The 72,089-nt window shown below is 39.8% G+C and overlaps 1 long non-coding RNA gene across 5 annotated transcripts; it reads left to right on the top strand.

Moving 5' to 3' along the window:
• The first annotated feature begins 2,090 nt into the window (after window positions 1–2,090).
• On the top strand, window positions 2,091–29,099 carry LOC137637277 (uncharacterized). Of its 5 annotated transcripts, XR_011043513.1 has the most exons (9): window positions 2,091–2,306; window positions 10,351–10,455; window positions 10,802–10,970; window positions 11,244–11,534; window positions 20,116–20,224; window positions 21,842–21,950; window positions 27,340–27,420; window positions 28,373–28,550; window positions 29,039–29,099. It is a non-coding gene; the product is annotated as an uncharacterized lncRNA (long non-coding RNA). The 5 variants fall into 5 exon arrangements; XR_011043515.1 differs by lacking the exon at window positions 27,340–27,420; XR_011043514.1 differs by lacking the exons at window positions 28,373–28,550; window positions 29,039–29,099 and having other exon boundaries at window positions 2,094–2,306; window positions 11,248–11,534; window positions 27,340–27,489.
• Window positions 29,100–72,089: the final 42,990 nt, after the last annotated feature.

A 72,089-nucleotide genomic window follows, 5' to 3' on the forward strand; every position in this document is an offset into this window, starting at 1 on the left:
CAAGTTACAGAATTCGTCTGGTTCTAATTTTACCAAAAAAAAATTGGTAAAATCCTTAAAAGGTAATTAGATTCAGGTTGTACAAAATTTTTCGGTTTTCGCTTAGAGAGAGAGAGAGAGAGAGAGAGAGAGAGAGAGAGAAGAGAGAGAGAGAGAGAGAGAGAGAGAGAGAGACTGGAATGAGGAGATAAAACTGGAGCACAGAGAGAGAGAGAGAGAGAGAGGAGAAGAGAGAGAGAGAGGAGAGAGAGAGAGAGAGAGAGACTGGAATGAGGAGATAAAACTCTGGAGCACACACACAGAGAGAGAGAGAGAGAGAGAGAGAGAGAGAGAGAGAGAAGAGAGAGAGAGAGAGAGAGAGAGAGAGAGAGAGAGAGAGACTGGAATGAGGAGATAAAACTCTGAACACAGAGAGAGAGAGAGAGAGAGAGAGAGAGAGAGAGAGAGACTGAAATGAGGAGATAAAACTCTGGGACAGAGAGAGAGAGAGAGAGAGAGAGAGAGAGAGAGAGAGAGGAGAGAGAGAGAGAGAGAGAGAGAGAGTTTAATTTAAGTGATTTCATTAATCGAAATTAATTTGATATGCTTATTTTTAACATTACACAATAGCTATTAGGTAAGCTGGAATATGAATTAATAGCTATTCTATTTTGATTAATTTCTGGTTTAATGATAGAAATTTAACTTATATATACCTAAAGTAAAATAGAAATTATTAATTTCATTATTTACACATATATTATAAAATGAAGGGCCATTTTGAGTTTTGTTTCCCATGTAAAATTTCGAAGTAAATCCAAAATCCGAAAAAAAAAACTTAAAATATTGTAGGTTTACAAGATGCAAATATATATAGACATGATTTTTTCATGTAAGCAAAGATATTGCATAATTAATATTTCTTCAGTGGTATCCCTTATGCATGTTGCATAATATTTTTCATAACTCTGACCATCCTTCACATTCAGATCTCCCTGGACAATTCTATCCTGTTCGTAATACTAGGCAGGCAGTTCATTCTAATAGCCAGGCCTTCTCCATCCTGAGGCTCAATACTACACAGTATTCTAGAAGTTTTATTCCACCTGTGACCAAGTTGTGGAATGATCTTCCTAATCGTAGGTAGTAGGTTGGCCAGGCACCAGCCACCCGTTGAGATACTACCACTTGAGATTTATAGCGTCTTTTTGACCTGCCAGACAGTACTACATTGGATCCTTCTTTCTGGTTACGGTTCATTTCCTTTGCCTGCACATACACTGAATAGTCTGGCATATTCTTTACATATTCTCCTCTCTCCTTTATCTATGGTAAGCAGCTCTTCTAGGAGAAGGACGCTCCAAAATCAAACCATTGTTCTCTAGTCTTGGGTAGTACTATAGCCTCTGTACCATGGTCTTTCACTGTCTTGGGTTAGAGTTCTCTTGCTTGAGGGTACACTCGGGCACACTATTCTATCTTATTTCTCTTCTTGTTTTGTTAAAGTTTATATAGGTTTTATATAGGAGATATTTATTTTAATGTTACTGTTTTTATTATCTTATTTTTCCTTGTTTTCTTTCCTCACTTGGCTATTTCTCCCTATTGGAGCCCTTGGGCTAAGCATCCTGCTTTTCCAACTAGGGTTGTAGCTTGGCTAGGTATAATAATAATAATAATAATAATAATAATAATAATAGTATTTTTATGAATACTATGCTAAATATATAAGTTGCCAGGAATTTTCATATATTTGAATATTTCCTCAGTTATTTGGAAAAAAGCAAATATTTAGACCATATTTAAAAGAAAATATATATAATAATACATATTTTATATTGCTATGTTTACATTGAAAATGCATTGCTTAAAATAGCATTTGGGAAAAATGGTATTTGTCACTTATGATTATTATTTTAACCTTAATAGTAACACACAAACACACACACACACAACCCCACACATACAAACATACATTTTAACTCTTCTAAAAAGTATATTAACCCCCCCCCTCTCTCTCTCTCTCTCTCTCTCTCTCTCTCTCTCTCTCTCTCTCTCTCTCTCTCTCTCTCTCTCTCTCTCTCTCTCTAAAGAAGCTATAAAATTGGTATTTATTGTAGTAAATATTAAATAATGAGAAGATTTAAGCTTAAACTCCCCCCTGGAGAATTACTGGAACTACTTCTTTGCGCCATTTGTGACTGACGCCCACCTCCTCCTGCCTAGCTGTGTCAAAACTCAAAAGTCATCTTTCTACAGTGTCATTATCTGCCATTATATATAGCTTTTCCCGTCAGTGTAACCGTGATAGGATCGGCTTATTACAGGTAATTAAATTTCTCACGTAATTGTGGTAATTCATTGCAATTAAACATAAATTAACTCCGAAGTTGTCACCAATTCATTATGGCTGCCACGTGTCAAGTAAGCCGGCAGGCGAGCCAAGAGTCAACTCGAAATTTTAACAGCCCAATGCAGGATTCATTATCACATTTCGTATGGAGTATTAACGTGTTTTATCATTTCCTGTGCAACTGTTAAACGGGTCGAACCTGTTATACCATTTATTGACACCAGTACTGTTGACCGGACTATTTAACCGGCATTTTTTGGGATTTGGAAATTATGCCTAAGGTATGTATAGGCCTCTGTAAATTTCAGTCTCGTATATTTGTATAAGTTGGAAGTGTCTTGTACTGTGAAGTTTCGTCATTTTTACAGAAATGTCTTATGCTACCATGTGTAGTATGGGGTCACGTGCCCTATAGGTGGCTTTTATACCATCTTAATACTTGGGAATTTAAGTAGATAGATAAGTCATTGCGCTAATCAGTTTAAAATGGGTTTGTATTATTTTCGGAGCCTTTGTAGTTTGTTTGGACAGTGAAAAACCACATTTTACAGACAAGAACATCTTACCTTACCTTACCTTAACTTACTTAACCTAAGGTTCTCCACCTAACCTGATGTTGTTGATAGTTTATTATATGACATGTCTGTTTTGACGTTGTTTCTTATTTTAGAATGATTTATTGTTAATTTATTCTCTTCATTTATTTATTTCCTTATTTCCTTTCCTCACTGGGCTATTTTTCCCTGTTGGAGCCCCTGGGCTTATAGCATCCTGCTTTTCCAACTAGGGTTGTAGCTTGGATAGTAATAATAATAATAATAATAATAATAGGAGCCGTAACCTTAGACTGCCGTATTCTTACCTTACCCCCCCCCCCAGTGCTTGGCTTAATGCCTAAATCCTATTTTCAATTCAGTTCTTACCTTATCCTGTCCCAACGAACTACATTCACCCCAGATGATCATTAAGGTTTTTGTAAAGATTCACCAGCCAAAAAAATCGATAGTCTCGGGTATCAGACTTAACCTGGCTTTATTTATCGGTAAAGATTTACTGTATTAAAGATTCTCATTTCAATCAGAAAATATGTCTTCCTGTAGTATATAACGGGATTTGACCGAATTTCAACCGCAAACCAACAACAACCAATTCTACTAACTTTAAGTATCCGAACTGGTTGCTGTTAATACGGATGAAATGAAGGTGGAAACCGGTTTAATCACATTATTTTCTGTTGAAATGTTTAAATGTCTTTTATATATATTTTGTTAAAATTTTTAAATATGACTTGTTCAAAATCCGGTATTATTGTAGTGTATTACAGGGCAATGTAACCTAGTAAAACAAAACTACTTTTTCTTATAGAGAAAATTACGCTCTCTTGGAAAATGACACGTTCCCGTCGCAAATTAATAGTTTCAGAAATATATATATCTATCCTACGGTAATGGAGGACCCCCAGTGGGAGCTCTGGGTTTTGGGTGGGAAAAACATACTGGGGAAACGATGTATAATAGTAAAACAAATACTTTCTTCTCTATACATTACCTTCTTGGATTTATAATAATTGGAGGAAAAGACAAAACAGTATAACTGGATAAACTTTGGAGGCGCCGTTGCAAAGGTTATGCCTCATGAAAAAATACAGTAACCAGTACTGTCAATGTCTGATGTAGATTAAATGTTAGCATTCCATGCTAACATTAGCACGCTCACGCACTTACGTTCGTACATACCAGTTTTCGAGCTTCTGCACAAAAACCCTGCCTCCCTGCGCAGAAACTTTTCCCCCACCAATAGGATTTCTTCTTCCTTAACTGTGAAATGTAACTTCGTCTCTCTACCAGCTCTTCAAGTCTATTAAGTGATTTCTTATGTAATACCCCCGTATACATATTTCTTTTGACCCTAGAATTACTCTTTATGATCCTATACCTTATAAAATCAATCATTTTAATTCCCATTCAATATTGTTTATCATACATCGCATTTTATCTTCCTATATTGGTTTTATTCCTTTTGTTATTTCTGTCACACCCCGATTTCACATAAATACTTGCTCTATACAAGTTTCTCTATCCAATTCATTCATGTTTACCCTCTAGACTCCGTTGTTTTCCCGTTAACCAATCACGAACCTGTACGTATTCAAAGTTTTCACAAAGGGGGTTGTCAGTTGATATTTCCTCTAGCTCTTTAAGTGGTCTATTCATACCCCTTCCGCCAAATCCTATTCCCTGGAAACCTTTGTCCTAGTAAGGTGTCCTTCATTTCAAGTGAGATTTATTTTTTCGTATTTTGCGATGGAGGAAGTTATAGAAACTTGTAATGGCTGCAGTATTCCATACCTAAAGGCATTTGCTAAATTCCATGGTGATTTCTATGATTCTTCATCCAATGTTGATAATTTCCTTAAAGCATACGATGCAATTCCTCAACGTTTACAGTGCCGTTCCCTCCTATCTTACAAGAAAGACATTCACGTGTTTTATTGCCGTTCCCTCCTATCTTACAAGAAAGACATTTCACGTGTTTTATTGCCGTTCCCTCCTATCTTACAAGAAAGATATTCACGTGTTTTATTGTAATACCGAAACCAAGATACCTAAAACCAGAAATAAACGTCGCTGTGGTTATACTGTTACTTATAAAGGTACATTTTTGGGAAAAAGTCGCCTACCCCCATGGTAGATAATATTTAAAGTTAAGCCGTCAGTCTCACCCTCCCGTGTCCCGCAAGTTTCGACGTCCCCTTCATAACCGTAAGTCATTCAACTAAAGTCGTCATATGTGTTTTGTGACCTGTTAACTTCTAGGTTAGGTTAGATGGGTTTGTTAGGTTCTGTACCCTTTTTGTACCTTTTTATATATTTTGTAAAGTATTTGGAACAATTCATTAAAGTACACATGACAATATTACCGTAGCATTGCTACCATTAGCAATGCCTTAGTAACGTTGTTAACACTGTGTATCATTGGTAACGTTGCTTATTTTAACATTCCTAGTACATACGTGAGGTTTGTGACCTGGGAACTCGTAGGTTAGGTTAGGTGGGTTTGTTAGGTTCTGTACCCTTTTTGAACTTTTTATGTATTGTGTAAAACTTATATGGAAAAATTATTTAAAATACGTATGGAAATATTTAGCATTATCATCGCTAGTAATGTCACCGTACCGTTGGTAACGCTGTTTATCATTCGTATCGTGACTAATTTTACCGTTCTCAGTAAATACCTGAGGTTTGTGACCTGTCAACTACTAGGTCAGGTTGGTTTGTTAGGTTCTGTACCCTTTTTGTACTTTTTATATATTGTGTAACCGGTAATATTATCGTAACAATCCCAGACATCATTGGTAACACTGTGTATCATTGGTAACGTTGCTAATGTTATCGTTCGCAGTACATTTGTGAGTGAAGTGACACCGTTGAACAAGTGCTTATATTAAAATATTTTAACACCATATATGGCAACAATGATTATATTTAGCCATTTTAACAGAAAATATGTTTTCCTGTAGAAAATAACGTGATTTAACCGGTTTTCACCTTCATTTCATCCGTAATAACAGCAACCAATTCGGCAACCTAAAGTTAGTCGAGTTTGTTGATCTGTTTGTTTGCGGTTGAAATGAAGGTCAAATTCGGTTAAATCACATTATTTACTTTAGAAAAACATATTTTCTGTTCTAAATCACAGCCTACAATACAATACAACTTTACCCAAATTCTGTGTCACTTCACTCACGTATTTACTGTGAATGATAACATTAGCAACGTTACCAATGCTACACAGCATTACCAACGCTACGGTAGCATTGCTGACGTTATCGTGTATTTTAAAGAATTTTTCCATGTACCCTTTACACAATATATAAAAAGGTACAAAAAGGGTGCAGAACCTTACAAACCCACCTAACCTAACCTAGAAGTTCCCAGGTCACAAACCCAATATAATGTCTATTGTTATATATATCATGTTAATCCGTGTCACCTCACTCATGTTACGATAACGTTAGCACTGTTATGATAACATTAGCCGCACTATATATAATGGTTCTTATTCCGCCATTAGCTCGCTTCGCTTGCATGAAAATAAAACATCAAGCTCGTATGTACTGGCAAGCACTAATGTTGAGCTGCGCGTGCTAATATTAGTAATGTTACGCTAACATTAGCAACGTTAAATATAATGGTTCTTGTTCTGCCACTGGCTCGCTTACGATCACGGGAAAACAAAACATCAAGATTGTATGCACTGGCAAGCGGTAATGTTGAGCTTCGCACTCTAACAAAATATAGTAAAACTAACACATTAAAAATAAAGAAATTAATGACTTGACTTTTATGACCGTGACGACGAAACTTGTTGGTCACGGGGGTGATGGGACTGCTAGTCTGTGGCGTCTTAACTTCTTTGCATTAGTTTTGTACTGCACTTGGAGCTCTGTAAAAGTTGGTATATTACATTACAAGATTTAAGAAAATTATCAACATTGGAATTCAACAAAATACTTTCAAGTATGGATTACTGAAGTCGTTACAATTTTCTAAAACTTCCATCTTAAAATACGCAAAAAGACGCCACTTGAACTAACAAAGACCTGACTTGGACAAAGGTTTCCACGGAAAAGGGCTCGTTGGAAGGGGGTTGGTTGGGGAATATTAGCCCCCCTGTGCAAACTTTACATACGTATGTGTTCGTGATTGGTTAACGGAAAAGCAACGGAGTCTAGAGAGTAAACATGAATGAATCAGAATGGGAAACTTGTCCAGAGCAAGTATTTATGTGAAATCTGGGCATGACGAGTTGATAACAAAAGGTATAAAAGTAATATAGGAAGATAAAATGGTATGTATGATAAATAATAATTAATGTGAATATAAAATTGGGTGATTTTACAAGGTATCGGATAATAAAACGTGTAATACTGGGGTCAATCGTAATATGTATTCGGGGGTATTACATAAAAGGGATGGTAATAGTTGAACTGGTTCAAGTCATATACTTGAATAAACGTTAAATTTGACGGCTAGAGAAGAAGAAATCACATTGGTGGAGGTGGAGTCTCTGCGCAGGTAGGCGGGGTTTTTGCGCAGAAGGTCGAAACCTACTATGTACAAACGAACGAACAAGTAGAATGACAAAAAATAAATTAAAAACTGCTAATGATAGCATGTTACGCTAACATTTCCGCAGCTCTACGTCACACGTTGGCAGCTCTGGTTGCCGTATTTTTTCATGAAACATAGCCTTTGCAACGGCACCTCCAAAGTTCATCCAGTTATACTGTTTTGTCTTTTCTTCTGTTTATTATACATCCAAGAAGGTAGTGTATAGAGAAGAAAAGGCTTGTTTTACCATTATATATCGTTTCTCCAGTATGCTTTCCCCCACCCAAAACCCGAGTTCCCACTGGGTGTCCCCCATTATCGTAGGATATAGATATATATATATATGTGTGTATATATATATATATATATATATATATACGTATATATATATATATATATATATATATATATATATATATATATATACACACATATATATATTTTTCTGAAACTATTCATTTGCGACGGGAACAAGTGTTATTTTCGAAGAGAGCGGAATTTTTTCTATAGAAAAAAAAAGTAGTTTTTTTCGTAGGTTATATTGCCCTGTAATACAGTAAAATAATACCAATTAACCATGTCTTCAATAGTTGTATTTTTTTGGGGGGAGGTTAGTTTGACGCACGTTTCTTCCCATAATAGTTTTAACCCTTTTACCCCCAGGCTATTTGGAAATTTCCAACCCATAACCCCCAGGGGGTTATTTTTTTCCCAGCACATTTTGCAGTATATTTTTTTTTAATTGGTCTAACAGCCTTAATTTTTGTCATAGAGAGGCCAGGTTGGTCTCATTCTCTTGGAAAATGCCTGAATTTTCTAAAAAAAAAAAAAAAAATTTGAAAAAATTTGGAAAAAAAAAATTAGCATTTTTTTTGCTAGGACATACCTGTACGTCCATGGGGGTAAAGGGATGGCTTTTGTGAAACGTACCAGTACGTCCTTTTGGGGGTAAAAGGGTTAAAATTCAATGCGCAGGTATGTCCATTTTCTGTAAATAAGTGGAATTAATTATAAGAACTTCATGAAATGTTGAAAAGATAGAGTTATGAACTGTAATCGGGTAGTGTAGGTAGAATTATGAACTGTAATCGGGTAGTGTAGGTAGAATTATGAACTGTAATCGGGTAGTGTATTTAGTTTACCGAAGCTTCGTCCGCTAAAATACTTGGCCACTCTGGTAACACGCAGATCATGATGCTTATCTCCTTTCAGTGCAAAGAGCAAGGAGGTGGGGGTAAATAGCGAGCAAGGCGAGCCATGTTTAAAGGCCGCTCATGAATTGCAGAGGCAATTTCAGTGGCATTGCCTTAGCAAGTAGGACAATGCCATAGAGACTGGTGATACTCTATATACATATGGTATTTTTACCCCGCCAACAAAATTGGAAGGGGATTATATCTTACCCCCTGTTTTTGTGTGTTTGTGAACAGCTTCCTGGCCACAATTTTAATCGTGTAGTAATGAAACTTATGTAGAAAGCAGGAAATAATGAAATTCTTGGAGGTCAAGGTATAGTTAAGTAAAATGTCCAATTCACATAATTAGCTGTAAGTTTGGTTATCATTGTCACAGGCTTGGTTCATATTTGGGTGTATGAAAATCCAGGCCAATTAATATATGCTAAGGTCAAAGGTCTAGATGGAGCAAGAGGTTGAGAAATAAGCTTCCGCAGCGGAGGTCTGCACTCTACTGAGTGCTCCTCTGGTTATTATTTTATTATTATTAGCCAAGCTAGAACCCTAGTTCTGTTTATTGGGGACTGAGGTATAATAACTTGCATATCATTCGATATGAAGTCTTATTTCTAAATGCAAGTTTAATGCTTAATTTTGGAAGACAGGTTAGGAGTTACTCCGCATGCATTGTTTGCATTTACCGGCTTTTCTTTTTGTTGTACGACAATCATTACCTGGCTTTTTTTAAACCAATTACGACCTTCTAAATATTAATGCACAAGTTCCCTTATGTAATAGGTGGAGACTTCGTCCGTAGAGCATTCTCCCCCTTCTACGAGGCCTTCGACTATCTGATCCTCCGCACAAGCAGCCACGTCGATCAAAAATATATGGCCTAACCTAACCCCCCCCCTTTTCCTTAACGTGCGTCGGCCCTGCTATACTGTCCCCCCCAGTTATGCTGGATCTATTAGGATTAGTTTATGCTAAAAGCTAAAACTTTTTGCATAACTATGATACTACTGTACAATATACAGTAATATGTCCTAGGCCAGCGTAGGCAAGTCAGCTTTGGGGGCGAAACCCCCTGTGAATAAGGTGAGGAGAGGCCTAGGCTGTACTTAACCCTTTTACCCCCAGGGGGTTATTTTTTTCCAAGCACATTTTGCCGTATATTTTTTTTAAATTGCTCTAACAGCCTTAATTTTTTTCTCAAAAAATTATCAAAAATATGAAAAAAAAAATTTTTAGGCATTTTTATGCAAGGACGTACCGGTACGTCCAGGGGGGTAAAGGGATGGCTTTTGTGAAACGTACCAATACTGTACGTCCTTTGGGGGTAAAAGGGTTAACATAATAAAAAGATAATGTAAAGATAGGAAAATGTTTTATACAGTGTAGACGAGACAACTAGAGCTAACGAAGACGTTGGTGGAGGTAGAAGGTAAGAGGTAGTTCTGTGCGTTAGGTTACTTTTGTCACATTCTCAATTCAATGAAATTCTTTTGACAATTGATTGGGTTTTGAATATCTTGCTATAGTTAATTTAGAACAGTGTGCCCCGAAACCATGTTTCCGAAAGCAACCAATGCTGTCTCCAATCAAGCATTTAAATATAGTTTAATAGTGACGACACAGAAATTGATACTTTGTTATTCTAATGTTCCAACCAATATTAGTAAAACAAAAGGATTTAAGAATTATTTTATTACTGGTTCGTATTTTTCAGGTTTCCGGTAGATGCCGCCATAAAGAGGCTTAACACCGCCAGGAGTCTCGACAGCGTAGGGGGACCAACACGGAAAGGATGGTGCACTTGAAAAATTTTATAAAGGTATATAATATTTTGTTAACCATGTTGTAAACAATGTCTGACAACAAGCTGATGTAATATTTACCTTCTCGGTTTCAACGTAAAATGCATAACTTAGTGTTTAGAAAGGTTTTGTTTGGTACTTGTGTTTGTCAGTGTGTGATTTATCATTGCTCCAATAATGGTTTTGGGCTGTTTTTTTTTTTTCAGTACTAAACATTCTGCCAGTAGCCTTGTCGATTGCATTTGATTCTAGATTAATATTGGTGAAACCGCTATTAATAGACTTTGTCATTCCAGTGTTCTAGCCAATATAAGTACTGAAAAGGACTTAAGAATCTTTAAATAACTGGTTCATATTTTTCAGGTTTGAGTTATGCCACGGGAAGGGGGCTGATACTGTGATGAGGCTGGCAAAGGTACCACTAGATGCCCCCTACCCAAGCTATGGGTAAGGTTGCCACCTCGCTCCAAAAGTCTAATTGGCGGCTACCTATCAGCTTTCCCAAGATATAGTCGTCTATAAATAACTACAGGTTTGTATTAGGGAAAAATACAAATTATCTACGAATTTGTCATACTTTGTTAACTGTGTTGTATACAATGGCTGACAATCTGGTGTAATACTTACCTTTTTGGCTCAACATAAAATGCTTTACTTGGTGTTTATCATGATTTTATCAACTCTTAAACTTTAATCAAATGTTTTTTATTGGGTAGTAATCTATGCTTCAAGGTGTGGCACTAGTTGGTCTCTCAATATTGTGAGTTAAGTCTTGCCAGGTTTTTTATTCTATTTTATTTTTAAGGTAGCTCATGAATGGCAGGACCAAGGGACAGTGACATTGGTCTCGAGACTGACCCCAAGCCCCCCTCCACCCAAGCAAGAATCAAGGAGGGCCAGGTAATGGCTGGTGATGACTCGGCAGATAGACTTATAGCTCTCCCAAACCCCCTATCCTTAGCTAAGGATGATGACGTTGCAGCGGCCAAGGAAACTAAGGAGCTTGAGTGGGACTCGAACCCTAGTCAGGGACATTACCACATCGACCACCACATGCTTACCAGAGAAACCTTGCTGTTGAGATTTTCTTCCCAGTGTAAGTTTTTTTTATGAGTACCAAGAATTCTGGCAGTAGCCTTGCCATTCATACTAGAGAAAAGTTTTTGGTGCAAAACACACATTCAATGATGTAACTTATTGTTTTATCATGTTTAGGTAAATTAAATATCTGTGATATTTTGTGGTAGAAATATTTTGCCTAATGAAAATGATGGAAGTTTGAGACTTTTTTTTTTTTTTTTTTTTTTAGCCTATACTACGCATCACCAAACTTATTTTCTATTTCAGGTTTTTTTTTTATACCTAAATTTTTCGCGCTCTTTGCTTTCATTAGATGTTTGCAGTAATTGCCAAGTATTTTTGAGTTCTTTGCTTTTGAAAGTCTTGACCTAGTTTATAAGTTATTGAATTTAGTAGTCAATGCAGAAACTACACAATTTCTGACAAAAATAAAAACTCAACGAGGACCTGGTGATCCTTTTTATTTTGAGGTGCTGTTCCCCAAATACGGTTTTATTTCCTAAAACGACCATTGGATCCATTTTTGTAACCAATGTAGGTACTAAAATGGAAAAAATAATAAAGATTTATTTAATAACTGGTTCATATTTTTTGTGCGTATGGGGCCATTGTCAACGGGAATCGATGGAAGAGTTGAGTGGCTCGTGAAATGTTTTAGTGATGAGGGGGAACAGAACCTGCCTCGTTCAAACCCGAAGTCTGGTAGGCCATACAAGATTACTCCTCAGTTATAAGAAACTGATAAAACCAAAGTGTCAGAAAACGAATTGTCATGTTCAAATGTAGAAAAAGTCCAGTGGAGTGACAATCCATATTTTGTAGTACTCCAGAAGTGGAATGGTGTGTGTGTTTTATGGGGTGGTGGTGGTATAGAAATACTGAGGTGCTCATATTCTTACTTATATGCTTTGAGAGATTTATGCGAAGGTCCTTTTTTGACTCTGACAAGAGACCTGAGGTCGTGTTGGGTTGCAGCACGTTGGTGCCCCTCCCTTCTTTCAATGCGTCGAAAAACCGCATCAAGTGCGGGGGGAGGACGAGAAGATATATAACCCTCCGTAGATTCTCGTCTGCCACCCACCACTCGAGATCTGTCTATTTTTCTGGTCCCATTGGGATCAGAATGTGTGGGGAATCAAATGCCTGATTGCAATTGGACTCACTGTGTCACTGGAGAGATGAAATGTTAAGGCGGCCGTTAGGAACTAGACTGGCCAGGAATGATAGGTTTGTGAGGAGACGTAGCCACTTTTGGGCTGGGATTTCTTGTCGTCTTGAAAAAAGATCTTGCGACCTTTCTCAGCGTGGTTATCCTGTCGTCGGATGGGATGGTTTTGTGTACCACTGGCTACCCCCTACCCAAGCTATGGGTAAAGTTGCCACCTGGCTCCTAAAGTCTAATTGGCACCTACCTATCGTCTTTGCCCAAGATATAGACAGCCATATATAGATAACTACAGGTTTGTATTAGGGAAAAATACAAATTATCTACGAATTTGTCATATTTTGTTAACTGTGTTGTATACAATGGCTGACAATCTGGTGTAATACTTACCTTTTTGGTTCAACATAAAATGCTTTACTCGGTGTTTATTATGAGTTTATCAACTCTAAACTTTAATCAAAGGTTTTTTAATTGGGTACTAATCTATGCTTCAAGGTGTGGCACTAGTTGGTCTCTCAATATTGTGAGGTAAGTCTTGCCAGGTTTTTTTTATTCTATTTTATTTTTAAGGTAGCTCATGAGTGGCAGGACCAAGGGACAGTGACATTGCCGTCGTTATCAGAGTCGTCTTCATATGTAATTTTTGCATGTAGAATTAATATCTTTTTCAGGAAATCTTATTTTTTTTTACATTTTTTTTTTCAGAACTTAATCCGGAAAAATTGAATCTTACTAATTGTTTTAGCTACCACCACTTGTTTTTTTAATTTATTAAACTTTATTTAAGAAATATGTGTTGCTTCTCATTTCAGACTACGATCTACTGTACATGGTGATCCCAGCATCATTACATGTTGGAAAGGATATTTTATGAAGGTTTTCGCCATCACTCAACTTATTCCATTCGGAACATCGGGAAACGCCTGTAAGCTACTCCCCGTTCCCACTCTTTTTAACCCTGGGATTTAGGTCGAGAATCCTCGCCAGGAAGGACAAGACTCCTGAGGAACGTGAGAAACGACCTAAGGTCATCCTGCAAGTGATTTAACCAGTTGCAGACGTACCGTGAGGTAATAGGAGTACCTGCGATAAACTCTCCCAGAAGACATTGCAGAATCTTGCAATTAGTGTTCCAAAGGTCTTAAAAGGTTTTAAGAAAAGGGCTATAATATAAAGAATAGGGAGTTTTAACCCAAATATTTTGCAAAGCATTCTTAGGAGGTCCTGGAATCTCTGTCATGACTAGGAAAGTGTAAACTATAATATGATCTTCTAGATGATGTCTGATTCAAGCACAATTGCCGCTATGATGTGATCTGCCAGAAGATGTGTGGTTTTAGCACATAAACTCCACTATCTGTGCTTGCAAGAAGATGAGTCTCCTACTCTAGTGGAGGGTTAGAGTAGGAACAAAAGGAGAAAAATATCTCCGGGTGGGATATTTCAATATCACCTAGTGGGAAGGAAGAGGTTTGCCTTCGTGGAATGCTAGTGTTTCACAAACACCAACTTCATTCCTCAACCACATTTATTCCTCCCGTTCTATAGAACCATGTGGTTTGACTCAAGGTGTAACAACTAGCTCTTATAGAATGATGCATTTCAAAATGCATACTACAAACAAGGTCTTCGTTGAAGTTATCGGAGTTGAGTTCGTCTAAGTCATCGTCATTGAGTTCGTCTAAGTCATCGTCATTGAGTTCGTCAAAGTCTTCGTCGTCATCCGAGTCCTCTTCATAAGTAATTTTTCCTTGTAGAATTTTTATCTTTTTCAGGAAACCTTATAATTTTTTTTTTACATTTTTTTTTTTCAGAACTTAATCCAGAAAATTGAATCTTCCTAATTGTTCTAGCTACCACCACTTGTTTTTTAATTTATTAAAGTTATTTTAAAGAAATATTTATTTTTTCTCATTTCAGAGTACGATCTACGGTACATGGTGATCCCTACGTCATTGCTTGTTAACCTAAACTGACTGGAACAAATTTCTTTTCTCTTTTTCTGTTTCAGGTGAGCCTGCCTGTGAGGTCCAACCACGCCACTTTGTCCAGGGCGTGACGGGCGCCGTTGCGGCACCTTCATGTCCTCGGAGGAGACTGATCCTTTCACTTTCTGTCCTTTGTACCGAAGTCACTCGTATTCGAAGGAATCTCCTTGTAGTGTGTCGGGAGTGGTTGCCATACCAGTGGGTGAGGTTTGGTATGCGGAAGTAGTAGTTTAAAAGGGATTCTTCCCCTTCGGGGTCAGCCTGGAAGGGGAAGAAGTTGAGTATGAGTGGCGCCCTGGTAACGCTGGGATAACCTCGTTTGGGGTCTCCTCCCATTGTCTCCCCTAGAGAGGCAGTGAGGGATTCATCCGCAGGGAAGTCCCTCTCAGACGACGCTGTTTGTCTGCTGTGGCCCTCCTTTGGGTTGATGCGTTCCCCGTCAAAGGAGAAGCTACTGGAGGTTTTGCGTCTTGGTCCTCTTCCGCTCTATCTTAATAGGTCCGCTAACGTACCTATTAGTCCAGACCTTCCTTCACGTCCGAAGGAACGTGTTCCTCTACCCCAGAGGTTCTCATCTATGTCGACTGGAGCTGCTGTAGTTCCCCCCAGCCACCCTCGAGTGGGTAAGCAGGGTTGCCACCTCGCAGTTGAAATCTAATGGCTACCTTCCAGCTATGCTGAAAGATAATACACATAAATAACTCCAGGTCTGTATTAGTTAGGGAAAAATACAAATTATCTATGAATTTGTCATTTTCAGTGACTTGTTTTTAGCTGTAGATGTTTTTCTAGCAAGTTTTTTTAATATGAACATAAGTTGTCCCGACACAAGATACAAACTTTCCGCTCTTCAACCTAGCATTGTTATATCGGTGGAGCTGAAAACTAGGCGAAACTGAAGTTGACTAGGGTTTAAGTAAACCGGTAGTTAGCAGGGGTGTGTTCACCCACTCCTCCCACCAGCACTGGTGACTCGGTCACTTTTTATTTTGGCTCAGTAGAGTGTAGATGTGTGTCACTCTCCCGTTAACCTAAGCTAGCTGGAACTAATTTCTTTTCTCTCTTTCTTTTTCAGGTGTTCCTGCCCATGAGGTCCAACTATGCCACTTTGTGCAGGCCGTGAAGGGCGCCGTTACGGCACTTTCATGTCCTCGAAGTAGTTAGATCGGGTACAAATAATGACACAATTACAGCAATTGATGGTGTAAAACGTAATTGTAAGAAAGGAAGTTAAACCGAGTGGTTTTTGGAGGTGTAAACGTAGTCATAATTCAGTCGTATTCTGAAATTTCTGCCTTCAGTGCACACAAACCCATTTTCTCATTATCCAACCTAGTCTTGTCATTTTGTGTTTTCATGTTGGTTATTAATGGATTTACTAAATGCCAATTGCTGAACATGTGAATTTTCATCAGTTTTGGACAATGCAGTGTGGCTAAAGGTACTCAGGTTTTTTGTATAGTACTGTAACCTTTACAGCAGTGCATAGGTAACAAACAGTACTGAAGTACAGTACTGAAAGTGTTGACAGCATTGTTTAGTACTGAAGTACAGTACTGCAAGTGTTGACAGCATTGTTTTGAAGTGACTATTTGAGGCATCATCCATTTGCTCCTTCTGCGCACAATACGTACATGGCTACATAAGAACTTGAGTTAATTCAACAAGCAATTTCATTTGGTGGTATAGTGAAGAGTATTTTATGATACTGTACTGTACATCTTCCAGCAGCCAGTATATAGTCACAGATAATAGAATTAGATGATTTCCTAAACTAGTTTTATTAATAAATTTCTGCAACTATCGAGTCCCTTCATTTTACTTGCTTTTGAAAGCTGCTGTGCCTTAATTTAGTTTGTCTTTTTTGCCGTCGGACTCTAGGCTCTTCTACTTCAGCTACTTGACTATTATACCAGCTTTCTTTCTCCCACCCTGCTGTCTTGCCTCTTTGTACTTCACATGGGCTAGATTCTATATATCCAATTGCAATCCTGTAGAGGTGTTTTGTTGAAAGTCGTCAAGTATTGAGTGTATTTTATTTTTTCCATTTTGGCCTTTTTGTCTTTGTTTAATGAAATTGTAACCGCCATTATTTTTCAATTTTTAATTACTAATTATTCATAATGTGGGAGGGTGGGCTGTGCCACCCTAGCAGTACCAGCCAAACTCAATTGAGTCCCTTGTCAGGCTGGGAGGAACATAGAGAGGAGACGTCCCCTTTTTTGTTTCATTTGTTTGATGTCGGCTACCCCCCAAAATTGGGGGAAGTGCCTTAGTGTATGTATGTATGTAATTATTCATTCATTTGTAGATATATTTAGAATGTTTTTAGTATTTATTCTCATGTCTTTAAATGTTGCAGTAAAATCTGGTTTTTTGCTTAGCTTAGTAATAGTGAATTTGATGTTGAATGAACAAAAAAGGTCAATGTTTTTAATACTTAGTTTATTTCTACAGGTAATTCTTCACCGTCGGCAATACAATACATATTTTTTGAGTTGATTATCAAGATTTGAAGTGAATTTGAAAATTTCAAGATTATGCTGACGTCATTTGCATCAGGAAGAATTTAAGCATCTTTACCCAGTTAACAAATATGGTAGAAATTTTCTTATCACCCTATGTGGAATTTTAAATAGACATTGGCTTGATAATTTTTTTTTTCTTAAGCACCGCATTTTGGGTTCAGTTGTCTTTTAATTTCTTTGTAAACTCATTGCCTTCAATCAATTAAAAGTTATAGGTTATCTAGTGTGGTCTTAAGACCGGCAAGTATGAAGTTAAACACAGTATAACTTCACACTCGTTACAAAAGATTGTTCCAAATCAATGATTTGTCTAAAGGTGAAGCATTTATAATTGGTCCGTTCACAAACCTCTATGTATTGGTTACCCTTGGGTGTCTTCACCCTTATTACTGGAAAGGGATACTAATTGTCAAAATTTATTGTTACCATTTTATTTGTAAGAAAATTGGGTATTTGTCTTTAAAAATCTGTTGATTTTGAATGTGCCATTATTTTATTGAAACTTACTGGAATTCATTTGCTATTTATTCTAAAACCAGGAGCCCTTTTAATGAGAGAATGCCTTGATGAAGTCATTGAGCTTGAGAACAGCATATCATTCCCGTGCTGAAACTTGGTGATGAGCAAGAGGGCTCTTGAACTTGGGGGAAATTGCTCCCCCAGTTCAAATCCAGATTTCTCTCTCATCTTTTTCTTTCAATATTAATTCGACCTGCTCCTAATTTTATAAACTTACTTTCGTGTTGCTTTATCAACTCCACGAGAAAAATTTCCCTTATATATATATATGTATTTATTGATTTTTCTTTTTCTTTTGGCTTGGATGTTTCTACATCCATTATAGCTGCTGGCACGGATGGTTATATATTTGCTATTGCTGCCCTGCTTTGACGAACTGGAGAAGGTGTAGTGGTTGGGAGGTATTTACATTCAAAGCTATATGTGAGAGTATTGGATGATCTCAGCCATCCCGAAGATAGTTTGGACCTTTTTGGAGGAACTATTCTCAAGTGTTGGGTCTTCGCAATCCAGGGGGATCCAATGCTTGGCGTAGGACTCTCGGCTTTTGGCCGGAAGCCCGTCATTACAGATATGGGGAGGATGATTCCATAGTTTCTTGGTCTCAGTCCTAACAGGCGGGTTCAGCTTACACGTGTGCCTCTATATCTGTTTTGATGCTATCCTTCGGGTAGGTTATGGAGTGGACCATCTGGGAACTATAATCTCATTGTGCCGATAGTGGAGAGTGCAAATTTCCTTTCTGACGTGTGATGGCCTAATATTCTCGAGCAGGTACATTAATCTAACCCTTTTCTCTCTCTCGTCTAATGGATTCTTTAAGTAACGAACCCCCATCCCCTGGATACGCTGACTCTCCCCCGGCACTGTTGACGACCTCTGCTAATTCAATTAAGGAAAATTCTGTTGACGACCTAGGAACAAAAAAGGACCCCTCTACTAATGTTTTAAATCCAATTTAATTGGGTAATAAAGGGAAACTTACAATCCTTCTTGTTACCCAAATTTCAATAAAGCATTCAGATGCTATGGAGAGATAAAAGAAATTAGAATGAAACTTGAAAATGAAAAATGGCATTCATGGATAACTTATAATAATAGTGAAGAAGCATTCAATGCATTATGTAACAACAATAATATCAAAATTGATAACCTAAATGTCATGGGTTCCCTATGTCATAAGATACCAAACAATTGAGATATATATAGACCTGCTGACTGGTTTGAGAAAGATATCGATATTACTATGCTCCCCCAAAGAAAGCCAAAACCACCATTGTGGCTTGTTGCCGAGCCTAAAGGGAGGAATGGGAATTGTTTTGAAATTAGCAAACTAATTCAGAAAAAGGTAGGAACCATTGCACCAGGTGATATGGAAAAATAGCTTCCTAATCCATGCAAAATCATACACGCAATCAGTAATACTGTCTAACCTTAAGACAAGCAGTGATGAGCATATGTTAGATGTCAAACCCCACCTAAACTTTAGTTACGGAAGGGAAGTAGTCTTCAATAATGATCTGTCAGAATTTATAGAAGTAATACTAGCCATGTACCCGTTAACAGTGTGGAAAGTGCACAAGATTCCTGGGACGTCAATGATTATCCTTACTTTCCAGGATGCTGATGTGCCTTTTCACATCGATATTGTAAATGAAAGAATTAAAGTTAGACCTTTCAAACAAAAGCCCTTACAATGTAGGTGTGTCTGGGAATGAGAAGGCAGATTCACTGGCTAAGAAGGCTGCATCCGAGTTGCTGCCAAGAAGGTATCCCATTCCCTGTAATGATTTCTTACCTGACATCAAGAAATTGGTTTGCAATAAATGGTAACAGCAATGGGATAGCCTAAATGGGAATAAAATGAGAGGTGTAACAAATGTCATATCTCCTTGCAGGTATATTATGATGCCCCGAAAATGGGAGACGTCTCTTTGTCGTCTCGGTATTGGTCACACTCGGTTGACACACAAGTTTCTGCTGAAGGGCCAACACCAACCGTATTGTGACGACTGTTTAGTACCTCTAACAGTGAGGCATTTGTTGACCGAATGCCCCAATTATAACAACTTAAGGAATAGATATTTGTTTGAGGCTTGAGGTGAGGGTGGCAGGTTCATCCTTGCCAAGATTTTTGGAAATGATGTCTCCTACTATAATACACTCCTATCATAATACTCGGGTTTGTAAAGAAAAAAGCAAATTACTTGAAAATGTGCGAGTTTTCCTAATTGTTTTCGTAATCATTATAAACGCGTAAAGTGTTTTGTAATATTCTCTAACCTGTGTAGAGTCTATTTACTGGACTCATTTTGTATTATTTTTTTTTTACCTTATTTGATTTTGGACTTTACTTTATACATGAGCATAGATTTATATATTCCTTGTTATTCACAGAACTTTGGCTAGATTTGAGGAGAGCCAAATTATATGGCCTTGAATATGGACAGCTTTGAATTTGAGTGCTGTAACAGTTTGCAGTTCATCAGAATTTCAATATCTCCTGGTAAGTAGGGTAAATGTGTTTTATTCTTAATATAAGTAAAGGCAGTGTTCCATTTATTTTTGGGGCAGACCGCAATACTATTTTGAAATTATACGAGGCGTTGATTTTTTCCAAAATTAGTTATGGATGTGAAATATATTCTTCAGCCACCCCAAGCCGGTTGAAAATATTAGATTCAATACATCATGCAGGTATTAGATTGTCCACGGGAGCATTTAGAACATCACCTATCCCAAGTCTCCTTGTTGATGCTGGAGAGTTACCTCTAGACCTTTACCGGATGTCTTCTATTCTTCGGTATTGGTTTAGATTGCAAAGACTCCCTAACTCTCTTGCCTTTCAGACTGCAAGCCTTGTAAGACACTCGTCATACTTTGAGTTGCACCCAAAATCTCCTCAACCTTATGGCTTTCGGGTGAAATGATTATTAAATAGTCTGGATATAATTAGAAGTAAGGTACTTCCATTCAAGGTATCATCAACGCCTCCATGGAAATTACCAGAGATATCTTTTTGTAAATATTTTATTGGAGATAAGAAGAATATGTCGGACCTAGAAGCCAGGTCTCTTTTTAATGAACATGTTAAAGAACATAGAGGATCAACTTTTATCTATACTGATGGCTCCAAATCTGATGCTGGCGTTGGATTTGGAGTACATAGTAATAGTTTTAATTGTAGAGGCGCACTTCCTCTGACAGCTTCCTTATTTACTGCCGAACTGTATGGCATATTAACCGCTATTGAGAAAATAGCGTTGGAGAAGGAAGGTAATTTTACCATTTTTAGTGATGCAAGAAGTGTCCAAGCTTTAGAAGTTTTTAATTCTAGTATCCCTCTTGTTCTAAAGATTTTAGAATGGCTTTTTATTATTGGATGGAGAGGTTTAATGGTTAGATTTTGTTGGGCTCCAGCACATGTAGGTGTGTCTGGGAATGAGAAGGCAGATTCACTGGCTAAGAATGCTGCATCCGAGTTGCTGCCAAGAAGGTATCCCATTCCCTGTAATGATTTCTTACCTGACATCAAGAAATTGGTTTGCAATAAATGGCAACAGCAATGGGATAGCTTAGATGGCAATAAAATGAGAGGTGTAACAAATTTTTATATCTCCTTGGAGGTATATTATGATGCCCCGAAAATGGGAGAAGTCTCTTTGTCGTCTACGTATTGGTCACACACTGTTGACACACGAGTTTCTGCTGAAGGGCCAACACCACCCGTATTGTGACGACTGTTTAGTACCTCTAACAGTGAGGCATTTGTTGACCGAATGCCCCAATTATAACAACTTAAGGAATAGATATTTGTTTGAGGCTCGAGGTGAGGGTGGCAGGTTCATCCTTGCCAAGATTCTTGGAAATGTGTCCTACTATAATACACTCCTATTATAATACTCAGGTTTGTAAAGAAAAAAGCTAATTACTTGAAAATGTGCGAGTTTTCCTAATTGTTTTCGTAATCATTATAAACGTGTAAAGTGTTTTGTAATATTTTCTAACCCGTGTAGTGTCTATTTACTGGACTCGTTTTGTATTATTATTTTTTTTACCTTATTTGATTTTGGACTTTACTTTATACATGAGCATAGATTTATGTATTCCTTTTTATCCACAGAACTTTGGCTAGATTTGAGGAGAGCCAAATTATATGGCCTTGAATATGGACAGCTTTGAATTTGAGTGCTGTAACAGTTTGCAGTTCATCAGAATTTCAATATCTCCTGGTAAGTAGTGTAAATGTGTTTTATTCTTAATATAAGTAAAGGCAGTGTTCCATTTATTTTTGGGGCAGACCGCAATACTATTTTGAAATTATACGAGGCGTTGATTTTTCCAAAATTAGTTATGGATGTGAAAGACATTCTTCAGTGGTGTAAGAATTGTCGTCCAGAGATTGTAAACTTTAGAACGGCTTCCATATTACGCCTTGTAGGCATTCTCATGGTTGGATCACTTGTACAAAAACAGCACAAAGAACTTGTGCAATCAGGCTAAAGCACTAGAATTCCTCTTGGTAAGGGTAGAAGAGAGACTAGGTATGATAAGCAGTTATTCTAGGAGGACGACACTCCAAAATCAAACCATTGTTCTCTAGTCTTGGGTAGTGCCATAGCCTCTGTACCATGGTCTTCCACTGTCTTGGGTTAGAGTTTTCTTGCTTGAAGGTACACTTGGGCACACTATCTAATTTCCCTTCCACTGGTTTTGTTAAAGTTTGTATAGTTTATATTTTTTTTCCTTGTTTCCTTTCCTCACTGGGCTATTTTCCCTGTTGGAGCCCCTGGGCTTATAGCATCCTGCTTTTCCAACTAGGGTTGTAGCTTAGCAAGTAATAATAATAATATAGAGCCTAAGATATTTCAAATACTCATGTACATTATGGCCTAAATGGAAGAAGCATCCTTTCAACATGACTAATGGCAAAAAAGCAGTTTGTTCATGATCCCAGTATAATCCTTAAGGCTGTAAATCTGATAATAATTCATTTATCATCCAGAACATTCTAAAGTATGTCCTGTGCTTATTCGATAATAGGGCATACAACACAGGAAAAACACCACCATGTCGTCTTGCTATAATAACATACACCTGGTAAGACAATGAAGACATCTTAATCCCATCTGCATACCACACATTGGATTTGTGTAAAAAAGCTAACCAGCTTCACCTTCCAAAAATTACTCTTTCATTTTCTTGACCATGTTATATGCTTTTACAAATTCTGTGGTGGAAATGTGGGAGGTTGGGCTGTGGCACCCTAGCAGTACCAGCTGAACTTGGTTGAGTCCCTGATTAGGCTGAAGGAACATAGAGAGTAGAGGTCCCCTTTTTGTTTTGTTTCATTGTTGGTGTCGGCTACCCTCCAAAATTGGGGGAAGTGCCTTGGTATATGGATGGATGGACAAATTCTGCAATAGCATGATTAGGTTTCTATGTTGCATCACATTGAAATCCATCCCATTTAGAAAAAAAGATACAGCATTTCATTTCATCTCAAGTGCCAAAATAGCCTGGCCTCAGGAAGGATGTCGCTATCTCAAAAAGGACGTTGTTACCTCGAAAAGGACGTCGGCAAACCAGTTCGGTGCCAAATAGCTGTCTCCAAACAGCTAAAGCCAAAAGAAGGCTCCATAGAAGTCCCATTCCGTAGTATATGACCCCAGATTCGAGACCTTCTCCATCCCATTGTCCTGCAGTGGACTAGAAACTGCGGCTGTTGTTGTTGTAGATTTTTACAGGTATTAACATTTCTTGTTTTAAGGATTGTAGTTTTAACCTTTTACCCCCAAAGGACGTACTGGTACGTTTCACAAAAGCCATCCCTTTACCCCCATGGATGTACCGGTACGTCCTCGCAAAAAAATGCTATAAAAAATTTTTTTTTTTCATATTTTTGATAATTTTTTTGAAAACTTCAGGCATTTTCCAAGAGAATGAGACAAACCTGACCTCTCTATGACAAAAATTAAGGCTGTTAGAGCAATTTAAAAAAAATATACTGCAAAATGTGCTGGGAAAAAAATAACCCCCTGGGGGTCAAGGGTTGGGAATTTCCAAATAGCCTTGGGGGTAAAAGGGTTAATATCCTTGTCTGAAAGTCCCGGTACTGATAAAGTAACGGGTAAGTTTTTTCTGTTGGACTATCGTCGGTAGGATTAATAAATGGTGTGGGTTTTTACATCCTGCCATACTGCTTTCAAGTTACATATCAGAGCTCCATTCTTTTATCTTTAAAGAGGTATCATCCACCTAATTCCTAAACGAGGGATGGTGGAATCTATGCAAACCCATAATCATCATACAGGTAAATTATTCAAAACTGACATCTCCCATTTAAAGGTTTTTTCATTTGGCCAATACATGTCTCTGTGTAAAAGACAGGTTCTATCAGTCATTTCATCCCTACGAAAGACAAATAGGAGCTTCCTGGAATCACTGTTTTGCTCCCATATGGGACCAGGGGGTTGGACACTTCCAGGAAAGAAGAACCAACCAGTTCAGTTCTAGGGGGACTGCCAACCCACCAACCAGCGAGAGTCCCTATTGACAGAAATTATTCATAGCTATACAAACCTAAGTCTTATAACCTAACTTCCCTCCCCAGTCCTGGACCGAAAGGTCAGAAGTAAAGCTTTCAGACTGGTGAGAGGGCTTGGCTTCTTATCCGTACCCTATCAATAGTTTAAGCACTCGTTAAACCATTCTCACAACAGTATCGTGGGCTGAAACTCTTTACGAGGGGAATTATGGAGAAAATTTATACATTCTCATTAATCATATAATGCTACTACATTCCTGTAGGCCCTGCTGCTTCCTCCGGTGCCTTGGATGACCGTGAAGGTAGCAGCAGTAGGGGAATCAGTGTTATGAAGCTTCATCTGTGGTGGATAACGGGGGAGGGTGGGCTGTGGCACCCCTAGCAGTACCAGCCAAACTCTGTTGAGTCCCTTGTCAGGCTGGGAGGAACGTAGAGAGGAGAGGTCCCCTTTTCTGTTTCATTTGTTTGATGTCGGCTACCCCCCAAAATTGGGGGAATTTGTAAACTCTCATGTTTTGACATAAGATTATGCAAAAACAAAGGAAAATGTAAACTAGCTATTTCTTAAAGGCTCTTATTGCGACCCTATCGTTCTCAGACACAGCATATGTCTCACCGCCCACAATGTCAATCCACTGCCCACTTTGGGAAAAACCAATTTATATTCTCGTAAGGCTTTCCACTATTACACAGTATTCTAGAAGTTTTATTCCAGCTTTGGAATGATATTCCTAATCAGGTAGTTGAATTGGTGGAACTTAAAAAGTTCAAACTTGCAGCATATGTTTTTATGTTGAACAGGCTGACTTGAGTTTCTTTTTATAGTTTATATAAGAAAGATTTATTTTAATGCTGTTCCTGTGTATAATACAGTATATTTTATTTCAATTGTTCATTACTTTTTTTAGTTGATTTATCTCATTTCTTTTCATTACTGGGGTATTTTTCCATGTTTGAACCCTTGGGCTTATAGCATCTTGCTTTTCCAACTAGGGTCGTATCATGGTCTTCCACTGTCTTGGGTTAAGAGTTCTCTTGCTTGAGGGTACACTCAGGCATACTATTCTATCTCATTTAACTTCCACTTGTTTTGTTAAAGTTTTTATAGTTTATATAGGAGATATTTATTTTAATGCTACTGTTCTTAATTATTTTATATTTCCTTTTTTCCTTTCCTCACTAGGCTACTTTTCCATGTTTGAGCCCGTGGGCTTATAGCATCTTGCTTTTCCAACTAGGGTTGTAGCTTAGCCTCATAATAATAATAATAATGATAATCCCTAAGGGAGGCCTAGCCTAACATCTTTAGTTAGGATGTTGAACAGGAATCATGACTTTCACTTCTCTTCAGGATCAAAGTACATTGACGTCTCCTGGGTCAGTAAAGCAGTCAGATTGGTCATGCAGGGATTTCCACTCCCCTTAGGATAAGTCTCCTTTAACGGGCATGTTCTTTCTATGTGGTTTCTCTTCCACTTTTTTATGAAGTTGTTATAGTTTATATATGATAGATATAATTTAATGTTGTTAATTATCTTGAAACTTTGTTTTGATTGTTATTCTCTTGGAGTTCATGTCATTTTTCCTTTCTGTACTGGGCTATTTTTTCCCTGTTGGAGCCCTTGGGCTTATAGCATCATGCTTTTCCAACTAGGGTTGTAGCTTGGCTAGTAATAATAATAATAATAATTTTTTTATTCTTTTGTCATTATATATCCTAAAATGTTTTATTTTGATTGATATTTCTTCTCTTGGAGTTCATTTCCTTTTTCCTTTCTGTACTGGGTTATTTTCCCCTGTTGGAGCCCTTGGGCTTATAGGATCATGCTTTTCCAACTAGGGTTGTAGCTTGGCTAGTAATGATAATAATAACTTCTTTTATTCTTTTGGGATTATATATTGCATAAACTTATGTGGAAACTTCAATGATTTTTATACATACATACATCTACCAAGGCACTTCCCCCAATTTTGGGGGTTAGCCGACATCAACAAATGAAACAAAACAAAAAGGGGACCTCTACTCTCTACGTTCCTCCCAGCCTTATGTATTTATTCCACTCTTTAAGTCCCAGGTCAAAGGTCAAAGTGAAGGTAGTGCTACCTATCAGGTGGGCAGGTGACCTGACAGCCGGGTGTGTTGACCTCATTGAACGCTTAACCCTTTTACCCCCAAAGGACGTACTAGTACGTTTCACAAAAGCCATCCCTTTACCCCCTTGGACGTACCGGTACGTCCTTGCAAAAAAATTGCTATAAAAATTTTTTTTTTTCATATTTTTGATAATTCTTTGAGAAAATTCAGGCATTTTCCAAGAGAATGAGACCAACCTGACCTCTCTATGACAAAAATTAAGGCTGTTAGAGCAATTTGAAAAAAGTATACTGCAAAATGTGATGAGATAAAAATAACCCCTTGTGGGTTAAGGGTTGGAAATTTCCAAATAGCCCGGGGGTAAAAGGGTTAAGTCCCAGGTTAAAGGTCAAAGTGAAGGTAGTTCTACCTATCAGGTGGGCAGGTGACCTGACAGCCTGGCGTTTTGACCTCGTTGAACGCTTAACGGCCATTTCCAGCTGTGTCAAAGTCATGCTCTTATTAAAGGTCTCCGGTTTGTATGTTTAGAATATTTCCTATGAAACTTTACTATTTTTTGAATTTTGTATCTGGAAATTTTAGGCCTGTAAGTCAGGTTAAGCCTACCTTAGGCCAAAATTTAACAATATTCAACTTGCAAACAATTTGACTTTCAAACAGTTTCTTAGAACCAATTAGATTTCTAAGTTGAGGACCTGTAATTCCTTTCATTTGTTGCATTAATTAACCTTAGTTTGCAGTCATTATGCATTTGTTGACCTGCTATGGTATGTGTTAGTGGGATGTTAAAGTAACTCCCTTTATATTTGGTATTTATAAGATGTCTTGAAATAAAACTCTCATAGCCTTACCTTTGGAATGGAAAATAGAATTATTGATAAAATTCTCTCTCTCTCTCTCTCTCTCTCTCTCTCTCTCTCTCTCTCTCTCTCTCTCTCTCTCTCTCTCTCTCTCTCTCTCTCTATCTATCACGGTGCAGGATCCCTCAAGGTATCACAAAACAGAGGCCGTCCCGGGACAGATGCCAGCCAGTTGGTTTTTGTCTTCCACCCACCTAGAGGTGAGCCTTCACAGCAAAGAGTTCCAGTTTTGTATTGCTAGAAATAATTCAAATTACTTCCAATTTTATCATTTGAGCTATAAATGTACACTCCCTTTAGCATCCTCTATCTTATCCCTTTAACCCCCAGGCTATTTGGAAATTTCCAACCCTTAACCCCCAAGGGGTTATTTTTTCCCCAGCACATTTTGCAGTATATTTTTTTAAATTGCTCTAACAGCTGTAATTTTTGTCATAGAGAGGTCAGGTTGGTCTCATTCTCTTGGAAAATGCCTGAATTTTCTCAAGAAATTATCAAAAACATGAAAAAAAAAATTTTTATAGCATTTTTTTGCAAGGACGTACCGGTAAGTCCATGGGGGTAAAGGGATGGCTTGTGTGAAACGTACCAGTACGTCTTTTTGGGGGTAAAAGGGTTAACAGCAGAGCTGTATGGTATCCTGACTGTTCTTGAAAAAAGTAACATTAAAGAAAGAGGGAAATTTTACCATTTTTAGTGATGCAAGTAGTGTGTTGCAGGCATTGACAGGTTTTCAATCCTATGAACCCTTTAGTTTTAAACTTTTTAAGAGTGGCTGTATATTTATCGTTCTGCAGGCAAGGAAGTTTAAGTTTTACTGAAAAAAGTAGCATTAAGGAAAGAGGGAAATTTTACCATTTTTAGTGATGCAAGTAGTGTGTTGCAGGCATTGACAGGTTTTCAATCCTATGAACCCTTTAGTTTTAAACTTTTTAAGAGTGGCTGTATATTTATCGTTCTGTTTTTAAGTTTTACTGAATAAAGTAGCATTAATGAATGAGGGAAATTTTACCATTTTTAGTGATGCAAGTAGTGTGTTGCAGGCATTGACAGTTTTCAAATCCTATGAAGCCTTTAGTTTTAAACTTTTTAGAGTGGCTGTATATTTGTCGTTCTGCAGGCAAGGAAGTTTTAAGTTTTACTGGGTTCCAGGTCATGTGGGTGTGTCCGGAAATGAAGCAGTGGGCAAATCGGCAGAAGAGGCATCAGGAAAACTACTTCCAGGAAGATATCTACATCATGAAATGACTTTGTTTCATTTACCAGCTCCTGTATACCACAGAAAGAAGCGCTTTTACATACGTCATGGAAAAAAATTGTTCTTATACAGGTATATTTTATTTTAGTCAGTTGTTGAATCAGAACTTCAAAAGTTCAAAGTTGAAGCAAATGCCTTTTTGTTGACCAGGCGGACATGAGTCTTTTTATAGTTTATTTATGACATATCTGTTTTTGACGTTGTTAATAGTTTATATATGACATATCTCTTTTGACATTACTTTTTCTAGAATGATTTATTGTTAATTTGTTCTCTTCAGTTATTTATTTCCTTATTTCCTTTCCTCACTGGGCCATTTCCCTGTTGGAGCCCCTGGGCTTATAGCATCTTGCTTTTCCAATTGGGGTTGTAGCTTGGATAGTAATAATAATAATGATAATAATAGAAAAGCTAGAGAATGAATCCTAGGTAATTCTTATATAAGATTATTTTTTTCGGTGCCTAAATTTTTCATCATGTTTTCAGCTGGCCTTGACTGATATTTTGTTCGTGTAACTTTCCTGAACCCAAACACTATAGGTTGAATTTTATATTTTCAGATGTTAAATATACTATAGAAACAGCAGTGGCTTTGACAATACTCCTTGGTAATGCCATGAGAAATTAAAAAGCCAACCGGGAACTGGTTCGCTGTTGTGATGTCATTCTTCATGTAGAAGGACTTCAGTTTGAAGCCCACCGATGTGTTTTAGCAGCCTGCCTCCATATTTTGACTCAATTTCAAAGGTACAGGAGTCTCTCTCTCTCTCTCTCTCTCTCTCTCTCTATCTCTCCTTCTCTCTCTCTCTCCTCTCCTCCCTCCTCTCTCTCTCTCTCTCTCTCAATATAGTTGCTTGTAGATTATTTTCATTAACAAATGGTTATCCAACATTCACTGCATTTCTCTCTCTCTCTCTCTCTCTCTCTCTCTCTCTCTCTCTCTCTCTCTCTCTCTCTCTCTCTCTCATTATAGTTGCATGTAAATTATTTTCATTAACAAATGGTTATCCAACATTCACTGCATTTATCTCTCTCTCTCTCTCTCTCTCTCTCCTCTCTCTCTCTCCTCTCTCTCTCTCCTCTCTCTCGCTCTCTCTCTCTCTCCTCTCTCTCTCTCTATTATAGTTGCATGTAAATTATTTTCATTAACAAATGGTTATCCAACATTCACTGCATTTATCTCTCTCTCTCTCTCCTCTCTCTCTCTCTCTCCTCCTCTCTCTCTCCTCTCTCTTCTCTCTCTCTCCTCTCTCTCTCTCTCTCTCTCATTATAGTTGCATGTAGATTATTTTCATTAACAAATGGTTATCCAACATTCACTGCATTTCTCTCTCTCTCATCTCTCTCTCTCTCTCTCTCTCCTCTCTCTCTCTCTCTCTCTCTCTCTCTCTCTCTCTCTCTCAATATAGTTGCTTGTAGATTATTTTCATTAACAAATGGTTATCCAACATTCACTGCCATTTCTCTCTCTCTCTCTCTCTCTCTCTCTCTCTCTCTCTCTCTCTCTCTCTCTCTCTCTCTCTCTCTCTCTCTCTCCTCAATATAGTTGCATGTAGATTATTTTCATTAACAAATGGTTATCCAACATTCACTGCATTTCTCTCTCTCTCTCTTCTCTCTCTCTCTCTCTCTCTCTCTCTCTCTCTCTCTCTCTCTCTCTCTCTCTCAATATAGTTGCATGTAGATTATTTTCATTAACAAATGGTTATCCAACATTCACTGCATTTATCGCTAACAAATTTGGCTTAAAAAATATCCACCCAAAATTTTCCTTTGGCTTAAAAATATCCACCCAAAATTTTCCTTTGGCTTAAAAATATCCACCCAAAATTTTTCCTTTGGCTTAAAAATATCCACCCAAAATTTTCCTTTGGCTTAAAAATATTCCACCCAAAATTTTCCTTTGGCTTAAAAATATCCACCCAAAATTTTCCTTTGGCTTAAAAATATCCACCCCAAAATTTTTCTTTGGCTTAAAAATATCCACCCAAAATTTTCCTTTGGCTTAAAAATATCCACCCAAAATTTTCCTTTGGCTTAAAAATATCCACCCAAAATTTTCCTTTGGCTTAAAAATATCCACCCAAAATTTTCCTAACTCTAGCTTGTATTTCATAACCATGACCTGCATACTATCTTTTATTGACAGGAAATTAGAGCATGCTTGTTAGCTATTATATTTATGAAGTATTTTGATTTTCATAATTGTAGAGTATTCTATAGCACAGTAGTAAGACCAGTGTTAATGTGTGGATTGGAAATGTGGGCTCTAAGACTCTAAGATGAAAATAGTAATCAAAGCTGGAGAGAACGAGATGAGAGTGCTGAGGTGAACTATGGAAATATCACTGCTTGATAGATTGTAAAATGATGAAGTAAAAATGGCAGGTGTAGTGAAGATCACCGAGGTGATCAGTGTGTACCAACCGAGATGATGTAGACACGTGTTAAGGATGGCTGGTGGGGAGGGAGAGAGGAGGCCTTAGGAGGAACCTTTTAGGGGGAGGAGATCGAGCAGGAGGTAGAAAATTAGACGGGGCGAGAGATAAGGTTGAGGGTGATATGGAAAGAAAAGGTTTGGTTGAAAAGGATGCCTTTGGTAGAAGGCATTGGAGAGGTCGTAGAACCAACCCCTTTAATGTAAGGATAGTAGTGGGAAAGAAAAAGAATAGAGTAGAAGTGTGTATCCAGGAAGGAGATACTGTTGTACTAGAAAATATTTTAATCCAGTGATTTCTTGAGGCTATCGAATGCAGGTTGCAGTACAATCCTCTCTGGCATCTTTGAACTTTATTTGATGTTTTTGTGCCCAGCTGTTCCCCTTTTTTAACTGTTTATTCCTATGGTGTCCACCTTACGTTTAAGTAAATTCTTAATAGCCTAGAGATGTGATTGCTTGGACTGTGTCAAGGAAGTCTTTTCCGTTTCATGTTGTTTAAAATCTTATATATCACCAAAACTTTTCTATGGTAATTAATGTGAACCTTATCATTAGACATCTTTGTACCCAGCTGTTTGCTTTTTTAGCTTGATATTTCTCTGGCGTCCACCTTTCCTTAAAAATAAATCTCTCGATAGCATAAAGATATGATTGTTTGGTCTTTTGAAGACTTATGTTAAGGAAGTTAGGTTAGGTTAGGTTTACCATTCATGATGTGTAAGTTCTTCAATATCACCAGAACTTTTTTATTTTTACTTTTCCGTGGTAGTTCATGTGTACATCAACTTTATAATACAGCGATCTAATTATCTTCTCATATCTTTCAGGTATGCTTGCTCCCCTGTTTCGTATTTTGAAGGGGCCACGTTCCAGTAGTCGAAATTCTCCTGTGGAGCAGCTGCACCTACTAGTTCGGCCTCGTCCCTCGGCCTTGGACATAATCTAAACGTTAACTTATGTAAATAAAATCTTGGTGTTATCTTTATAACCTTTGCAGTGAAGGATTTTGTTATTTTTACATTTTTACTGCCAAAATCATGAAACTTAGTGGTTTTTATTATCTATTTTGACTCTGTTAGAGTGAAACAATTGTGGTTTTTATCTATTTTGACTTATGAGATTTGGTTCTGGTATACAGTATATGTTTGCTTTGATCTGAAAAAATTTTCAGGTTGAGGAGTATGTGGACAGTAATTTCAAACATTATGTAACTAGTCTTCTAAATCATTGGGAAGACACTAATGAATTGGAGGTATGGGGCCAGAACCATTATAGGTTTATTCATGAATTATATCTTGGGTCAATGTTGAAAGCTGTGAATTGAGTTACTCTGTAGAGGAGTAATATATTTCAATAGGATTGCCCCTGTAGAGGAGTTGAAATAGGATTGCCTTTAAATATGAGTAATATGCTGTATTAGAATTGTCTTAAGTGGAGTAAATAGATATTTTTTTGTATTGAATATTTTTGCTAAAATCCCATTTTAGATTTTTTTAATTTGTGAAATGGAGACTAGATTCCAAACCTTTATGTTAAATTTAACTGGTGTGACAGGAGTTAAGTCATTGAAGGAAGTCAAAGTATCTTAGTAATAGTGATAACTTAGATGTTTAGTAAAGTTTTGTCCAATGTTCTGTCAAACTAAAGAGAAAATTATTCATTTTGTCTGTTTGTAATAGATTCGGTCTCTGACAAGCCATTGAACTCTTTGTTTTCCTGGCATTTAATATCATTGTCAACTTTTATAGACGTATTAGTTCTCAACTGTTTTGATCATTTATGACCTTATTTCCATCCATTACAATACTTACGGAAGTGCCATGTCTTGGACGGTGGCGTTCAGTTGCCTCCACCTTTCCTTCTCCCTGCCTCTAGCCATTTGTATCACTTCATTTGTTTGTATAATTACCCTCAAAGACCACCACAATACTGTCCATGTACTTTATTCTCTGCTTTCCCCTCTATCCTCCCAGTGAGACATTAGTGCTCAATTTTCTCTCCTTATGAATAGCCCAGCAAAACTCGGTTTGGTCTCTCCTATTTCTTTTGCCATTGCTCTTTGCACTCCAAAACTTGCCATTCTTTTCCTTTGTTACTTTGTCCCTCCAAGATATTCTAAGCATACTCCTGTAAAATATCTCTGCCGCATTTAGCTTGTTTCTCAACCCTCATTATGGTCCAGCTTTCCGACCCCTCCATAAGGGTGGACCACACACATGTTCTTAAAGCCCTAATTCTTGTTTGTACACCAACTCTATTATATGTCGGCAGATTTTTTATATTTTTAAATGCATTTTTGGTTATCGGGATTCTCTTATTTCTCATTTTTTTCTCTACCATCTTGAGTCGCCATACTACCCAGGTAAACAAAGTTTGATTGTTGTAACTTTTTGGCCGTGTCAGCAATGATCACTGTCATATACATAATGTTATTCATATTGACTCCTCCAATACTGATACCGTATCTATTATGTTTCTCAGGGTATTTTCCCCATGTATTGCAAATAGGTTTGGAGACAAAACACATCCTTGGTGCATTCCTCTCTCTATTTCTGTCCTCATTGCAAATAGGTCTGGGGACCATACACATCCCTGGTGCATTCCTCTTTCTATTTCTCTCCTCATTGCAAATAGGTCTTGGGACAAAACACTTCCCTGGTGCATTCCTCTCTCTATTTCTGTCCTCATTGCAAATAGGTTTGGAGACAAAACACATCCCTGGTGCACTCCCCTCTCTATTTCTATCCATGATGTCAGATTTTTATTGATGTTGACTCCAGTATGTTGTGAACTAGTCTCTTTTCCATCTAGGTTTAATCTTAGCAAGATTAGTATTAGGTGTGTTCCTCACTGTTCTATTTTGTTCACTTTTGGCCTTCATTTCCATTTTCTACTGTACTGTGATTGTTTGGAACTTGTAACTTATTAAAATGGGTCTTGTTACTTTTACGGGTTCATTTCTCGCCCTTCATCAGACACTAAAGTCTGTTCAGGCGGGCCTTGGTGTGTGAAAATAATTTCTTTCCAGTTAATATTTTGCTCTGTATCTTATCAGTTATTTCGCTAGCATTTGTATTCAGGCTTAATAGTTTTCAGGTCACTATTATAACACTTTCTAAAAAGATAAGTCTTTAGGTTTTTCTTGAAAGCTGCCACATTTTTGCTATTCTTGACATCAAGTGGAAGGTCGTCAACTTTGTTCAAGAATTTATTTTTTATCTTGGGTCAACATATTCATCGGTAATTTCTGTTATCTGGCCTTCCTGTCACATTGTTTACCAATATCTTGTATAATCATATTTTCAAACTTTTCATTAGCTATGATTCTTCACTATAGTTAAAAGCATTTCTACATTGGCTACAAATTCTTGTGGAGTTACTCTTCATATGATAGTTGTCCACTGTCTTATTTTTGCCCTGTAATTCATACCTGAATTCCTTTTTATGTCCTCTTTGGTCCCTAATTTCCTGGGCCCTCTTACAGGTCTGCTTATAGTTATTTCCATATCTACTGGTTTTCTACAAATTCTTAGGCATTTCTGGAATACTGTATAGTCCTAATTTATTGTTGAAGGGGATGTTGCAGACTTTATTTAAATTACTAACTCCCTTCTTTTTTAGGTCTTGCTTGAAGGGCCACTCAGGCACAGTATTCTATATTTCTTTTCATGTTTTATTTTTTATAATTTATATAAAATATCCATTATGATGTTACTGGTTTTAAAAATATTTTATTTTAGCTATTCATTACTTGTAGTTTGTTTATTTCCTTGTTTTCTTAACTTTCTGTGCTATATTTCCCTGTTGGAACCCTTGGGCTTATAGCGTATTGCTTTTCCCACTAGGGTTGTAGCTTATCTAGTAATAATGATATAGGACTTTTTTATCTTGTGTTTAATCCAAATTTCAAGTCAACTTTTAAGAAATTGTTTTTCTTGGGTTTTCATCGGGAGTATATGTAATCTGTTCTTCCTGCCATGTTCTATATATGAAGATCTTGTTTAATATACTTCAAACTTTGTCGCTAGATAACTCGTCACTACATATATAAACGTTTCTATGTTGACTATAACTTCGGGGTTTCTATGTTGACTATAACTTCGGGGTTTCTATGTTGACTATAACTTAGCGGTTTCTATGCTGACTATAACTTAGGGGTTTCTATGTTGACTATAACTAAGGGGTTTCTATGTTGACTATAACTTAGGGGTTTCTATGTTGACTATAACTTATGGACTTGCACTTGGTATGATGGCTGTCCCCTGTCTTCTCTCTGTCTTGTAATTCAAACCTGAATTCCTTGTGTAATTCAAACCTGAATTCCTTGTGTAATTCAAACCTGAATTCCTTGTGTAATTCAAACCTGAATTCCTGGTGTAATTCAAACCTGAATTCCTGGTGTAATTCAAACCTGAATTCCTGGCGTAATTCAAACCTGAATTCCTTGTGTAATTCAAACCTGAATTCCTGGTGTAATTCAAACCTGAATTCCTTGTATGTTCCCCCCTTATATCGTAGGAATACCCTGTTAGTCTTGATTTTCTTTTACCAAATTAGATGTTGTAGACCTTGTTTAAATTGATGACTTTTCTCTTTTAGCTCAGACCTTTTTTAAAATGATGACTTTTCTCTTTTAGCCCAGACCTTTTTTAAATTGATGACTTTTCTCTTTTAGCTCAGACCTTTTTTAAATTGATGACTTTTCTCTTTTAGCTCAGACCTTTTTTAAATTGATGACTTTTCTCTTTTAGCTCAGACCTTTTTTAAATTGATGACTTTTCTCTTTTAGCTCGACAGAACATTGGTCAGAATTGTGCTTACAGAGAGGGAAGTAAAATTAATAGGTGCAGTTGATAGGTTTGATAACGTCAAAGCATAGGTAGCTTCATTGACAGTTTTATAGCAATTAGAATTTCTTTGTTTTTATTTTGGAAAACTGGTCCAAAGAAAACTAGTTTATTAGGCTTATATTGGTTGTCTGAGAGTTGGGTAATTTATAGTTTGTGTAGAGCCTCAGTGAATTTTTTTTTACCACTGGCTCAAAGTGTTTTTCATTTGTCTTGTTGAATAGAGTTTCATGATGAGTAAAATCAAATGGCAGAAGAAAGTATTTTAAGGTAATCACAATTTTGGTGCTTATTATAATTGTTTATTATATAAAGTGTATCTGGAGACAGACAGTCACGAGAATTTGTTCCTATGCAAATTCAAACCATCGTTCAGATGAGGGGTATGTTTTCAGCCTGATGCTGGAGCGCCACTGAATAGTTTAACGAGCAGTTAAGCAATAAGGTGGACCAAGGGGGGAGGAGAGTCGCCCCCTTGTCAAGGTCTCTTCACTTTTGGTTTCTGGCCGCATCAAACTTCTTTTCTTTTTTCTTTTTCAGGAAGTGAATGTTGTCTACCGATTGTTATGTGAAGTGAGACACTCGATTCTGGGAAGATGGACTTTATTATTGTTATCAGTCAATCCCATATGTCAAGTGTTAGTTGTGACCTCTTTGTGGTGGCAGATGTATGCTTTGAGGGGGAAGGAAGAGCTATGCTTTTTCTTCACGCTTATCAGGTGCGTCTGCTTTTGCTGCTTTCCTTACTCCTCTGGCTCAATCCCAGGGAATGTTATAAGAGCAAGGAGCCCTCTGATCTATGTCTGTGAGCTCTCAAGTTCTGGTGGCATATGGGGTTCCTCCTGCAGTTGCCCCAACCCTTTAGAGGTTGGAGGCTCTTCTCCATTTGCCTACCACTGAGGATGAGAGTAACCTAAGGAGGTTTTGGTCCCCTTAAGTCTTTCAAGTACAGTAGGCCGATCATTGTTTCCGATGGTGTCTGCAGTGATTTCCCTCCTTCGGGCAGGGAAGACAGTTTCTCCGGTGGCAGGGGTTACCTGTGCATCCCCTTCACCAAGTCACCCATCCCCCCCTTTCCCTTGTGCTTCACTTCTACTTCTGCTTGGGGGTTCTCTGGCTTCGCTCCCCTGTAAATGTGACTATCCCTCCATGAGACATTATTCCCCAGTGTTGTGGTCCCTGTCGGAGCAACCCCTGTGGTTTCTTCCCATGGGGAAGAGTTGTCTGGGTCTCTCAGACTCCGACTACTGTGCTTTTAGTGCTTGAGGGGAGGGTTGGAAACATGCACATTCTTCTTCCTTGTCATCATCTTTGGTTTCCGACTAACTTCTTGGATGGAGAAGTAGAGAAAGTCTTGGTAGCTGTAGGAAAGGCTCCTTATTGACACTTCAATTCCCAAGGGCCAATGCAGAGGTCGAGGGCCACGACCTCCATCATCTGCCTTATTAGAGCCAGGCTTGGGTCCCTTGCTACCAGAATGGTTCTACGGCTCTGTTTTTTTAGGCCCACAGGGCCGATGTACATGGTCTGGGTTGTGATCTTTGGTCGCAGCTTCAATCCTCGGTCCCACTGTGACTGTCCTTAGGTTCTGGACTGCCTCTATAGCCACTGATGCTACAGCTCCGTTTTTCCGGCACTGATCCCACCCAGTGTCGCACCTTACTACCCTCTTCTTCCCATTGTTCCTCTCCCCTTTTCTCTTTTGCTAAGAGTACGCACCCATTCTTCCAATGTCGCCAAGAGCCCTTGCCTTGCAGGCATAGGTAAGAGGGAGTTTTGAGTGGATCCGCGAATGAATCTCATAGGGTGACTACTTTGTGCTTTCGGTGAATCTGAAAGATCCATACTTTTATTATCTATGCATTAGATCATTATTAGTGCTTCCCTTCTATAACAGTTTCATATGCTATTTTCATGTCTCTGGGCTTCAATCTGGGTACTGCTCCTCAGGAGTTTGTTCAGATGATATTCTGGGTAGTAATTTTCGGACCCTTTTATGGAATACAGTACGTTCAAATGTGGATGTATTCCTCAAGTTGGCGATCCTATTCTTCATATGTCAGTAGTGACATGATTAAGGTTAACTTTCCGCTTTCGTCATGAAATTGCTATTGTGATAATTGAGGCAAAGTTTAATTTCTTACCCAAGCTGAGGTTAAAACACTTGGCGATGCTGGTAACAGTTATATTTGATTACACAAAATAATCTTGGCTGCTGTTCTGCACTTGAGAAGCTTGTACGGTACCTCAAAAGCAAGTCTGCACGAGATCTCTTCAGGTACTTTTTGAAGAATCTGCTTTGTCACCAAGGATTGCCTTCCCTCATGCTGATGGGAATAGGACACTTTGGTAGATCTTACCTCTTTGCTAAAGAGGAACCCTTGAATGAGAGTCTCACTACTTTGCGTCTTGACGTGCAATGGTACGCGGATGTGTCATGTGGTACCCCACACCTTAACAACAGGATTGTCATATTTGTGGTCAGATGAAGCATCGACTGATGTCCTGGAAATAGCAGTCGTTGTAGTGCTACAAGCCTTCCAATAACATTAAGGAGACGTCCAGTTAGTTGCTGACACACCACCACCTTATGTGTAGCTCTACAAGCTGAGAAAGCAAATGCATTTCAGGACATTACATGCCAGGGAGTTGTCAGTTGGGAACATTCCTGGCAAGGAGAATGGGCTGGCAGAATCAATTTAGTTGCCAATGGTCATAGTGGTCCCTACATCCAGATGTAGCAGATAGGCTTCTGGTTGTAGGGCTCTACGGAAATCGACACTGGTTCACCTTACGGCTAGATAATAAGTGCCCTAGGTTTCCCCCCCTCCTTATCAACCCCATGATCTGTATCAAAGTTGCCTTCCAACTTCCATGGGACAACTTGGATGGTTACACCCAGTCTCCATTCAATCCTGTTCCTTTTGCTAATCTGTTGTGGGGTATTAGACCAGTACACGCAGGTTCGAGTGGCTCCCAGATGGTCTCGTGGGAATAGTTTCCTGCTCTGCTTTGTCGAGATCCCAAAGAACTCTTGGCCCTCAAGTTGGATCATTTCTACACCAGATCGCAGAGTTTCGGTTCTTCCTGGCTGCGAGAAGCTCCTCTCTGTTGCATAAGTCAAGGCTACCCTCAGACTTCAGCTTGGTACTTCTGATGGTAGGGGATAGAACTCTCCTCAGTCTTGCTGTTTTTAATACCTTGTCCGAGCCTTTTTAGAGAAGACCTCAGTCAAGATTCTGACTCGTAACTGTCTTTGTTGCCTTATAATCCGTGAAAATCCCCAGGGAATGTTATAGGAGCCCTCTGATATACGTCTGTTGAGCTCACAAGTTCTGGTGGCATATGCGGTTCCTCCTGCAATCGCCCCAACCCTTTAGAGGTTGGAGGCTCTTCTCCATTTGCCTACCATTGAGGATGAGTGTAACCAAGGGAGGTTTTGGTCCCCTTAAGTCTTAAAGGTGTTTCCTTCCCTCGGGCAGGGAGGACAGTTTCTCCAGTGGAGGGGGTTACCTGTGCATCTCCTTGACCCAGTTATCCACCCCCCCTCCCTTACCCCTTGTGCTTCATCTCGACTTCTGCTTGGGGGTTCTCTGGCTTCGCTCCCCTGTAAATGTGACTATCCCTCCACAAGATATTATTCCCCAGTGTTGTGGTCCCTGTTGGAGAAACCCCTGTGGTTTCTTCTTTAGGTGAGGAGTCATCGTGGGGTTCTCTGACTTAAACTCCTGTGCTTTTAGTGCCTTATGGAGGGTGGGAACTATGCACGTTCTTCCTCGTCGTCCTCTTTGGTTTCTGACTTAACTTCTTAGATGAACAAGTAGAGAAAGTCTTGGTAGCTGTATGAAGGGCTTCTTATTGACACTTCAGTTCCCAAGGGCTAATGCAAAGGTCGGGGGTCACGACTTCCATCTGCACCATTAGAGCCAGGCTTGGGTCCCTTGCTACCAGAATGTTGCTATGGCTCCGTTTTTTTAGGCCCACAGGGCTGATGTATGTGGCCTGGGTTGTGATCTTTGGTCGCAGCTTCGATCCTCGGTCCCACTGTGACTGTCCTTAGGTTCTGGACTGCCTCTATAGCCACTGATGCTACAGCTCCGTTTTTCCGGCACCGACCCCACCCAGTGTCGCTGCTTACTACCCTCTTCTTCCCATTGTTCCCGTCCCCTTTTCTCTTTTGCCAAGAGTACACACATCCATTCTTCCAAGAGCCCTTGCCTTGCAGGCATAGCTAAGAGGAAGTTTTGAGTGGATCCGCGAATGAATCTCATAGGGTGACGACTTTGTGCTTTCGGTGAATCTGAAAGATCCATACTTTTATTATCTATGCATTAGATCATTATTAGTGCTTCCCTTCTATAACAGTTTCATATGCTATTTTTGTGTCTCTGGGCTTCAATCTGGGTAGTAATTTACGGACCCTTTTATGGAATACAGTACGTTCAAATGTGGATGTATTCCTCAAGTTGGCGATCCTATTCTTCATATGTCAGTAGTGACATGATTAAGGTTAACTTTCCGCTTTCGTCATGAAATTGCTATTGTGATAATTGAGGCAAAGTTTAATTTCTTACCCAAGCTGAGGTTAAAACACTTGGCGATGCTGGTAACAGTTATATTTGATTACACAAAATAATCTTGGCTGCTGTTCTGCACTTGAGAAGCTTGTACGGTACCTCAAAAGCAAGTCTGCACGAGATCTCTTCAGGTACTTTTTGAAGAATCTGCTTTGTCACCAAGGATTGCCTTCCCTCATGCTGATGGGAATAGGACACTTTGGTAGATCTTACCTCTTTGCTAAAGAGGAACCCTTGAATGAGAGTCTCACTACTTTGCGTCTTGACGTGCAATGGTACGCGGATGTGTCATGTGGTACCCCACACCTTAACAACAGGGTTGTCATATTTGTGGTCAGATGAAGCAACTACTTTGAAGTCCTGGAATTAGCAGCCGTTGTAGTGCTACAAGCCTTCCAATAACGTTAAGGAGACATCCAGTTAGTTGCTGACACATCACCACCATATGTGTAGCTCTAAAAGCTGAGAAAGCAAATGCATTTCAGGACATTACATGCCAGGGAGTTGTCAGTTAGTAACATTAGTGGCAAGGAGAATGGGCTGGCAGAATCAATTTAGTTGCCAATGGTCATAGTGGTCCCTACATCCAGATGTATCAGATAGGCTTCTGGTTGGTGGGCTCTACGGAAATCGACACTGGTTCACCTTACGGCTAGATAATAAGTGCCTCAGGTTTCCCCTCCTCCTTATCCAACCCTATGATTGTGTCAAAGTTGCCTTCCAACATCCATGGGATCACTTGGATGGTTACACGCAGTCTCCATTCAATCCTGTTCCTTTTGCTAATCTGTTGTGGGGTATTGGACCAGTACACATAGATTTGAGTGGCTCCCAGATGGTCTCGTGGGAATAGTTTCCTGCTCTGCTTTGTCGAGATCCCAAACGAACTCTCATGGCCTTCACTCCCAGGGAAGTGGGGCATTTTCTATGATGGATATCACAAAAGATTCTTCTCCAGTTGGATCATTTCTTCACCAGATTGCAGTTTCGGTTCTTCCTGGCTGGGAGAAGCTCCTCTCGGTTGCATAAGTCAAGGCTACCCTCAGACTTGAGCTTGGTATTTCTGATGGTAGGGGATAGAACTCTCCTCAGTCTTGCTGTTTTTTAATACCTTGTCCGAGCCTTTTTAGAGAAGACCTCAGTCAGGATTCTGACTCGAAACTCTTTGTTGCCTTATATTCGGTGAAAAGGTTAGGAGAGTGACTGGATATCTCTGCCTTAGTCTCCTATTCTAAGAGGTGTAGGAATTCCTTAGTCTAGTACCAAAACACACGGAAAAATTCTTTCACTGATGGGACATAATTCCAGGTTTGAGTCCTCTATCCCATCTCCTTGTAGAGCTGGAAGTGGTACGGAGAGAAGAGGCTTTTTAGGGTTTTGCAGTGGTGTCTGAAGAAGCCTGGTGTCTGTTACTTCTCTAGCACGGGCAGAATAGAGAAAGGTGTCTCGAATACTATCTCTTTCAGACTTGAGTCTATTATTAAAGCATATACTAAACCTAGACTGCTGAGAGATTCTAGGTAGGACTGGAACTCTCAAGGTTATGAGTTTAGCCCCAACCATAGCTTCTAGGAATTTCGCTGGGTAATCAGGGATAGGGTGTGTATGCGGTAGACTATGTTCACGGTCTTAAATCTGCAAGAGTATTCGCAAGCCTCTTGATGCATTCATTTGGTCTTGTGGTGGCTGCTCAATTAGTGGTGTAACTAGCCCAGTTCCCTTTGACAGTAAGCATCTTGTCTGTAGTAACTTCTCCATTCTTTTTGCTCCTATCTTAAGGTCAGTGTGTTTCTTTCTAGATCTGACTTTTTTAGATTGTGAAGAACTTCTATCCTCCCTAGATGAGGCTGAGGATTGTGGAATATATACTAACTTAAGTCTTCACATGCCTTTTAAGTACTTTGTATTTTTCCTAGCTATACAAACCGGTCATATAGATTATACTTCCCTCAGCAACCACACCTCTTGGTTAGGTTAGGTTTTAATTTTTCTTGACATGGTTCTCATGACACCAATAACCTTGGTTGCTTTCCTGGTTTTTCCTCGAGTTCTTGCGCATTTCAAAGAAGTTTTGGAAAATAATTGGCCTGCGTTATGTCCTCTGCATTACATTTGATAAGCAAGTAATGTTCTTTATTGTAACCATTTGGACCTGCTTTGCATTTTTCAATGCAATTTCTTTTAATTTTTCTTGACATGGTTCTTATCAACAGCCAGATAAATTCTACTGGTTGATGAATTGGTCACTCATTCAAAATGATGGAATTCTTTGTTAAATATCTTTTAAGGTATGGTTATATCCGTACCTTGGTTTTATTTTTCTGCACATTGCTGCTGCTTTACTATGTTCCCAAGGCCTGTAGGAAACTGCTTCGCCGAGTACTGCTAATAATGGTTGCTTTTTCTAATTCTGAAGAAGTTTATCAAAGGTTCCTGGAATTGGTAGCCTTTTGCTACTGTTGTTCGGTTTTCAACTCCTGGACCTTTATTCTCTAGTCTAATTGTACTTTTTTCCCACCTTTCTTACAGCTGGGCTTCCAATCTTTGCTGTAGTGCAACTGCACTGTTTTCACTACCTAATAGCTGGGTTTCTAACCTCCAGATGTGTGGTTCAACTGTGCATATTGCTACTGTACTTGAAGCTAGGGTTCCAATCTGGACCTTCGGCTTTCTAGTGCACTTTTTGCCACCTTTCTTACAGCTGGGCTTCCAATCTTTGCTATAGTGCAACTGCACTGTTTTCACTACGTTCCAGCTGGTTTTCCAACCTCCTGATCTGTGGTTCATCTGTGCATATTGCTACTGTACTTAAAGCTAGGGTTCCAATCTAGACCTTCGGCTTTCTAGTGCACTTTTTGCCATCTTTCTAACTATAGGTTTTCCAACCTGTGGACCTTTGCTCTATTGCTCTTTTTACCACCTTTCTTCCAGCATGGTTTTTAACCACTGGAATTGCAACAGTCAATTTATACCCCATAATTTTAACTGTACTAAATTTCCTACCAAAGGAACACCGTTGGAAGAGACTTATGTTGTGATAAATCTCTCCCTACACCCTAGCCAGGTTTTGTATCACCCGTGACTTTCTCCTTATGTTTTATTGCTGATAGCTTTAATGCTTTAGCCTCAGTGACTGACTGACCAGATATAATCTTATGTACTTTCAGCCATTGTGTGTAAAGTAGAAAATATTACAGCACTAAAGTCCATTTTCAATTTGAGACTGCCAGTTGAAAGGTATGAATTAATGAAGATCAAAAATGAAAAACTAATATAAATTGATCTTTGATTAAAGGTACTACCTTTAGTGCAAGCTGCTTGTTACTAAAAAGAGTATAAAGAACAGTTCAAACTAACTTTGCTTGGTATAGTGTAGGCAATATTGAACAAGCTAGCTTTGCAACGAACATCTTGCACTAAAGGCATTTTTCAAGGGAGAGGCTTAAATGTATACTGAACATGTAAAATAATAAAGTAAAATGTTTAAGAGGATACAATAAAAATCAAAGAAATAAACATGGTAATTTAATTAACATCTCAAATACCTTACATAAGTTAAAATGCCTATAAGCACCTCTTGGGTTGCACAGGACAGGGAGTGCAGTGTGGCCACCCACCTGGAGAGGAAAAGGGAAAGAAGAGGATGAGTTGATGGAGAGGTATGGGATCCCAGACACTTCTTTTTCATAACCCCCCTTCTCTCTCCCTCCCTCCCTACCCCCTTTTCTTATTGACTTGTGTGTATGATTCTTTCCCTCAGTGTCTCTCCTCTCTCTCACTCTTTCTCTCACCCAGGTCTGTGATCCAACCAGTTTTATCCAGACATTCAATTCTGTAAACTTTGGTCTGGAATACATCATTTAATATTGCCATGTTAGGTGGTAGAATTGGCTTGCTGGAATATGATGTTTTAGAGTGACCCTTAAATAGTTCAAGTCAGTAAGTTTCAAGTGTTCATCTAAAAGGGCTTAGTCATGTTCCTCATAAAAAAATGAGTGAAATAAGTTATGCATTCAAGAATCATAAACTTTCTCAGAGTGAGGTTACTTTGATCCTATTATTTTTGGAACAGAAGTTTTCTAATGAATAAATACCAGGATTTAACCTGTGATATTATTTCTGTAGATTATTCAAATGCAAATCTAGAAATGGTGGTAACAGAAAACACAAGTACATGATTTGATGTATATTTACATGAGAAAATAACAGACTTTACATGGATAAGGAAATATTTCAAATCCTTCATGTTTCCCAAAGCAACAGGAAAGCACTGTCTCCATAACTTAGCAAGATTGTTTTTTTTTTTTTTATTATAAAAAGAGAAAATGAAAACCCAACCAAGGCCCACCCCAGGTCCCACCTAGTAACAAATGATTAAAGCAGTTTTCATTCTTTAAATAAAGGTGTTACTAGGTCCTTGAATGTTTTCATTTTCTCTTTTTTTTCTTTTTTTTAGCAATTTATTTTCATACACAGATTCACATAGCATAATTATAAACTGCTTATTTTACTGCTTACATTCTAACCTTCAATATCACTGGTTGAACAATCTTTTATGAAACTTGAACAAAACTTTAAATTACATTTTAAAACTTTATTCTAAATTTGCTGCTTGTCTTAAAATAATAAACTCAAACAAAACTTTAAATTACATTTTAAAAATTTATTTTAAATTTGCTACTTTGTCTCAAAATTTCTTTGGTTGCTAAAAAGGTAACATTATATTCAGAAGAGATGAAATACAAAATTTTTTATCTAAAATATCATCCTCGGTCAAATGCAAGTAAAAGTCGCTTCAATAAAATGGTATCAAAAGACCTTAAAGCATTTCTCGCATTAGCAGTAATTGCGGAAATATTTCTATCCAAATTCCATTAAAAATTGCCCGAAATCCGTAAACACCAAAATGTACAGACAGAGACACAGAACATTTCATGGGTCACACGCATCCATCTCTTGAGCCATGAGAATTTTCCAAAGAGAACCATAGCCAATATTTGACCGAATCCTATGCGAACCTCTTACACTCGACTTGTAACAAATCCTGAATAGAAGAACCATGGTATCGCCAAGTGCTTATCAGAGCTATGTGAGGAAAACATCATCAGCTGAATACAGTATGAAACACTTGTGTAGGCTTGCCATTATTAATCGGCATTTCAACTCCCTTTCAGTTTTTTAAATATGGAATGCTGATGCCCAGGGTATATGAGTCACCTCTGTTCAACAAATAACCAAATGACGTTTCAGAACCAACTTAAGAAACACTTCCAAGTATTATGAAGTAAATGAAATCATGACAAATCAATTAAATTGGTTTTGCTTCAGCATGTATATACAATAACTTTGTAACTTTATCTATGTTACAAGGAAGAAAAATTAAGTACAGCACTGCCAGATACAAGAAAGCTCAGTAATTACATAAGGGTCCAGACACCTACTGTAACTTCTCAAATGTTTGATCACAAAATTGAAGATCTGCTTCCAATAATTCACTACATAAGTAGTTTCATTGGAAAGTACCAAACTGTATATTAATGCCCTTCAGTTACAATCTATATTTCATGGTAGTTAAGTCCAAAATAAAGAAGTGAACTATACAAAAAAACCTGACTACGAAACATGGTCATCGAGTTACCAAAATCCAGAAAATGCCGATACAAGAATATCTATTAAAAGTAAAGAATCACTTCTTGCATATGTTCTGCAAAGAAAGGGCTATTCATCAAACCTGTCCAAGATATGAACTTGCTGTTAGATTAGATATAATCTTTACATTATTACATTGAAGGAAAGTTGATGAAATCACATGCAAGAGAGTACAATATCCTACATTGAAAAATTTATTCAGCATCTCAATGCAATAAAATCTGAAACTGTATCATAAAGAAAAGAGAACCCAGCTGGAATAAAGGTAGCAAAAACATACTGCATATATGCAGTGTAACATGTAAAAGATGCCATCCTCCAAAATAAGTTAATGTAAGTCATCGTGAACATAGATCAGATCTTTAGGGAAATTCCCAAACCAAGGAAAGAATTCTTTAACTGCGAAAGCAATCATGAGATAGATTGGCACACGCTTAGTTCAAAGAATTATGCAACATTTCCCACATCTAAAACCTATAGGAGTACTACGTAAGAAAAGATAATGATGATATGACAACCTTAGAGGATTTTTTTTAAGTACATAAGGCATAACGTGGAGCAACCTCATCTTGGAAATCAAAACTCAGAAGCTTTTAAGAGAAACCTTAGAAGACTTGAGAAGCCAGTATAAGAAACTGTAAAAGCAAGGTAACGAGTAGTCTATGTACTTGAGTACCAAGAATACTTAAAATTTCATTTCCAAAAATTATTTTAGATTCTGCATATATGAAATACCAATGAGGTTTTATGAGTCAATCCCACAAGGATACGAGGCTAAGGATGCAGGAGGACAATACCTGTACTAGGAAATCAAGAAATGCTACTTTTCCAGTGCTGTAGTTCCCTCCTAATAGATTAGGAAGATGCAATAAGAGGAAATACAAAGAGAAGCAATTCCCTACTTAAACACCACTGCAAATTAAAAACCTTCACATTGCCAACAGTAAACCAAACTACGAAAAAGACCCAACCTCTCATCACTATACCTGGCAAATGTGGTGTACATGGATAAATACTACAAACGGAAAAATTGATTCTATAAACTCAAGTTACCTTAAAGCTTGAAATGACCTTCAACTTTCCACTAATAGGACTCCACCAACGTAAAAGAATAAAAGTCCTGTCTATCGGCTTCTCTCTATGCACTTTTATAATCAAACAGTTCAACTAAGGAGCATTTGGGATCCTTAATGTTGCAGATGCAAAGCAAAGAATCAAATGACCATAAAAAAAAATTTCTACAGGATGTGTATCACTTCATCAATACTGGAGATTTGAGTACAGAACTATGACAGATGTCAACCAACAATATCTGGTTTCTCATTACCACTATCAATGTAGTTTTATTTATGGAATGAAAATAGAGGCTAATTCATTAGATTAACTTTGATATAAAAATATCTACAAATACATTTCTACCTTCAATATTTCCTTTCCAAGTATCCGTGTGTATGACCAATTCAAAATGGGAAACCAGACTCAAAACTTATTTCCAAAGAAACAAGGAAAAAAATGAATATGACAGACTTATTGTCAGAAATTCATCAAAAAAGGCTATCTGCCATTAGAATTATTTAAGAAAAGTAACAAGAGAAGCAATTCCTTCACAGAACACTGAAACAAACAGCATTCAAAGATAATGCCCTCAATAATACAATTAAAACGGGATTTCGTTTCCTTTTGCTCTTTCTACACCTGGCTATCTGATAACCAGACTTTTCTTGCTACAATTTTCATCTCTCAATAAAGATCCTCCGATGCCTTAGATGACCGCGGAGGTAGCAGCAGTAGGGGATTCAGCGTTATGAAGCTTCATCTGTGGTGGATAACGGGGTAGGGTGGGTGAGTCCCTTGTTAGGCTGGGAGGAACGTAGAGTAGAGGTCCCCTTTTTTGTTTTTGTTTCATTTGTTGATGTCGGCTACCCCCCAAAATTGGGGGAAGTGCCTTGGTATATGTATGTAATAAAGAACAAATGATCCACTAGTCAAAAGAAAGTAGGAAGCTGTCTTGGTAGTCAGGTGGTAAAACTACTAAAACATTATTTAATCAGAAAACCTTTTTAAACAGCTTCAATTAAACAACAGAAGGCAGAGGATCCCCACCAACCTTCAGAATAAAATAGTCAATAAATAAGACTTGAAAGACTGATTCCATTTCAAATTAGTATCAATGGAGGCAGAAAACCACCACTGATATACTATTCATGCAGTTTTAACCTTCCTTTAAAGAATGAACATGACATTGGTTTATACTTGCAGCCATCCTGATTGGAAATGGCAATTAAAGTCACCATGGACATAGATGAGAAGTTCTTTAGGGAAATTCCCAAAGAGAAAAGATCTCTTTAACCAAGAAAGCTCTTGTGAGACTGATAGGCACAAGTCTAGTTCAAAGAACTATATAACATTTCCTAAACCCAAAACCTAAAACTTATAGACTTAATATGAAAGAGAAAAATATGATGGTATGACAAATCTAGAGGATTTATTTGAGTACATAAGCCATAGGTGAAGCACCCTCATCTCAAAAATTAATGCTTAAAAGCTTTAAAGACTTTCAAAAATAATTGGCATAGATAATGGGTATTCCACGACCTTGAGTACCGTACCAAGTAGTAAGGTCACGGGTAGACCATGAACTTGAGTACTGTACCAAGCATGGCGTACCAAGCAGTAAGGTCACGGGTAGACCATGAACTTGAGCACTGTACCAAGCATGGCGTACCAAGCAGTAAGGTCACGGGTAGACCATGAACTTGAGCACTGTACCAAGCATGGCGTACCAAGCAGTAAGGTCACGGGTAGACCATGAACTTGAGCACTGTACCAAGCATGGCGTACCAAGCAGTAAGGTCACGGGTAGACCATGAACTTGAGCACTGTACCAAGCATGGCGTACCAAGCAGTAAGGTCACGGGTAGACCATGAACTTGAGCACTGTACCAAGCATGGCGTACCAAGCAGTAAGGTCACGGGTAGACCATGAACTTGAGCACTGTACCAAGCATGGCGTACCAAGCAGTAAGGTCACGGGTAGACCATGAACTTGAGCACTGTACCAAGCATGGAGTACCAAGCAGTAAGGTCACGGGTAGACCATGAACTTGAGCACTATACCAAGCATGGCGTACCAAGCAGTAAGGTCACGGGTAGACCATGAACTTGAGCACTAGTACTGTACCAAGCATGGAATACCAAGCAGTAAGGTCACGGGTAGACCATGAACTTGAGCACTATACCAAGCATGGAGTACCAAGCAGTAAGGTCACGGGTAGACCATGAACTTGAGTACTGTACCAAGCATGGAGTACCAAGCAGTAAGGTCACGGGTAGACCATGAACTTGAGCACTATACCAAGCATGGCGTACCAAGCAGTAAGGTCACGGGTAGACCATGAACTTGAGTACTGTACCAAGCATGGAGTACCAAGCAGTAAGGTCACGGGTAGACCATGAACTTGAGCACTATACCAAGCATGGAGTACCAAGCAGTAAGGTCACGGGTAGACCATGAACTTGAGTACTGTACCAAGCATGGAGTACCAAGCAGTAAGGTCACGGGTAGACCATGAACTTGAGTACTGTACCAAGCATGCTTGAAATTCCATCTTAAAAAAATGAATTTGTAATAGACTCCATATATGTAGTGTAACATGAAAAGGTGCCATCATAAACAATATAAATAAATCATGTATGGACTTTTTTCCTTCCTGTTTACTGTATAGCCAACAGTAGATTGCACACAAAAAATTGGCTTCTTGAGAATATCTTTTATGATTTCCAGTGATTAGTCTATCGACAGGGAATGTTTTAATTCTTTCTTTCTACCATGATACAGTACTGTTGTCCTGTCTGGTCTTAAGGTGCTGACTTTCATATCAATTTGTTGGACAATAACTTGGTATATTAAATTAATTATTCATGATCTGGACATTCCCTGGGAACTTTATTGAATTACACTTTATGCATATTATATGAGATTCTTTTTTATTCAGATCTTCCCAGTCTGTACCATCTTGTATGTAGAACTAGGTGATAAATTTTGCACATTTAGACATGTTTTTAATATTCAAATAAGCCATATATTATCCTCCTCCTAATATCTGGATTCTCTCTAAACCTCAGGATCAGAGACCCAAGGGGGAATCGACTCAAAGATCATAGCTTCTGGTTGGCCAGGGAATCGAACCCGGGTTCGAGAAACTGAGGTGACAGTGACATACCATCTAGCCGTTAATTCTAACAGTTTTGTCTTCGCCATCAAAAAGGCTCAACACTACACAGTATTCTAGAAATTTTATTCCACCTGTGACCAGATTGTAGAATGACCTTCCCAATCGAGCAGTTGAATCAGTGGAACTTCTGAAGTTTGAACTTTTTACAAAAGGTTTTCTGTTGGACTCTGTTGGACAGATTGACTTAAGTCTTAACATTATTACTGATCCATGCTGAAGCATTTAGGCTTGTAGCATCCTGCTTTTCCAAAGATTGTAGCTTGGTAGTAATAACAAAATGTCAGGAAAAACAATGAAAAGAATTCCACATCGTGTATCTGGGTCTTGAAATAATAAGTCACAGGAACATGAGAAAGATTATCCAGGAAGATTTCAAAGAGTCTATTGGCACCCTGAACAAAAAAGTTAAGGATATTGTCCCTTAACTAGTTGTGACAATTTCAAAAATTGAACCCTCCTAAGAATCAGAGAAGCAGTAATGTTATACTGTACTTTAAAGTGAAGTACCATATAGCTTTTGAAGTTTTACCCGTTTTCATCAACTGGGTATGAGAATATTCCTTTCTTTTTTCAAAATTAGGACATTCTACTCTGAAGAGGACTATCCGTCCATATGGAGAATGAGACAATTATCTTCTTTGGTGCAAAATTAACTACTTTGTATGCATATAAAAAAAGCACACTACTAGAGAGCATATTTCTTGAAAAGACAGACTGGACGTGAACTGTAAAAGAAGAAAGCTCCAAGTCTATGTGAGAAGAAACAAACACATGCTCATCTTTGGTTCAAAATGAACTGCTTCGTAAGCATATAAAAAAAGCATGCTAACCACCGAACATATTCTTTGAGACAACAGTCTGAACATGAAACGGTACAAAAAGGGGATTTTGACGAAGGAAAAATCTATTTCTGGGCGAGGGATCTGTGTCGCTCCGTGAAATGCTCCTTAAAGCGCCATTTCAAAGGTATAAATACTGTTAAATATACCAGAGAAAAAAGTTGCATGGAATGCCAGGAATATATCCAGCTCGTTCACCCCTAAAAGGGTGTCGGAATTAAAACTGGGGCGAGTGATACCACTACCAGAGGTCCCTTTCCAATTAGACTTCTCCCTCCTCAAAATCCCCCGTTACTACGAGGTGTCGTTCAAAAGCTTTAATGCACAGTATATGTGAGCTTATGGAAGGTGGATGGTAAAACTAGAGATCTTCCCTTATTTTCTCTAATTCTGCTTTCTGTCCTGAACCATCAAATTTTCAAGATTCAATTTAATAACGACTTTAAGAAGTCTCTGTTATAAATATTGCAGTTGTCATCTTCATCAACTTTTGTTTATCCCTTTCTTAGAAGATTTTAAAAACAATGTTTTTTCAAGTCCATTAGATCATGACTTGAATGATAAGCAGATGACAAATTGAAACCAGTCATAATTTGACCTTCCAGAAAGGAGAGATGACCCTTGAATGGGTAGCACATAATGTTTGCACTTTCTTTTCCCACAGCCCTGGGTACATTAGGCTCTTTGAAGCGTCAATTTGAACCCTCGGTTTTGAACGGTCGTCTGCTCTCTTAATTCTATCTGGTTGCATTTGTGTAACTTCAACTCTGCGTTGTTCCAGCACTCACTTATTTCAAATGACCAAGCCTATAGAATCCTATGAACCAACTAAGTGTTCTGTTCTACTACAATGGAACACTGTAATAACAGTCTCACATCGATAAAAACAATGGAAGAATGGGGGGAGACCTTAATAAAAGTTATAGACATTCCCATGTAATGAAATGGATTGTACTGGTATGATAAAATTTAGGCAACAGGCCAGGAACTTTTTACTCTGTCCATTATCTCTCTCCACATTTGTTTAAAACATCGGAAAAGTAAAGGAACTTTCCCAATACACTAAATTTGTCTCAAAACTTGAGACAAATGTGTTCTGCATACAAGATATGTATGTTCATTTATCATTTCCATCAGTAGTTTAACTATAATCTTTTGTCTTTCTTTGTCTCAAGACATAAGGGGTGTAAAGATACAGGACTTTGAGCCAGTTTCTTTGAGAATAATAACAACTATCTCACAAAAACATGGTAACAGTTCTTCAAATACAACAAATAAACCGGGAATAAGAATGCATAAAAAGTTGTCAGCACAGCGACTAGATGAGACTGAAGGCCAAACATCCAGAGCTTTGAATGTTCCTGGAACAAAAACAGGAAACAAAGGACACAAGCCTTTTCTGGGATACATAGAACAAATACAATGATCCCTATGATTCCTCCAAAGGTCCATAATATTCAACCAACAATGTTTCCTAGATTCCCAGACATCTGAAAACCCACCAGTTCAGCGACATAGCTAAGACAAGAACGAGACGACAACATGACACCCCTATTCAGAATTTCCTACAGGGCCGCTAAAGGTCTAAACGGCAATACTAACTATGGCCCGCAGTGTCCGACACCCTGTGGACCAAGAGATCTCAACGCACCCACAATATCGGCGAGTCTGTCTGTACAATTGGTGAAAACAGTTGACGAGTATTCCTAATGACAATTTAACAGAAATTCAATTCAATTAATGCAGCTAAAGAATACTATACAGTCTTTTAAAATCATTATACATAAGTGGGTTTTACATTTCATGTGACTCGTTTAAATGATTATTTACAATTCATTTTACATCTCAGTTCAACTGAAAATAAGCGACATTTATATCAACCAAAGAAATTGAAAAACTTTCAATACTATCTAATTACAAAGAAATGCCATTATCCTTTCTTACTTTAACCACTAAGACTTAAAAATATTGCCAACCAGATTACATTGGTTAGATTGTAAGTAGTAATTATAATCTTGCTACCCATTTATATGAGACAGTACATTCCTTAATGAGAACAAGAAGTATTTAAGCATTACATGTAAAGTCATATTTTCTCTTGCAATACACATCAAATCATGTACATAATCATTTCTAAATTTGCTTAAAGAACAGAAATAGCACACAGGATAAAAATTACATATACATTCACTAGAAAAATTTCAGTACTAAAATAATTGGATCAAAATAGCTGCACACAATGAAAGTAATAAGCAAATGATTTTGACAAATGCAATACTAATTTCAGTAAACAAATTTTTATAAAGAACATTATAGGTCCTTTTACTAAAGAACAAACTTACTGGCAACACCATTTAAGAATCACTCTTACATATTCCATCAAGTCAATTTAACTAACAAGGCAATTAAAAGACGTATTTCAGACCAAAATGAAAGAACTGAACATCTGGAGAAAACAGGTTGGAAAGAGACCTGGGTGAGAGACAGAGTGAGAGAGAGGAGAGACACTGAGGGAAAGAATCATACATATAAGTCAATAAGAAAAGGGGGTAGGGAGGGAGGGAGAGAGAAGGGGGTTATGAAAAAGAAGTGTCTGGGATCCCATTCCTCTCCATCAACTCTTCCTCTTCTTTCCCTTTCCCTCCTCTTCAGGTGGGTGGCCACACTGCACTCCCTGCCCCATGCAACCCAAGAGGTGCCAGAAGGCAAATTGTTTTTTTTTTGTATATCTTTCGGAAAGCTGTTGGGAAAAAATGGTCACAGTTAAGATTATGTACTTCAGCTATCACAACATAACTAAAATCCTAAATTTCTAAAAGTAATTTGTATTTTTCCTAGCTATACAAACCTGAGTCCTTTGGGTAGGGAGTGTGTTTTTAGCTCAAAGCTGGACGGCCGCTGAATCGCTGAACAAGCGGTTAAGCAAAAGATGGGAGCGAAGGCGAGAGCCCACCCCCTTACCTGTCATAGTCTCTTCAATTATAACCTTTTGGCTCAAAACTGAGAGGAGTGGTTGACGGGATAAGTATAATCTAAAGAACGCATGTTCGTATTGCTAGGAAAAATACAAATTACTTTAAAAATTTGTGATTTGTTCTTACTCAAATACTAAACATCATCTTTTAGGTAGGGAGACTCACTGCTTGGAGTGTCGGAAGTGGTACGTAAGTGGTACGTTCTTTTTCTTCCCTGGAGATGTTCAAGAACATTAGTACTTGGTCAAAGGAGGGATCCCTTTCCCGCCAAAGGGGTTTGCAGTCAGGAATAATATACCTGGCTTATGATGACCAAGTGCTGGTATATATTCTACCATCCTCATCCTTGTCTATGGAGGATGGATGAGAACTTCCATAGGGTTTAAAGATGGAGCTCAGAAGTGTAGTTCACATCATCAAGCCAGATCAAGTGAGTAATACTTTGACCACTTTGTCCCTAAGATAGAGGCAGAAAGAATGGAGGAGGGGTCAGTCATTCTTCCTTCTTTACAGAGTTAAATTCATAAGTTACCAGAGAGGATATGCTTACTGTCTCGTAAGGGATCTGGGCTAGCAACCATCACAAGACCAAGCGCAAATGTGTCAAAAGCTTGAGTACTCCTCTGGAATAAAGGCCATGAAAATGCTCTGGTACATAAACTGCCCCCTTTCCTGCTGCTTCCTCCGGTGCCTTAGATGACCGCGAAGGTAGCAGCATTAGGGGATTCAGCATTATGAAGTTTCATCTGTCGTGGATAATGGGGGAGGGTGGGCTGTGGCACCCTAGCAGTACCAGCTGAACTCGGTCGAGTCCCTTGTCAGGCTGGGAGGAACATAGAGTAGAGGTCCCCTTTTTGTTTTGTTTCATTTGTTGATGTCGGCTACCCCCCAAAATTGGGGGAAGTGCCTTGGTATATGTACGTATGTCGTCGGCGCCCACTTGTGTCCGAGTATTGGGTTTTGTCGTTAGCCATCAGCCTCCTATCTATGGGGTGGGTGCATAACCTCCAACAACCCAACCTTCACACTAAGCTAACTACAAGACTCCTCTTGAAGACAAGGGTAGAGCCTAGTCCCGGACTTTGCAAGTTCCGGTCCTACCTGGAACCTAGACTCTCTCAGCAGTTCAAGCGTTCGCATTACGGATAGACTTCCGAAGTCCAAAAGAGATCGTGTTCTACACAGCTTTTTCTTGGTTCAGCCCGTGCCAAGGAAGAGTCGGCACAAGAGTCGCCGTCACCCAGGTTCTGAGCAGTCAGGCCTTCTTCAGACAGCACTACAGAGCCCTCAGGGTGCACCAAAGCCTCTTCTCTCCGTGCCACTCCACACTTCATACAGAGATGGCATGGAGAAGGGGTCGTATCCTGGAAGGGTCCAAGTTTGGCCATGATCCTGGCACTATTAATTTAATAGTTTGTAAATGAATAATACCAGTTTGTATGAAAATGAAATCAAGTTATACATTTTCATACTGATTCATTTTATAATTTCAACTTTCACTATAGTTTAGCAATCAGCCATCTTATCTCATGACTCCTTTCTTGTTTTTCGGGTTAGAAAAACGCCCAACTCGCAGTAGACCAGGCAAGATGTACCAAAACTACATGACCTGAAATAACCCAGATTTCATTTGTGATGAAATCTGTGAAGTAACTTGCCTGAGTTGGCAATATACCTTACGCAGAGGATACTGTATATCATTTTATTGTAATCACATAAAGCCACACTTCTCACATTGAAAACTGTGGAACAATAATTCAGTCACAGTCCAGCTCTGAGAAAGCTGCCGAGCGACATTTCTCATGTCATCAATCCGGAGCAAGACCATCCTGGTATGCTTTGCTGTGTTCAAAATTAAATTTCTTGACAGGTGATGTTGGTTGTAAAGGTTAGATGTGACATTTCAATCTGGTTTAATGGTCAGTGTGATGTCCTAAACCTTACTGAGATACTTAATTTCATGATGAGCACGTTATTATCATTAGTCATATAATGACTGCAAATTTTGTATAAACTATTTTTTGGCTCAGGCCATGTCGTGCTGATGGAAGGGTTCCTATAGGTAGCCTTCTAAGGGATATTTTCTACAGTGATACTCCCATAGAATTAAAACCAAAAGCCTCCAGGATTCCAACTCCTGGCATGAGTATCCAATAAAGGATATCGTATAATATCAGGGGATGAATTTTTAGATACGACACATGGCAATCTTCACCCCGAATAGATTTAACACTTCGATGAAAGGGAGAAGAGTGGCAAAAAGGAAGGGGTGCCGTTCTAGGTACCCAGTGGATCCCCTTCCCTACTACTACAGTGACTCCATTCCTATTCTTGTAGCCTGCTAAGAGTGTGTGTGCTCCCCCTTAGCCCGGTGTCTTTTCAAGATCTGGATTTTATTTCATCATGCAAACATCAGCATCTTCGTCATCTGGAAAGCTGAGTATTCAATCTTTCATTTGTGTAATTTTGGTCTCACTTTTCACGGTTAAATTCATTAATTTAAGTGTATTTTAGTGAGCATTGCCGATGCCGGAGGCAGCCATTTCATGACTGCTGTCGCCCCTTATATTATTGTATATTATTTAGTTAGTCTGGCGACCCTTTCCTAGCTATACGCTAATATGTTAGCTATTTGGACAATTTATATAAGAAGTGATATTGCATGCATGAATTTCAACTTTTTAAGTTATTATTTGACTTTACATTGACGTATTCGTGTCAGAGCCCCGGTGGTACTCGATCGCCTTTGCCGGGGCTCCTAACGGAGTAGTTACCTTTGCTCGTATTATGTGTTTGTAAAGTGTTTTCCCCTGTTTAGCCTCCGTCTTTATCGGTTTTTTTCGATTCTGATGAGTTTATATATTCTTTCGAATCTAGGGAGTATTCCAGATAAGTTACGATAATAGTCCTCTCTCTGAGAGAAGAGGTTAATTCCTTCCTTCCCTCCCTAAGTGGTGCCGCCGTCAGCACAAGAAGTCCTGCTTCCCAGCTCACTGTTTTGAGGAGGGCAACATGGACTGCCGCCACCTCTTTCGACAATGAGCTATAAGACCCTTGCCCCTCCCCCTCTGTCGTCTTGTCTTTCGCTGGTATTCTGACAATCACCCCAGCTAGCCGGGACGGTTGCGTTACCGGCAGGTGTTCTGCCGGTGGCAGTTAGATCCTGCTGCCTTCTCCCTGACTTTCCTTCCTTGATAGGAAGTTGATGAGAATGAGGGAGGGCTGAGACGTTCTCTGACGCATGTCAGCATGAAACCTGATATACTTTGAAAGTCCTCAGCTCTCTCTTGAGTTGCCATTTGTATTCTTTAGCCGCCAGCAGGCTAGTATGCAGTTGGGTGGGAGCCAGAATCTGCCAGATTCTTTCCCCTTCCATTGGAACTTTCACTCTAGAAGGTAGATTGTAATTGGGCATATAGTCTTCTAATACTTCCCACTATTATGTCCATTCATAATAGTGGGAAACCCTCCTTCTTTAGGTTTGCACTGTCAGGTACTAACCTACTGCCGACGGTGACTGCCGGCAGTCTGCTGAATATAATTATACAGTAGTATATATGTTTTCCAACATATCCTGTGTTCCCTATCACAGACGATTGTAGAGACCACACTCTTTTATTGAGGTTGAGTAATCCCTCAACACCCATATGGTTTCCTTTGATCATCTGGGATTTACAATACCCGATCTGTATTAATACAGTACTACAGGTGGATGATGTTGGTATAAATTACTTACTAACACTAACTCTACTTTCTAGAGTTTCCCATCCTTGTAACCTTCCCTATAAGGGAAACTTGGTATTAATACGGACGGAGGTCTCAGCAATAGTCTGGGAAGAGAACGCACTCGGATATGTGTCTTTTCTTATTTCCCTTCAAGCTTACTATCCTAAGCTACCATATACTGTACAATAGTGATTACTATTGCTATTATATAATGCATGCTTTATATATCCCCGAGATACAAGATGTTATACTCATTGGAATCTTCTTCTTTACAGGATGATCCTGGGGAGAAATGTGGAGCGATTTTCTGCAACCACAAGGGGAGGGATTTTTGTGGCCACACGAAGTATAGGTCTCATGCCCCATGCTGCATCATCACAGGAGTCCTGAAGTATTGGGACCCGAAAGGCTGCCCCATTTGCTCGACTCTTCTAACCAACGGCTTCAGCGAAGCCCCTTTAGTTACCCTACAGACTAGGGACACAGTGAGGGATATCCTTCGCAATTGGGTAAGGGGGTTCCAGAAGAACTCCCCGGGACCATACCTACCGAACGACTCCCTGGTGTGTATATTGTTCCCTAAGGCTCTTCCTAGCGCAGTGGTGTCCCAAGAACAGCTTCAGTCTCCCTTCATCCAGCTGAAGGTTGACTCTGACACCAGTAGGACCGTAGAGGACATGGACATCCAGCAAGAGAGGATGTCAGAAGTGTCCTCCGACACAGAACAAGACCTGCTGCACAGCATCCCTGAAGAGGACGAGGATCTTCCCCTCATGGAGGAAGAGGAATCCCTTTCAACGGCAACAGAAGACCCCCAGTTTGCTTTGGCCTCATACCAGTCGTTACCATCGATGTCCTCTGCACCGACTCCCCAACCTGTTGCTTAGGCCAGTGCGAGTGATGAGATTCTGGCGTCTCTTAAACTCATGATGGAGTCGTTCCAACAGGAGCAGGAGGCCATGCAGGAGTCGTTCAGACAGCAGCAAAGGACCATCCAGGAGAAGATTGACCGCCTCGGGGCCGTCAAGGGCACGTCTAAGAAGACTCTTAGATTGCCCGATCTCCCTCATTGCTCCGAAACCAATCGCTGGAGGTATGCAGAACACATGCCCATGAAGAATGGGAAACTGTTCGTTTCTGAGAAGCTGGGAGCCAGACCTATTGAAGACCTCAAGTTCTGGCCTTGCTTCTCTGCTTATCCCGAGTGCTGTGGAGACTGCGGGACGAGAGTGTAACCCGAGAAGAAACGGTTCTTAAGGATGTCATCGTGTTTGAACACGATAAGGCGCAGGCCATCCTTCTAAAGACCTTAAAGGGATTGGACTGTACTAATACTAAGGTTTCAGCGCTGAGCAAGAAGCACGCTACTTTTCTTGCCTCTTCCTCGATCTCCTTTCCCTTTACAGAGAAAGTGTTCAACTCTGTCGTCAAGGCTGCCGACGAGGGAAAACCCTGCCCGACTTTGGAAAAAGGCAAGCCATTCTCCCTCGCACTGCCTACTAGTGAAGGAAAGTGGAAGGATGTCCACCTAACCTTCTCCGTCTCCAAACTAGACCCGGAGATTGCTGGACAGCAGTTCAACGAGAACCTTCCTATGTTGCCAGACCATCTTCTGAAGGAGAAACAGGAGTCGAAGGAGAAACTTGTGGCCTCTCTCTCTCTTCAGAACTGCTTGGAACTAAGTGAGAGCAAGCATAATGCCCCAGAAATCTTCCTTTTCCTGGCCAAGTCTCACATGGGTACCCATGTGAAGGACTCTTACGCTTTATTCAGGGCGAGGAGAGCTTGCAGAGTTCATCCTGGCTGCAGTGACCATTCAGCACGAACCACGAAAGTTGATTACATACTTTGCTGTAACTACATTTTGATAATCTAGTTGCCTAATAAGATACTGTATTTGCATTTTATTACTGCTCCCTCAGTTATAAGCTAATAAAGTATATTGAAGTTTTTACTAAACCTTTTATAGTGTTTAGGTTCTTGAAGTCACAATATTATTTTCCTAAAGGAATAATCATGACCTTGGGGACTTGAGGTAAGTTAACAGGGTACATTTCAAACTCTACCCTATTTGTTCCGATGGGAAATACAAACCTTGAATCCTTATTGTCGACACCGACATTTCCCTGCTGGGGGCAGGATACACTAACTCGGCTTCAGGTTATGTATGGGTCAGAGATCATTGGATTTCCACATATAAGTCTAGGTTGACCAGATAAGGAGAATCTATTCAAGCTAAAAGGCACATACACAAGCCCACATCTAATAGTAATTTCAAGACATTTCTCTAGCATAGAGGGGGCTTGGGTGCTGATTATATGTATATATGGTCAGTCTCTAGGGCATTGTCACTGTTCCCTGCCGCTGCCATTCATGAGCGACCTTTAAACCTGTTTATTTTTTTTCATATTTGCCGAGTTGGTGATACTTAACCCTTTTACCCCCAATCTATTTGGAACTTTCAAACCCTTAACCACCAGGCTTTTTTTTTTCAAGCACATTTTGCAATATATTTTATTTTCAAATTGCTCTAACAGCCTTAAATTTTGTCATAGAGACATCAGGTTGGTCTCATTCTTTTGGAAAATGCCTGAAGTTTCTCATAAAGTTATCAAAAATATGCAAAAAAAATGTATAAAACAGTTTTTTGCAAGGACGTACCGGTACGTCCATGGGGGTGAAGGGTTGAGTTTTGTGAAACGTACCAGTACATCCTTTGGGGGTTAAAGAGGCTCCAACGAGGCTTTATCTTATAGAAAGTGCTTTATCCCGACTGTGATGGGTATTCTGGAAATCATGTTCATGAAATCATTATTGTATTGTAAAAAATATTTCTTCCTCGATGAACAAAGATTGTCATATTTGTATAGATGCATTTTTCGCCCATGCATAATATACTAAGAATATGGTTTTGGTGATAAAAACATACCACTATAAGTAGTAAAGTTCATAACTTTTTCTTAGTGTTAATTTCCATTTTAGGCATTGCCTTTTAATTTCTTTTTTCCCCATTATAGCACATTAGTTTTTTTCCTTTAAACAAATAAATATTTTTCTTTACATCTTATGCCCCCTGTGGCCGCAGGGGCATAAAAACAATTAGAATAGCGCCAACGTTTTCCCTGCGTGTCGTAAGAGGCGACTAAAAGGGACAGGACGAGGGGGCTGGGAACCCCCTCTCCTGTATATAATCCTGTGAGACGTCAACAAAGAGATGGAGCTGGGGGGAGAGTAACTGCTCCCCGCACTCTAGTTTTTTGACGAATTTGTTGATGTCGGCTACCCCCCAAAAATTGGGGGAAATGCCTAGGTATATGTATGTATGTATATCTTAAGATTATTCTTTTCAAACAATTGTGTTACCGATTCCTAACCATCTAGATAGCAGAGCAAATTTAAATTACTGAAATATTTCATATGCTTGTCTAAAACTAAAATCTTATCTGAGATTCAAGTTGTATAATGTGAAGTGCAGTATTTGCAAAAGAAAAATATCTACCTAAAGATCTCAATTCCTTGTTAGGTCCACTTGCCCAGAACTAAATCAAGGGGCTGGTGCCTAGTGCTCATACTATATAGTACTGACTTTTCTGGGGACAATTCCCTTAAGTATAGTGCAGTGAGAGTTGGGTCGGCATCTAGAACAGTCAGTCTATGTGCTACATCTGACCGCAACCCGCTAACCACTACAGCACTACACTTAGAAGCTCCTACGCACCTCTCAAGATTGGGAGGGAGACTAGGACAAAGAGACCATGTCACCAACATAATTGTTGATTATAAGGCAGCAGAAACAGTCTTGAGTTTTAACCCTATTACCCCGAGAGGACGTACTGGTACATTTCACAAAAGCCATCCCTTTACCCCCATGGACGTACCGGTACGTCCTTGCAAAAAAATGCTATAAAAATTTTTTTTTCTCATATTTTTGATAATTTTTTGAAAAACTTCAGGCATTTTCCAAGAGAATGAGACCAACCTGACCTCTCTATGACAAGTATTAAGGCTGTTAGAGCAATTTAAAAAAAATATACTGCAAAATGTGCTGGGAAAAAAATTACCCCCTGGGGGTTATGGGTTGGAAATTTCCAAATAGCCTGGGGGTAAAAGGGTTAACTTAGACCAAGACCTTCTCAAAGGCTCGGATGCGGTAGGGAAAAACTATCCCCTTCCATCAAAAGACAATATTCAAGTCTGAGTGGTAGCCTTGATGGCCGCTACTGAGAGGAGCTTCTCCCAGCCAAGAAGTGGAACTCCGCAATCTTGTCTACAGATGATATGACTTGAGAAGAATCCCTTATTTGATATCCACCATAGAGAATGTCCTACTTTACCATGCGAGTGAAGGCCAAGGGGGTTCCTCCATATCTCGACAAGGGAAAACAGGAAACCATTTGGGATGAGGCCATCTGGGAGCCACCCCGTGTAATCTCATAAGTTAGACTAGTTGACAAACCAGGTTTCATTGGAGACAGGGTGTAACCATCCAAGTGATCCCATGGGTGTTGGAAGGTGACTTCGAACATAGATCATGGAGTTGGAAAGGTGTGAAAACCCGGGGTTCTTCTTGTCTAGCTGTATGGCAAACAAGTCACTTCCTGGAGAACCCTCCAACCAGGACACACTTCATTACGCATAATAGGAACCATCTGACCCTACAAAATTCCCTTGGTTACTGTGTCTGCTAGCCCATTCCTCTTGCCCAGAATGTGATTGGCTGACAACTCACCAGCATGAAATGCCTCCCCGAAAAGCATCTTCTTTGTCGGGTTATGGAACTACACGTAAGCCAATAAGGTGGTGTTATCGCATCTACCAACCGGATTCCTCCTCAACGCTCTTGGAAGACTTGCAGCACTATAGGATTGCTAAACCCAAGCCATTAAAGTAGATGCTTCTGCTGATCCCACTGCTGAGACAACTCGGTTGTTCAGGCATGCCCGACTTCCTTCTTTTAATGCACCTGAGCATAGTTGCATGTAAGGAGTCAAAGATTTAAGTGGGATTCCTTATTAACCAAAAGGTAAGATCAACCCAAATCTCCCGTCCCAACAGCACAAGAAGAGATGGCAATCCATAGACGCTAACCAGCGATTCTTCCAACAGTGCTCGATGAGATCTTTACCAAAGGAGCTCTTAGAAGGATGAGCTTCTCCAGTTAAGAAAGGCGGCTGAGAAGATTCTGTCAGAGCTGGGGTAGTTCTGTATGACAGAATATACACACTACCTCCTTAAGCTTGCTGATGTGATTACCTAATTAGTTGAATCCAATGCTACCCACATCCCCAAGTGTATCGACCTTGGCTTGGGTAAGCAATTCAACTTTGCCTTGATTATCACAATCCCCAGATCATGATGAAAGTGGAAAGTCAAACTCAATCTTGTCGCCACGGCCACACAGAGGCAAGGATCACCCACCCGAGACATGCATCTACAGTCGTACATATCGCTTGTGGTGGCCCCACGTTACTATCCATGTGAACATCTGAATGAACACCTGAGGAGCAGTAACCCGTTTAGCACCCAGAGGACTAACTTGTACATAAAACTGTATATCATTATTATTAGCTAACTAGAGTGCGGGGAGCAGACACTCTCCCTCCAGTTCCACCTCTTTGATGAATGCAAGAGTTGATGGGAGAAGAACAAGAGGAAGGCCAAGGTATGGGTGGATGGATGGAGTGAAGGGTTTTAGGAAAATTCGCCGTAAACAAGTTTGCCGTAGGAAAACTCGCCTCGAGAAATTTCGCCTAATAGGAAAAATCGCCGCAAGACAATTTTGCCGTAAAACAAGAAAACAGAAAAAATGCAATGATTTAAAGAGTGCAGATTCCACGCAATACTACGCAAATAGTCTCTTTTCTGTGCAGAATTGTACCCAATAACTTGTCGATGGAGTCTTGTGTTGACATCACTATATACCTTTTTCATTCCTTCGGCGTTTCCTCGGTCTAAGTCACACTTTTTCTTTCTTGCTAAAATCTCTTCCTTTTTTAGATACGAAATAAGCTTCCATAGATTTGGATGCATATTTGCCATTAAGCCTTGCAGTGCATTATGGGAGCCTTCTATGCTGTTGTTCGTTCTGTTTCTATTATGCTCAACTCGTTCAAAAACATTCCATAACGCAATAGGAAAAGTAGGCTCCACTCTTCGTCTTCGCTCTCCTCTACCCCATTCTCCTCCTCTATAGTGCGTTTCGAAATAAGATACTAATTCTTGGGGTAAATCGTCATCATCCGATAGCTCGATAAATCCATCAATAACATCTTGCACAGGAAGGAAAGCTAAGGCGGTAAAACATTTAATTTTGTTGTTGAATTCTGCGTCTGTTTGATAACGCGACTTTAAACCGAGATCCACATCTGCGTCTGTTTGATAACGCGACTTTAAACAGAGATCCACATCTGCGTCTGTTTGATAACGCGACTTTAAACCGAGATCCACATCTGCGTCTGTTTGATAACGCGACTTTAAACCGAGATCCACATCTGCGTCTGTTTGATAACGCGACTTTAAACCGAGATCCACATCTGCGTCTGTTTGATAACGCGACTTTAAACCGAGATCCACATCTGCGTCTGTTTGATAACGCGACTTTAAACCGAGATCCACATCTGCGTCTGTTTGATAACGCGACTTTCAACCGAGATCCACATCTGTGTCTGTTTGATAACGCGACTTTAAACCGAGATCCACTTCTGCGTCTGTTTGATAACGCGACTTTAAACCGAGATCCACATCTGCGTCTGTTTGATAACGCGACTTTCAACCGGGATCCACATCTGCGTCTGTTTGATAACGCGACTTTAAACCGAGATCCACAATGTGCCTATAAATATTCTTAGCCATATGAAATAAACAACCTGTTACTTTTATTGTTGGAAATACAGCAGAAAAGGCGTTAATACTTGCTTTTTCAAAATCGACCATCAAGGTTTCGGGTTGTAATGATGGGCGTAAGTCCTTCAAGGCACTGAAAAGTCTGCTGTAAGTTACTTGAGATTTGTCTGGTAGCAAGACAAAAATACGTGGTATACTAATATTCTTTATAACAATATGTAATGTGAACAATTGGTAATATATCTCTGGGCTGCATTTAAACGTGCCGTCACACGCCCAGTCCTTGTTTTTCTCAAGGTTGTCTAGCCCAGCTTTTGTGCCAAAAACTAAAACTCTGTCCGGACAATCTTCCCCACTATCGTATAATAACAACTGATCACCATTTTCAAGAAATTTATATTCTTCTGGTATAATGTGTTGAGGTGGTTTGGCCATGTTGAGAAAATGGAAAATGGCTGTCTGCTAAAGAAGGAGATGAATGCAAGAGTTGATGGGAGAAGTACGAGAGGAAGGCCAAGGTTTGGGTGGATGGATGGAGTGAAGGAAGCTCTGGGTGATAGGAGGATAGATGTGAGCGAGGCAAGAGAGCGTGCTAGAAATAGGAATGAATGGCGAGCGATTGTGACGCAGTTCCGGTAGGCCCTGCTGCTGTCTCCGATGCCTTAGATGACCACGGAGGTAGCAGCAGTAGGGGATTCAGCATTATGAAGCTTCATCTGTGGTGAATAATGTGGGAGGGTGGGCTGTGGCACCCTAGCAGTACCAGCTGAACTCGGTTGAGTCCCTTGTTAGGCTGGGAGGAACGTAGAGATATGAGGTCCCCTTTTTGTTTTTGTTTCTTTGTTGATGTCGGCTACCCCCCAAAATTGGGGGAAGGGCCATGGTATATGTATGTATGTATAATATACCCACTTCTTCCGGTTGGGATTGGAGGAGCTTGATTTTCCTTTTGCCTCCAGCCTCTAATACTGCGCGACAAATGTGCTCGAGTGGGCAGCAACGCCAATGCATTTGAATCTAAACTAGATGCAACCTCTGCAATTACGGACTGTGCAGAGGCTTGTGAATTGGTGGCTATTGATTTCATTTTTGTTTTTGCTTCGTAAACTTTAGGCTTAGATGGATGAGAAGGATGGCAATGCTCGCCGACTGTTTTGCCTATAGATACACTATCATCTTCCAACTCTCTGACGTACATCTGCTTCCACTCCACCATTTGCTGCAACAACAGACCCCAAGTACTTAAACTGATCCACCTCCTCAAGTAACTCTCCATGCAATAGCACTTTTGCTTTACACTCGATATAATCACATTTCCAATATGTTTTCTCACCGTATTTTCGATCTAATCGGTAAATATAGTTAACCCTTTTACCCCCAGGCTCTTTGGAAATTTCCAACCCTTAACCCCCAAGGGGTTATTTTTTTCCCAGCACATTTTGCAGTATATTTTTCTTAAATTGCTCTAACAGCCTTAATTTTTGTCATAGAGAGGTCAGGTTGGTCTCATTCTCTTGGAAAATGCCTGAATTTTCTCAAAAAATTTTCAAAAATATGAAAAAAAAAAATTTCTATAGCATTTTTTTGCAAGGACGTACCGGTACGTCCATGGGGGTAAAGGGATGGCTTTTGTGAAACGTACCAGTACGTCCTTTGGGGGTAAAAGGGTTAAGATCGTCAACTAATTTCAGTCCTCCTCTACCAGTTTTCATTTGATACACCATCGTCTTGGGTTGGCTGCCTACAAAAAACTAGTCGAATATATAAAAAACTTTTAAAAAGATAAAATTAAAGATAAAAAAAAATTACTCGATTTCCTTATTGGTTGTTTACTTATCGAAACTTCGAAAGCCAAACTTGGTTGTTTGAAAGAGATAAAATGGTACTTCAGAAACCAAAGTGTTTTTATCACAAATACTTGTTTTACGGCAAAATTGTCTTGCGGTGATTTTTCCTATTGGGCGAAATTTCCCGAGGCGAAAACTCCTGAGGCGAGTTTTCCTACGGCAAACTTGTTTACGGCGACTTTTCCGGACACGGGAGTGAAGAAAGATCTGGGTGATAGGATAGATGTGAGAGAGGCAAGAGAGCATGCTAGAAATAGGAATGAATGGCGAGCGATTGTGACGCAGTTCCGGTAGGCCCTGCTGCTTCCTTCGGTGCCTTGGATGACCGTGGAGGTAGCAGCAGTAGGGGATTCAGCGTTATGAAGCTTCATCTGTGGTGGATAACGGGGGAGGGTGGGCTGTGGCACCCTAGCAGTACCAGCCAAACTCGGTTGAGTCCCTTGTCAGGCTGGGAGGAACGTAGAGAGGAGAGGTCCCCCTTTTTGTTTTTGTTTGTTTGATGTCGGCTAACCCACAAAATTGGGGGAAGTGCCTTAGTATAAGTATGTGATGTACTAGCTAACACCAAGGGCTTAAATGGAAAAATAGCCCAGTGAGAAAGGAAATAAGGAAAAAAATATACTATAAGAGAAGTAATGAACAATTAAAACAAAACATTTTAAAAACAGTAACATCATTAAAATAGATCTTTCATATATAAACTATAAAAAATGTTATTTTTATTAATAAAATAAATTTTTGAATATACTTACCCGGTGATTATATAAGCTGCAGCTCTGCTGCCCGACAGAAAAACTCTACGTTCAAAATACGCCAGCGATCGCTATGCAGGAGGGGGTGTATATCAACAGCGCCATCTGTCGAGCAGGTACTTAGTACTCCATGTAAACACAGAACCAATTTTCTCCTCGGTCCACTGGGTCTCTATTGGGGAGGAAGGGAGGGTCCTTTAATATATAATCACCGGGTAAGTATATTCAAAAATTTATTTTATTAATAAAAATAAAATTTTTCAATATTAAACTTAGCCGGTGATTATATAAGCTGATTCACACCCAGGGGGGTGGGTAGAGACCAGCATTACTTGTTTACATTATTATGAGCTAAGTATTTTGTATTTCATTTTAGCAGTTATTCAAAATAACAAACATAAAATAAATAAGTACCTGGTAAGGAAGTCGACTTGAACAATTACTCTGCCTTTTTAAGTACGTCTTCCTTACTGAGCCTCGCGATCCTCTTAGGATGCTGAGCGACTCCTAGGAGCTGAAGTATCAAGGGTTGCAACCCATACTAAAGGACCTCATCAAAACCTCTAATCTAGGCGCTTCTCAAGAAAAGAATTTGACCACCCGCCAAATCAACCAGGATGCGAAAGGCTTCTTAGCCTTCCGGACAACCCAAAAAACAACAATAAAAAACATTTCAAGAGAAAGATTAAAAAGGTTATGGAATTAGGGGAATGTAGTGGTTGAGCCCTCACCCACTACTGCACTCGCTGCTACGAATGGTCCCAGGGTGTAGCAGTTCTCGTAAAGAGACTGGACATCTTTAAGATAAAAAGACGCGAACACTGACTTGCTTCTCCAATAGGTTGCGTCCATTATACTCTGCAGAGATCTATTTTGTTTAAAGGCCACTGAAGTTGCGACAGCTCTAACTTCATGTGTCCTTACCTTCAGCAAAGCATGGTCTTCCTCATTCAGATGGGAATGAGCTTCTCGTATCAACAGTCTGATATAATAGGAAACTGCATTCTTTGACATAGGTAAAGAAGGTTTCTTAATAGCACACCATAAAGCTTCTGACTGTCCTCGTAAAGGTTTAGTTCGTCTTAAATAGAACTTAAGAGCTCTAACAGGGCATAAGACTCTTTCTAGTTCATTTCCAACCAAATTAGAAAGGCTTGGAATATCGAACGATTTCGGCCAAGGACGAGAAGGTAGTTCGTTTTTGGCTAGAAAACCAAGCTGTAAAGAACATGTAGCCGTTTCAGATGAAAATCCGATGTTCCTGCTGAAGGCGTGTATCTCACTGACTCTTTTAGCTGTTGCTAAGCAAACGAGGAAAAGAGTCTTTAAAGTGAGATCTTTAAAGGAGGCTGATTGTAGTGGCTCGAACCTTTCTGACATAAGGAATCTTAGTACCACGTCTAAATTCCAACCTGGTGTAGCCAAACGACGCTCCTTCGAGGTCTCAAAAGACTTAAGGGGGTCCTGTAGATCTTTGTTGTTAGAAAGATCTAAGCCTCTGTGACGGAAGACTGCTGCCAACATGCTTCTGTAACCTTTGATCGTGGGAGCTGAAAGTGATCTTTCCTTCCTCAAGTATAATAGGAAGTCAGCCATTTGGGTTACAGAGGTACTGGTTGAGGATACTGATACCGACTTGCACCAGCTTCGGAAGACTTCCCACTTCGACTGGTAGACTCTAAGAGTGGATGTCCTCCTTGCTCTAGCAATCGCCCTGGCTGCCTCCTTCGAAAAGCCTCTAGCTCTCGAGAGTCTTTCGATAGTCTGAAGGCAGTCAGACGAAGAGCGTGGAGGCTTGGGTGTACCTTCTTTACGTGTGGCTGACGTAGAAGGTCCACTCTTAGAGGAAGAGTTCTGGGAACGTCCACCAGCCATTGAAGTACCTCGGTGAACCATTCTCTCGCGGGCCAGAGGGGAGCAACTAACGTCAACCTTGTCCCTTCGTGAGAGGCGAACTTCTGCAGTACCTTGTTGACAATCTTGAACGGGGGGAATGCATAAAGGTCTAGATGGGACCAATCCAGTAGAAAAGCATCTATATGAACTGCTGCTGGGTCCGGGATTGGCGAGCAATAAATTGGGAGCCTCTTGGTCATCGAGGTTGCAAAGAGATCTATGGTAGGTTGGCCCCATGTGGCCCATAGTCTCTTGCACACATTCTTGTGTAGGGTCCATTCTGTTGGGATGATTTGACCCTTCCGACTGAGGCAGTCCGCCATGACATTCATGTTGCCTTGAATGAACCTCGTTACTAGAGAAAGGTTTAGATCTCTTGACCAGGTGAGGAGGTCCCTTGCGATCTCGTACAACGTCATAGAATGGGTCCCTCCTTGCTTGGAGATGTACGCCAAGGCCGTGGTGTTGTCTGAGTTCACCTCCACCACCTTGCCTAGAAGGAGGGACTTGAAGCTTTTCAAGGCCAGATGAACTGCCAGTAGCTCCTTGCAGTTGATATGTAACGTTCTTTGATTCGAGTTCCAAGTTCCCGAGCATTCCCGACCGTCTAATGTCGCACCCCAGCCCGTGTCCGATGCGTCCGAGAAGAGAACGTGGTTGGGGGTCTGAACAGCCAGGAGCAGACCCTCTCTGAGGTAGATGTTGTCCTTCCACCAAGTCAGTGATGACTTCATCTTCTCGGAAATGGGGATCGAGACCGCTTCTAGCGTCTTGTCCTTTCTCCAGTGAACAGCTAGGTGAAATTGAAGGGGACGGAGGTGCAGTCTCCCTAACGCAATGAACTGGTCCAGGGATGAAAGCGTCCCTATCAGACTCATCCACTGTCTGACTGAACATCGGTCCTTCTTTAGCATGTTCTGGATGCATCCTTGGGCTTGACTTGTTCTGGGGGCCGACGGAAAAGCCCGAAAAGCTTGACTGTGAATCTCCATCCCTAAGTACACTATAGTTTGGGATGGGACCAGTTGGGACTTTTCCATATTGACCAGGAGACCCAATTCCTTGGTCAGATCTAGAGTCCACTTTAGATTCTCCAGACAGCGACGACTGGAAGAAGCTCTTAGAAGCCAGTCGTCCAAATAGAGGGAGGCTCTGATGTCCGCTAAATGCAGGAATTTGGCAATATTCCTCATCAGTTTCGTAAAGACAAGAGGCGCCGTGCTTAGGCCAAAGCACAGGGCTTGAAATTGGTAGACAACCTTCCCGTAAACGAACCTTAGAAAAGGTTGGGAATCTGGGTGGATGGGGACGTGAAAGTAAGCGTCCTTTAGGTCTAAAGAGACCATCCAGTCTTCCTTCCTAACCGCTGCTAGAACAGACTTTGTCATCTCCATGGCGAACGTCTGCTTGGTGACAAAGACATTCAGAGCACTGACGTCTAGCACCGGCCTCCACCCTCCTGTCTTCTTTACCACTAAGAAGAGACGGTTGTAGAAGCCCGGGGATTGATGGTCCCGGACTTTGACTACCGCTCCCTTTTCTAGTAAGAGAGACACCTCTTGCTTCAAAGCTAGTCTCTTGTCCTCCTCTCTGTACCTGGGAGAGAGGTCGATGGGAGACGTTGCTAGAGGGGGTTTGCGTACAAACGGGATCTTGTACCCTTCTCTGAGCAACTTCACAGATTGTGCATCTGTGCCCCTGTTCTCCCAGGACTGCCAGAAGTTCTTGAGTCTGGCTCCCACTGCTGTCTGAAGAAGGTGGCAGTCAGACTCTGCCTTTAAAGGACTTGGTACCTTTCTTCTTAATCCCACGTCTCCCTTCGGCACGAGCACCTCCTCTGCTGGAGGCTCTGCCACGAAAGGGCGGAATAAATCTGGACGCTGGAGTGTCCATCCTGGGTCTAGACACGGTAGGCAAAGGGGTGGCTTTGCGGGCAGATGACGCAACCAGGTCATGCGTGTCTTTTTGAATCAAGGAGGCAGCAATCTCCTTTATCAACTCCTCTGGGAAAAGGCACTTTGAGAGAGGAGCAAACATAAGTTCCGATCTCTGACATTGTGTTACTCCAGCTGACAAGAAGGAGCAAAGGTTTTCCCGTTTCTTGAGGACCCCGGAAACGAACGAAGCCGCAAGCTCACTGGAACCGTCCCGTATGGCCTTGTCCATGCAGGACATAATGAGCATGGAAGTTTCCTTGTCAGAAGGGGAGGTCTTCCTGCTCAACGCTCCCAAACACCAATCCAAAAAGTTAAAAACCTCGAAGGCTCTGAACACTCCTTTCATCAGATGGTCTAAGTCTGAAGGAGTCCAACAAATCTTGGAGCGTCTCATGGCTAGCCTGCGGGGAGAGTCTACTAGACTTGAGAAGTCGCCCTGGGCAGAGGCAGGAACTCCCAAGCCGAGAACTTCTCCCGTGGCATACCAGACGCTCGATCTGGAAGAGAGTTTCGCAGGGGGAAACAAGAATGCTGTCTTCCCAAGGTGCTTTTTGGACTGCATCCATTCTCCCAACACTCTTAAAGCTCTCTTAGACGAGCGGGCAAGGACGAGCTTCGTAAAGGCAGGCGCGGATGACTGCGTGCCTAAAGCGAACTCAGATGGAGGAGAGCGTGGGGCTGCAGAAACAAACTGATCAGGATACATCTCCCTGAACAGTGCAAGAACTTTCCTAAAGTCCAAGGAGGGAGGCGTGGTCTTGGGTTCGTCGATGTCCGTATGCGGGTCGTCAAAGTGTGCAGCGTCGTCATCATCAGAGAGTCCATCGTCTGAATACTGAGGAGGAAGCGGCAAAGGAGTAGGAATTGGCTGGTCAGCTGAGTCCGGCAGCACGGGTGCATGCGTGACTGCACTGGACGCAACGTCATGGAACTGTTGCCCAGTCTGTGAGCTGGCAACAACCATAGCAGCGCGGGGGCGCAAAGCGTCTACTCCTGACTGTCTAGTCTGCTGTGGGCGAGTAGTGGTAACCACACTGGGTTGCGGAGG

The sequence above is a fragment of the Palaemon carinicauda genome, unplaced genomic scaffold (genome assembly GCF_036898095.1).
Source record: "Palaemon carinicauda isolate YSFRI2023 unplaced genomic scaffold, ASM3689809v2 scaffold628, whole genome shotgun sequence".
Classification (NCBI taxonomy): domain Eukaryota; kingdom Metazoa; phylum Arthropoda; class Malacostraca; order Decapoda; family Palaemonidae; genus Palaemon; species Palaemon carinicauda.